At 42.8% G+C, this 72089-nt stretch overlaps 1 protein-coding gene and 1 pseudogene across 3 annotated transcripts; both read left to right on the top strand.

Moving 5' to 3' along the window:
- The first annotated feature begins 29485 nt into the window (after positions 1–29485).
- LOC118361147 (tubulin beta-5 chain-like) lies at positions 29486–43787 on the top strand (annotated as a pseudogene).
- Positions 43788–48526: 4739 nt separating this feature from the next.
- Positions 48527–71608, top strand: LOC118361547 (divergent protein kinase domain 1C-like). 3 transcript variants are annotated; one of them, XR_008083551.1, is made up of 5 exons: positions 48529–50994; positions 61705–62388; positions 64610–64774; positions 65600–65746; positions 68398–68532. XR_008083551.1 is itself a non-coding variant. In XM_052483242.1 (4 exons), exons 1-4 carry the CDS (start codon positions 51008–51010, stop codon positions 68665–68667), a joined length of 1170 nt encoding a protein of 389 aa, XP_052339202.1. In that variant the 5' UTR covers positions 48527–51007; the 3' UTR covers positions 68668–71608. The 3 variants fall into 3 exon arrangements, 2 of the variants coding, with proteins under 2 accessions (XP_052339202.1, XP_052339201.1); XM_052483242.1 differs by lacking the exon at positions 65600–65746 and having other exon boundaries at positions 48527–51058; positions 68398–71608; XM_052483241.1 differs by lacking the exon at positions 65600–65746 and having other exon boundaries at positions 48537–50994; positions 68398–71608.
- The last annotated feature ends 481 nt before the right edge of the window (positions 71609–72089 follow it).

Raw genomic sequence — 72089 nt, 5'->3', positions numbered from 1 at the left:
GTAATCCCACCACAGTGTCCGATTTCAAAAAGGCTTTACGACGAAAGCACACCATCTGATTATGTTAGGTAAGCACCTAGACACAGAAAATCACAGCCATTTTTCCAACCAAAGCGAGGAGTCACAAAAAGCAGAAATAGAGATAAAATTAATCACTAACCTTTGATGATCTTCATCAGTTGACACTCATAGGACTTCATGTTACACAATACATGTATGTTTTGTTCGATAAAGTTCATATTTATATCTAAACATCTTAGTTTACATTGGTGCGTTATGTTCAGTAATGTTTTGCCTCCAAAACATCTGGTGATTTTACAGAGAGCCACATCAATTTACATAAATAATCATAATAAACATTGATAAATAATACAAGTGTTATACATAGAACTTTAGATAAACTTCTCCTCTTAGTCCGCCCCATCCCGCATGCGGGATCGTGACTACAGCCTCAAGCTCATTACCATAACACAACATTAGCGATTTCTAAAAATTGCAAATGAAATGAAATAAATATGCCTGCCCTCAAGCTTATCATTTTCTTAACAATCCTGTCGTCTCAGATTTTCAAAATATGCTTTAGAACCAGAGAAAATCAATAATTTGTGTAAGAGTGGTGATAGCTAGCTTAGCATTTAGCGTTAGCATTTAGCACGCAACATATTCACAAAAACCAGCAAAGGGATCAAATAAAATAATTTACCTTTGAAGAACTTCAGATGTTTCAATGAGGAGACTCTCAGTTACATAGCAGATGTCCAGTTTTTCCTGAAAGATGCTTGTGTAAGACACAACATTCTGTTTTGTTACTATGCATTTGGCTACCGAAACTAACCGAAAATTCAGTCACCTAAACGTTGAACTTTTTTCCGAATTAACTCCATAATATCGACTGAAACATGGAAAACGTTGTTTGAATCAATCCTCAAGGTGTTTTGTCATATATCTCTTCATTGAAATGCCGTCCCTGGAAGCGTGCATTCTTCTCTGATTCGGATGGAAAAATACTGGTAGCTGACTTTTGCGCACCAATTTCCACGCAGACACCGTGCGGGACACTTGGTAATTGTAGTCTCTTATGGTCAATCTTCCAATGATATGCCTACAAATACGTCACAATGCTGCAGACACCTGGGGGAAACGATAGGAAGTGTCCGTTCATTCCTGTCGCATTCACAGCCATATAAGGCGATCATGGAAAACGTGCCTCCAGAAATCCTGTTGATTTCCTGGTCGCTCAAACATCTTGGTTTTGCCTGTAGATTTTGTTCTATGGCACTCACAGTGAAAATCTTTGCAGTTCTGGAAACGTCAGAGTGTCTTCTTTCCAAAACTATCAATTCCAAGCATAGTCGAGCATCTTTTCGTGACAAAATATTGCGCTAAAAACGGGCACGTCTTTTTATCCAAAAATGAAATACTGCCCCTATAGGACTAACAGGTTACTGCAACCGCTGTCAGATTTCAAAAAAACTTTACGGAAAAAGCACAGCATGCAATAATCTGAGTACGGCACTCAGACACAAAAACAAGCCAAACAGGTACCCGTCAGGTTGTGGAGTCAACAGAAGTCAGAAATAGCATTATAAATATTCACTTACCTTTGATGATCGTCATCAGAATGCACTCCCAGGAATCCCAGTTCCATAATAAAGGTTTGTTTTGTTCGTTAAAGTCCATCATTTATGTCCGAATACCTCCTTTTTTTTCACTCGTTTAGTTCAAAAATCCAAATTCATGACACACAGGCCAGACGAAAAGTAAATCAATTCCATTACAGTTCATAGAAACATGTCAAACAATGTATAGAATCAATCTTTAGGATGTTTTTAACATAAATCTTCAATAATGTTTCAACCGGAGAATTCCTTTGTCTTTGTCTTGAACCCAGCTACCTCTCACGGGGGCGCGCCTGAGTGAGCTCATGGCACTCTGCCAGACACCTGGTTGAAACAGCTCTCATTCCCTCATCCATCACAGTAGAAGCCTGAAACAAGGTTCTAAAGACTGTTGACATCTAGTGGAAGCCTTAGGATGTGCAATATGACCCCATAGACACTGTATATTGGATAGGCAAACCTACAAACCTGCCTGCCATATGAGTTCTGTTATACTCACAGACATCATTCAAACAGTTTTAGAAACTTCAGAGTGTTTTCTATCCAGATCTACTAATAATATGCATATCTTAGCTTCTGGGTCTGAGTAGCAGGCAGTTTACTCTGGGCACCTTATTTATCCAAGCTACTCAATACTGCCCCCCAGCCATAAGAAGTTAATTAAGTTACAACTTAGACTTTGGTTTTTAATGTAAAGATATATCAGAATTCCAGTCATTCCAATAAATGTTGTACCGCTTGATCTTCAAGAATGGGAATTGGAAATGTTTTACCTGAGCATAACCCAAAAATGAAGGACTTATTAGCCAGCCCTACACTGTTGTTTATGATTTTGTTGTCATGGAGGACTGATTGGGCTCATTGATTTGAGTTGATACAGAAATGCTGCGCTCATGGAATGGCATGCTTTGAGCATTACTGAAAAGTGCTATTTACATGTGAAAAATGAATGCCATATTCTGCATTTTCTCTAGGCCTATTGTTGACCTTTTTGTTGGTGACACTTTGATATCTTGCAGCTGTTTAAAGGGCAAATCCACAGTTGAAACAATAACAAAACAACACCCTGCCTCTGTTTTGGAGGGATGGGCCTGGAGAAATGTAACCACTCTCATATTAATAGACAGAGCTGTGGATGTAATGACTGACCATCCATGATATCAAAATTAATGTTTTAACCATGCTATGAGTCAAAAGTGTTTGTTTACATTTACGATGTTTACAAACATTGGAGAAAAACAAGCTTATACCACAACAATATCATGTGACCGTATCAAGTGTCCACCACATTAATATATGGCGGATGCATCTGTTTATGGACTGTACATGTGCACCTCACTCAGGTTTCAACTCAGCTTGCATGGCCTTAACTTATTTATGGAATATTATGTGATAAGTGCGTGCGTAACAGTATATAAAGTACACTAATGTACTGGTGTGAAGGCATTTGGTCGGGGGTGTAAAGTACTTCAGTAAAAATACTTTAAAGTACTACTTAAGTATTTTTGGGGGTATCTGTACATTACTTTACTATTTATATTTTTGGCAACTTTTACTTTTACTTCCCTACATTCCAAAAGAAAATAATGTACTTTTTACTTCCTGACACCCAAAAGTACTCGTTACATTTTAACAGGAAAATTGTCAAATTCACACACTTATCAAGAAAACATCCCTGGTCATCCCTACTGCATCTGAACGGGCAGACTCACTAAACACACATGCTTCGTTTGTAAATGATTTCTAAGTGCCAATTTGTAAGTCGCTCTGGATAAGAGCGTCTGCTAAATGACTTAAATGTAAATGTAAGTGTTTGAGTGTGACACTGGCTATCAGTCAATAATAATTATTTTTTTAAATACAATTTGTGCCGTCTGGTTTAATATAAGGAATTTGAGATGATTATACTTTTACTTAAGTATGACAATTTACTTTTTCCATCACTGGATGTGGCTGGGGGTTATAGCATTTCTTTCACATGACCCATCAATTTGTGTGTCTGGATAAGCGTCATCTAATATTTAGAAAATATTTTTAACTGGATGCTGTGTTTACCTGGAATTGTTATTTTCTTATTGTAGGCTACTACCACTTTTAGTCTTAATCTTTACTACACTACTTAGTGTTTGGCACATGACCTCACATGTGAATCCATAAAGAGATGGGTGGGCCTGGTTTATGAGTGTGTAAAACAATGCTGAATGGGTGAAGACAAAGGAGAGCTCTCCAGTAGGTCCCAAAACATTCAAAGCCCCTTTTCTCAAAAGTGAGTTTACAAGTTTATCATCTTTCAAAGCAGAATTACTTTCCCATTGTTCCTCAAAAATGCAGTGTATGATATCCTCTAAGCCTATGGGATCGGTGTCCCTATAACGGGACAGTTGTTGCTAACGTGTGCTAACATGCGATAATGTGACAAGAATGAAGCTGTAACAGCAACCTTTCTAGGACATAGACATGGCTTATATGGGTAGAAAGCATAAATTCTTGTAAATCTAACTGCACTGTCCAATTTACAGTAGCTATTACAGTGAAAATATACCATGCTATTGTTTGAGGAGAGTGCACAACAACAAAACACTTTTATCACGGCAATTGGTGTGATACATTCACATCTGAAGTTAAATACTGTACTTACATTCAGTAATCTTGCTCTGATTTGTCATCCTGGGGGTCCCAGAGATAAAATGTAGTATAATTTTGTTTGATAAAATCAAATTGTATATTGAAATGCTCCTGATGTAATGTGTGCGCTGGGAGTTGGGAAGGAAGTTCAGGGAGTGAATAATTTAATAAATAAACTAAACACAATACAAAACAAGAAACACGAACAACGCACATACATGAAACTGAAATAGAAACAATAACGCCTGGGAAAGGAACCAAAGGGAGTGACATAAATAGGGCAGGTAATCAAGGAGGTGATGGAGTCCAGGTGAGTGTCAATAAGCTCTGGTGCGTGTGATGATGGTGACAGGTGTATGTAATAATCAGCAGTCTGGGGACCTAGAGGCCAGAGAGGGTGTATACGTGACAGTACCCTCTCCCTGCCGCGCGGCTCCTGCCGCAAGACACCGACAACAGGGACGATTCTCGGGATCAGAAGTGGACTAGCCACCTCTGCCGAAGTGCGGGAACCTGTCGTGCCGGCTGGGGATGCGGGAACCCGCTGACCTAGAGCGCCGAAGAAGGAGCAGATGAAACAGCACCCTCTCTCCGACACAAGGCTCCAGCCACAAGACGACAATCAGAGGGACTTTCCCGCAAATTCAAAAAAAAATGGCTGTGAAGCCAAAACATCTGTGTACGCTATCCCTGATGCAGTAAAAAATTAAAAACATTGAATAATGAAGCTTTATGCAATGTCATTTTTTACTGCGAACCCATTACATCTCTTTGTTTGTCTATTTTATGGTACTTACTGGAAATCATTTAATTGGTAACCACATAGTACAAAAGGGTACATAGTTTCACTTGTGTCAATAAATCTCAAAATAAGTAATTTAATTACTATGCAATTATTAGGCAATTATCGCGACTAGCTCTTCGGAAACTTTGCAGTATTTTGTTTTTTTATGTACTATTTGTTTTAAATTATTGGCTCAGGAAATTATTTCTGTCATTACATGCCATACATGGTAACTCACCAGAACTACCATCATTACGACCAGGAATACTACTTCCCTGGAGCAGATCCTTTGGTCACTATCCCCAGAGCAATTTAACTTATTCCAGAGGCCGACCCAAAACATCGCCAGTGGAGGAGAGACACTCGAGGAGGCCTGCTGGTTCGACTTAGGAGGCACGCACACCACCCACCGCTTCCGAGTATATCACTTGCTAATATTCAGTCTTTGGATAACAAAGTCGACGAGCTTAGAGCAAAGATTTATTTCCAGAGTGACATCGGGGCCTGTAAGATACTTTGTTTCAAGGAAACATGGCTCTCTCGAGATACTCTGTCGGAGTCGGTAAAGCCAGCAGGATTCTCAGTAAATCACACAGACAGGAATAACTATCACTCCAGGAAGCAGGGTGGAGGGGTGTGTTTCATGATTAACTACTCATGGTGTAATTCTAGGAACATACAGGAACTCAAGTGCTTTTGTTCACACGACCTGGAATACCCACAACGGCCCTCAAAGAACTTCACTGGACTTTATGCAAACTGGAAACCACAAATCCTGAGGCTGCATTTATTGTAGCTGGCGATTGTAACAAAGCAAATTTGAGGACTAGGCTGCTGAAGTTCTATCAACATATCAGTGATCGGTCATGACACCCCATTAGAAATAGCATTTGTTGTCTCCATCCACGGCGGTTGGTTCATGCATAGCTTCCCTCGTTTCTCTCTCTCTCTTCCCACTCCTCCCCCGTCTGTCTTAGCAAAAAGAGCACCTGACATTTCCACAGAACACACAGTTGTTCAATAATTCAGTGCGCATAAGGTGAACAGTGATCCAAACACAAAATACAATCACTATTCATTGTAGAAGTCTCCATTTTATTTCCCTACAGTCAACCAGCCGGTTTTTCCAAAGGGAGAAAAACAGAGTAGAGCAGAGCAAAACAGAGCTGTCCAGGAGAATAGAGGATTTGGCCTCCAAGGCTGGCAGGACAGATATGAGAAAACTATCTGACAAAGATTGAGGTGCTGTAATCAGGAATGCAGTGATGCAAAGCAAGCTTTGTTGTGGCGGGGACACTCGAGTCAGACAGCTGACAATTTCAAAACAAATTATTCAATAAAATGTGTGGTCAAACAAATACAGTTCTCCTGACACACGTTGTGATTTTGTTGATTACATGTTGTGTACCTCTCCAGGCCACACTTTTCACGTGTGAGTAGACCTATTTTCAGTGAGTGAAGAGGGTATTCAACAGACTGCTTCACAAGCTGGATGTAATGTGGTTGTAATCATGACGTCATTATAAACTATTTGGTAAAGGGCTAGGACTTGTTGTGTATTTACTGTCACGAGTGACAGAGCAATGAGATCAGTGATGCTTAGGGGGATGTTTGGAGGAGTTGGGCTGGGAGATGGGTCCGTGGCTGGCTGAGGGAGGAGAAGCTGAGAGGAGGAGAGAAGCCCAACACACAGGAAGCGGGAAGTCCACTCTAATTGGTTGCAGTCAGCTAGAAAGAAGACTGGTTAGCCTGGGACACTTTCTCTCTCTCACTTTGTCTTTTATGCTCTCCAACACTGACTGACAGCCAGCCAGCTCCAACACAGACCCGGTGTCAGGATAAAGTGACTCAGGGGGCAGTAAAATTGGCGAGGGGGATATATTTTTGGGGGTTCTTGCTTTGGAATTGAATATATTGAATTCTGCTTATATAATCACGCTATACCAATATAAAAAAAACATAAAATACCGAGACTCCAAGATCATTGAGGGCTTTTAAAATCTGTAGCTTTTCTCTGCTGCGCTGTATTAGCATAATGGACAGCGCGCTACAGCTAGGCGGTTTTGGTAATGAATATAGGCTACAAACAGCCTATGTGAATCTAGCCGTACACACAACTGTTTTACCAAAATAAAGCAAATCAAATGCTGAATGTAGTAACCTAGTTATTCATGTATGCAAACAAAAATACCAAATAGCAGTTTGGCTTAGAAAACCAGCACAACTGAATGCGAATAAATGCAACAGAACAAAACAGCGGTACCAAGTAGCAGGCCTAGTAGCAGGCCTAGTAAACAAAATATCAGCTTCATGACACAGCTTCATGACACAATCTATATTTAGGTTAGTTACATTAACAGTAAAGAAACACAGTAAACATAAGGTGAATAGACAAGCAAATAACCAAAACATAGCCATAGTCTCCTTTACCCACTTGCTGTACCCTCTGGCCTAGAAGAATAACCTTTATAAGAATGCTGTTCATTGACTATAGCTCATCCTTCAACACCATAGCACCCTCCAAGCACATCATTACTCTTGGGGCCCTGGGTCTGAACCCCAACCTATGCAGCTGGGCCCTGGACTCCTGGTGGGCCACCCCCAGGTGGTGAAAGTAGAAACCAACACCAACACTTCACTGATGCTCAACGCAGCAGCATTCAAGACATATTTTTGGACTCACTGTTGTTGTGCTGTGCTCGCAGCGGTCCTTCTTGTGGGCAAACTTTGACATCAAACTTTGTCATCAAACTTTGTCATCAAAGTCTGGCATTCTCTGGATGAAGTCATGCTGGATTGACAGCATGGCCAATGTGTTCCACCTTTTTTGTCCCCTGGTATTGCATGCCAATATTTATCCTTTTAATCTTGGAAAAGAGACCCTTTCAGGCAAATTATTGAAATCCTTAAACCCCGACTTGAACTACACAAGCTCTCCACCGAATAGCAAGAAGGGGAAGCAAAATAGTGATTGCTTCGTGACGCTCGCAGTTACCAACTGATTCCTTCCAAACCACTCATTGTTGAATTTGCAATTTCCGACTTGTAGAATGTTAATGTCCAATGTCCGTTGAGCATGGATACGTTTTATCAATAATTGCTCATATGACAAGACTTGAGAAGGATTTTCCAGTAGATTGTTAGTGATTCATGATGATGACTCCTTGTCTGCTTGAAATTATGATGTTGACATCTGTCAAATCAAAGCTACGGTGGATATAATGCGATTTGACTTAAATGCATCTGTGGCCAATAACATTGAGCCTTCTTGGACGGGCACCCTTTTTGTAACTCTATGGCAGCACCCAAGGGGGCTTGAACTGCCAAGCTCTCCTGGTAGATTCTGCGGTGACGTAGTGTACCCATGAGTGACAGAATGCTGAGCCAATCACGGTGCAACTAGAAAAGATTTCCCATGCCTACACACCGCCCCACCACCACAAAAAGCACTGAAGTAGGCTGAAACACCTGCATTTTGGAGCTGCCTTACTCAAGAAAGAGACCGTGTTTGTATGCAGATTCTTTTTGTTTTACATTGTTTGCAAACTGATATGTGACACAAATGAATGACAAAATAACTTGCAAAACATGCCTTGTCTTTTATTACAGTTTAAGTCGGAAGTTTACTTTCACTCAGGTTGGCAAGTCATTTAGGACATCTACTTTGTGCATTACACAATTCATTTTTCCAATAATTGTTGACAGACAGATTCTTTCACTAATTTTTTTTTGTATCACAATTCCAGTGGGTCAGTGGTTTACAAACACTAAGTTGACTGTGCCTTTAAACAGCTTGGAAACTTCCAGAAAATGATGTCATGGCTTTAAAAGCTTCTGATAGGCTAATTGACATCATTTGAGTCAATTGGAGTCAATTGGAGATGTACCTGTGGATGTATTTCAAGGCCTAACTTCAAACTCACTGCCTCTTTGCTTGACATCATGGGAAAATCAAAAGAAATCAAAAAAGACCTCAGAATTTTTTTTGTAGAACTCCACAAGTCTGGTTCATCCTTGGGAGCAATTTCCATGGGACCACGCGGCCATCATACCACTCAAGAAGGAGACGCGTTCTGTTTCTTAGAGATGAACATACTTTGGTGCGAAAAGTGCAAATCAATCCCAGAACAACAGCAAAGGACCTTGTGAAGATGCTGGAGGAAACAGGTACAAACTAATCTATATCCACAGTAAAACAAGTCCTATATCGAAATAACCTGAAAGACCACTCAGCAATGAAGAAGCCACTGCTCCAACACCGCCATAAAAAAGACAGACTACAGTTTGCAACTGCACATGGGGACAAAGATCGTACTTTTTTGAGAACTGTCCTCTTGTCTGATGAAACAAAAATATAATTGTTTGGCCATAATGACCATTTTTACGTTTGGAGGAAAAAGGGGGAGGCTTGCAAGCCGAAGAACACCATCCCAACTGTGAAGCACGGGGTTGGCAGCATCATGTTGTGGGGGTGCTTTGCTGCAGGAGGGACTGGTGCACTTAACAAAATAGATGGCATCATGAGGTTGGAAATTGTGGATATATTGAAGCAACATTTGAAGACATCAGTCATGAAGTTAATGCTTAGTCGCAAATGAGTATTCCAAATGAGTATTCCAAAGGTTGTGGCAAAATGGCTTAAGGACAACAAAGTCATGATATTGGAGTGGCCATCACAAAGCTCTGACCTCAAACCTATAGACAATTTGTGGGCAGAACTGAAAAAGCGTGTGCGATCAAGTAGGCCTACAAACCTGACTCAGTTACACCAACTCTGTCAGGAGGAATGGGCCACAATTCACCCAACTTATTTTGGGAAGCTTGTGGAAGGCTAACCGAAATGTTAGACCCAAGTTAAACAATGTAAAGACAATGCTACCATATACTAATCAAGTGTATGTAAACTTCTGACCCACTGGGAATGTGATGAAATAAATAAAAGCTGAAATAAATAATGCCCTCTACTATTATTCTGACATTTCAAATTCTTAAAATAAAGTGGTCATCCTAACTGACCTAATACATGGAATTTTCACTAGATTACATGTCAGGAATTGTGAAAAACATAGATTTATATATAGATACAGTGGGGAGAACAAGCATTTGATACACTGACGATTTTGCAGGTTTTCCTACTTACAAAGCATGTAGAGGTCTGTTATTTTTATCATAGGTACACTTCAACTATGAGAGACGGAATCTAAAACAAAAATCCGGAAAATCACATTGTATGATTTTTAAATAATTAATTTGCATTTTATTGCATGACATAAGTATTTGATTCATCAGAAAAGCAGAACTTAATATTTGGTACAGAAACCTTTGTTTACAATTACAGAGATCACACATTTCCTGTAGTTCTTGACCAGGTTTGCACACACTGCAGCAGGGATTTTGGCCCACTCCTCCATACAGACCTCCTCCAGATCCTTCAGGTGTTGGGGCTGTTGATGGGGAATACGGACTTTCAGCTCCCTCTAAAGATGTTCTATTGGGTTCAGGTCTGGAGACTGGCTAGGCCACTCCTGGACCTTGAGATGCTTCTTACGGAGCCACTCCTTAGTTGCCCTGACTGTGTGTTTCGGGTCGTTGTCATGCTGGAAGAGCCAGCCACGACCCTTCTTCAATGTTCTTACTGAGAGACGGAGGTTGATGGCCAAGATCTCGCGATACATGGCCCCGTCCATTCTCCCCTCAATACGGTGTAGTCGTCCTGTCCCCTTTGCAGAAAAGCATCCCCAAAGAATGAAGTTTCCACCTCCCTGCTTCACGGTTGGGATGGTGTTCTTGGGGTTGTACTCATCCTTCGTCTTCCTCCAAACACGGCGAGTGGAGTTTAGACCAAAAAGCTCTATTTTTGTCTCATCATACCACATGACCTTTTCCCGTTCCTCCTCTGGATCATCCAGATGGTCATTGGCAAACTTCAGACGGGCCTGGACATGCGCTGGCTTGAGCAGGGTGACCTTGCGTGCGCTGCAGGATTTTAATCCAAGTCGGCGTAGTGTGTTACTAATGGTTTTCTTTGAGACTATGGTCCCAGCTCTCTTCAGGTCATTGACCAGGTCCTGCCGTGTAGTTCTGGGCTGATCCCTTCCTTGAGAACTTGCATGGAGCCCCAGACCGAGGATGATTGACCGTCATCTTGAACTTCTTCCATTTTCTAATAATTGCGCCAACAGTTGTTGCCTTCTCACCAAGCTGCTTGCCTATTGTCCTGTAGCCCTTCCCAGCCTTGTGCAGGTCTACAATTTTATCCCCGATGTCCTTACACAGAAAAATTATATGGTAATACAACATTTAAGTTTACAAACTCCCAGGAATATCATACATGATGGATCATTAGCTAATTCACTAAATTTCACTCATCTAGATGGCCGGGCAGGGTGGGTGTGGAGCCAGAGACAGCAGGGTTTCAAACTGTAGAATCTAGTTCCTACATTTGAATATACAATTTGATTTTATCAAACAGAAATATGCTATATTATATCTCTGGGACCCTCAGGATGACAAATCAGAGCAAGATTGCTGAATGTAAGTACATTATTCACCTTCAGTGGTGAATGTATGAAACCAGTTGCCATGATAAGTGTTTTGTTGTTGTGCACTCTCCTCAAACAATAGCATGGTATTCTTCACTGTAATAGCTACTGTAAATTGGACAGTGCAGTTAGATGAACAATCATTTTATATTTCTGCCCATATAAGACATGTCTATGTCCTGGGAAAATGTGTTGTTACTTACAGTTTCCCACGTTGACGACCTACTTCCGGCGCCGACAGAGATGGACGCCTCGCTTCGCGTTCCTAGGAAACTATGCAGTTTTTTGTTTTTTTACGTGTTATTTCTTACATTAGTACCCCAGGTCATCTTAGGTTTCAATACATACAGTCGAGAAGAACTACTGAATATAAGATCAGCGTCAACTCACCATCAGTACGACCAAGAATATGTTTTCCGCGACGCGGATCCTGTGTTCTGCCTTATACAAACAGGTCAACGGAATTGATTCCATGCAGCGACCCCCCAAAAAAACGACTTCGTAAAAGAGGGAAACGTATCGGTCTTCTGGTCAGACTCCGGACACGGGCACATCGCGCACCACTCCCTAGCATTCTTCTTGCCATTGTCCAGTCTCTTGACAACAAGGTTGATGAAATCCGAGCAAGGGTAGCATTCCAGAGGGACATCAGAGATTGTAACGTCCTCTGCTTCACGGAAACATGGCTCACTGGGAAGACGCTATCCGGGGCGGTGCAGCCAACGGGTTTCTCCACGCTTCGCGCCGACAGAAACAAACATCTTTCTGGTAAGAAGAGTGGCGGGGGCGTATGCCTCATGACTAACGAGACATGGTGTGATGAAAGAAACATACAGGAACTCAAATCCTTCTGTTCACCTGATTTAGAATTCCTCACAATCAAATGTAGACCGCATTATCTACCAAGAGAATTCTCTTCGATTATAATCACAGCCGTATATATCCCCCCCAAGCAGACACATCGATGGCTCTGAACAAACTTTATTTAACTCTTTGCAAACTGGAAACCATTTATCCGGAGGCTGCATTCATTGTAGCTGGGGATTAGAGATACCCCTCTATACTGCCACCGCTGGAGTAATTGCGTGCCCATAGTAAACATAATTATTTTTTGTCAAAAGTTGCTAATATATGCAAATAAAAAATATTATTGAATAGAAAACACTCTAAAGCTTCTAAAACCGTTTAAATTTTGTCTCTATGTAAAGCAGAACTCTCAGAACATGCATTCTCCCAAACTATCTCTTGTCATCTGAAAAGTTGGCCCACCTTTGACGTCATCGCAAACACCCTCCCCAAACAGTTACAGCTCTGGGAAGAGTCCCTACGTGTTCAGCGCGATCTCAGCTTTCAATGGGGCTTCTCATTGTGAGAATCGCCCGCTCGCGAGAGTTTGAGCATGCCGAAAGCTGCCAGTCACTCAAAAAAAAACGGTCACTTTTATGTGCGCACTGGTCAAGTCCTCTCTTTTTTCCAAGATCGATTGAACGGTGCCTGTGTTTCTGTTCATTCTCAAAATTGCTGTACACCTTTATAACATGTTAAAGCTTGATTATGAAGTTAGTTTGACAAATTAACTCGACATATAATATATAATTTCAACGTTTTGGTGCGCATCCACTTGAATTTTGCCTACATTTCGACCGAAATGTGGCTATTTTGAGAACCGAAAGACGCAGACTTGAAAAGTAAACGCTGTTTTGGTAAGTATAATCCCTTCCAGGTCTTTTGATGGAAGAACAGCAAAGGTAAGGGAATATTTATGTGTTAATTTTGGGTTTCTGTCGACTCCAAGATAGAGGAGCCAGAATGCTACTTTTTGAGCGCTGTCTCATAGTATAGCCTAGTGAACGCAACCTGTAACGTTAAAAATAAATGTAACACAGCGATTGCATTTAGAAGAAGTGTATCTTCCTATACATATGTAAAACATGCATATTTAGTCAAAGTTTATGATGTGTATTCCTTGTTAGCTGACGTTATCTGCCGGAGCTATTTCATTTCTCTTGACATTTTAGTAGCATTTTTTGAACGATGCGTCATTGTAAACAGAGATTTATGGATATATATTGCAGATTATTGAAAAAAAAATGAATGTACTGTGTAACATGTTATATTACTGTCATCTGATGAAGATTTCAAAAGGTTAGTGAAATTATTTATTTTTTAATCCTGCGTTTGTTGATTGCATATTTTTTCCTACTTGGCTATGCTAATGAGCTATGTCTGCGGTGGTGGTTTGACATAAATATGTGCTATGTTTTCGCCGTAAAACATTTTAGAAATCTGACTTGCTGGGTAGATAAACAACTTGTTTATCTTTCATTTGAGCTATTTTACTTGTTAATGTGTGGAGGTTAAATATTTTTAGGAATATTTCTTGCGTTCCCTGCGCCACATTCCAGCTGGGGGGGTGGGGGCGCGTTCCCAAATGGGAACGGGTGTCTCCAACAGGTTTAACAAAGCTAATCTGAAAACAAGACTCCCTAAATTTTATCAGCATATCGATTGCGCAACCAGGGGTGGCAACACCTTGGATCATTGTTACTCTAACTTCCGCGACGCATATAAGGCCCTGCCCCGCCCCCCTTTCGGAAAAGCTGACCACGACTCCATTTTGTTGATCCCTGCCTACAGACAGAAACTTAAACAAGAGGCTCCCACGCTGAGGTCTGTCCAACGCTGGTCCGACCAAGCTGACTCCACACTCCAAGACTGCTTCCATCACGTGGACTGGGACATGTTTCGTATTGCGTCAGATAAAAATATTGACGAATACGCTGATTCGGTGTGTGAGTTCATTAGAACGTGCGTTGAAGATGTCGTTCCCATAGCAACGATAAAAACATTCCCTAACCAGAAACCGTGGATTGATGGCAGCATTCGCGTGAAACTGAAAGCGCGAACCACTGCTTTTAATCCGGGCAAAGTGTCTGGTAACATGACCGAATACAAACAGTGCAGCTATTCCCTCCGCAAGGCTATTAAACAAGCTAAGCGTCAGTACAGAGACAAAGTAGAATCTCAATTCAACAGCTCAGACACAAGAGGCATGTGGCAGGGTCTACAGTCAATCACGGACTACAAGAAGAAACCCAGCCCAGTCACGGACCAGTATGTCTTGCTCCCAGGCAGACTAAATAACTTTTTTGCCCGCTTTGAGGACAATACAGTGCCACTGACACGGCCTGCAACGAAAACATGCAGTCTCTCCTTCACTGCAGCCGAGGTGAGTAAGACATTTAAACGTGTTAACCCTCGCAAGGCTTCAGGCCCAGACAGCATCCCCAGCCGCGCCCTCAGAGCATGCGCAGACCAGCTGGCCGGTGTGTTTACAGACATATTAAATTCATCCCTATACCAGTCTGCTGTTCCCACATGCTTCAAGAGGGCCACCATTGTTCCTGTTCCCAAGAAAGCTAAGGTAACTGAGCTAAACGACTACCGCCCCGTAGCACTCACTTCCGTCATCATGAAGTGCTTTGAGAGACTAGTCAAGGACCATATCACCTCCACCCTACCTGACACCCTAGACCCACTCCAATTTGCTTACCGCCCAAATAGGTCCACAGACGATGCAATCTCAACCACACTGCACACTGCACTAACCCACCTGGACAAGAGGAATACCTATGTGAGAATGCTGTTCATCGACTACAGCTCGGCATTCAACACCATAGTACCCTCCAAGCTCGTCATCAAGCTCGAGACCCTGGGTCTCGACCCCGCCCTGTGCAACTGGGTACTGGACTTCCTGACGGGCCGCCCCCAGGTGGTGAGGGTAGGCAACAACATCTCCTCCCCGCTGATCCTCAACACGGGGGCCCCACAAGGGTGCGTTCTGAGCCCTCTCCTGTACTCCCTGTTCACCCACGACTGCGTGGCCACGCACGCCTCCAACTCAATCATCAAGTTTGCGGACGACACAACAGTGGTAGGCTTGATTACCAACAACGACGAGACGGCCTACAGGGAGGAGGTGAGGGCCCTCGGAGTGTGGTGTCAGGAAAATAACCTCACACTCAACGTCAACAAAACTAAGGAGATGATTGTGAACTTCAGGAAACAGCAGAGGGAACACCCCCCTATCCACATCGATGGAACAGTAGTGGAGAGGGTAGCAAGTTTTAGGTTCCTCGGCATACACATCACAGACAAACTGAATTGGTCCACTCACACTGACAGCGTCGTGAAGAAGGCGCAGCAGCGCCTCTTCAACCTCAGGAGGCTGAAGAAATTCGGCTTGTCACCAAAAGCACTCACAAACTTCTACAGATGCACAATCGAGAGCATCCTGGCGGCTGTATCACCGCCTGGTACGGCAACTGCTCCGCCCTCAACCGTAAGGCTCTCCAGAGGGTAGTGAGGTCTGCACAACGCATTACCGGGGACAAACTACCTGCCCTCCAGGACACCTACACCACCCGATGTTACAGGAAGGCCATAAAGATCATCAAGGACATCAACCACCCGAGCCACTGCCTGTTCACCCCGCTATCATCCAGAAGGCGAGGTCAGTACAGGTGCATCAAAGCTGGGACCGAGAGACTGAAAAACAGCTTCTATCTCAAGGCCATCAGACTGTTAAACAGCCCCCACTAACATTGAGTGGCTGCTGCCAACACACTGTCATTGACACTGACCCAACTCCAGCCACTTTAATAATGAGAATTGATGGGAAATGATGTAAATATATCACTAGCCACTTTAAACAATGCTACCTTATATAATGTTACTTACCCTACATTATTCATCTCATATGCATACGTATATACTGTACTCTATATCATCGACTGCATCCTTATGTAATACATGTATCACTAGCCACTTTAACTATGCCACTTTGTTTACTTTGTCTACATACTCATCTCATATGTATATACTGTACTCGATACCATCTACTGTATGCTGCCCTGTACCATCACTCATTCATATATCCTTATGTACATATTCTTTATCCCCTTACACTGTGTATAAGACAGTAGTTTTGGAATTGTTAGTTAGATTACTTGTTGGTTATCACTGCATTGTCGGAACTAGAAGCACAAGCATTTCGCTCCACTCGCATTAACCTGTTAGTCCTATAGGGGCAGTATTTCATTTTTGGATAAAAAGACGTGCCCGTTTTAAGCGCAATATTTTGTCACGAAAAGATGCTCGACTATGCTTGGGAATTGATCGTTTTGGAAAGAAGACACTCTTACATTTCCAGAACTGCAAAGATTTTCACTGTGAGTGCCCTAGAACAAATGCTTCAGGCAAAACCAAGATGTTTGACCGACCAGGAAATGAACAGGATTTCTGAGGCTACGTTTTCCATGATCGCCTTATATGGCTGTGGATGCGACAGGAATGAACGGACACTTTCTCTTACATTTACATTTACATTTAAGTCATTTAGCAGACGCTCTTATCCAGAGCGACTTACAAATTGGTGCATACACCTTATGACATCCAGCGGAACAGCCACTTTACAATAGTGCATCTAAATCTTTTTAGGGGGGGGGGGGGGGTGAGAAGGATTACTTACCCTATCCTAGGTATTCCTTGAAGAGGTGGGGTTTCAGGTGTCTCCGGAAGGTGGTGATTGACTCCGCTGTCCTGGCGTCGTGAGGGAGTTTGTTCCACCATTGGGGGGCCAGAGCAGCGAACAGTTTTGACTGGGCTGAGCGGGAACTGTACTTCCTCAGTGGTAGGGAGGCGAGCAGGCCAGAGGTGGATGAACGCAGTGCCCTTGTTTGGGTGTAGGGCCTGATCAGAGCCTGGAGGTACTGTGGTGCCGTTCCCCTCACAGCTCCGTAGGCAAGCACCATGGTCTTGTAGCGGATGCGAGCTTCAACTGGAAGCCAGTGGAGAGAGCGGAGGAGCGGGGTGACGTGAGAGAACTTGGGAAGGTTGAACACCAGACGGGCTGCGGCGTTCTGGATGAGTTGTAGGGGTTTAATGGCACAGGCAGGGAGCCCAGCCAACAGCGAACAGTAATCAAGACGGGAGATGACAAGTGCCTGGATTAGGACCTGCGCCGCTTCCTGTGTGAGGCAGGGTCGTACTCTGCGGATGTTGTAGAGCATGAACCTACAGGAACGGGACACCGCCTTGATGTTAGTTGAGAACGACAGGGTGTTGTCCAGGATCACGCCAAGGTTCTTAGCGCTCTGGGAGGAGGACACAATGGAGTTGTCAACCGTGATGGCGAGATCATGGAACGGGCAGTCCTTCCCCGGGAGGAAGAGGAGCTCCGTCTTGCCGAGGTTCAGCTTGAGGTGGTGATCCGTCATCCACACTGATATGTCTGCCAGACATGCAGAGATGCGATTCGCCACCTGGTCATCAGAAGGGGAAAGGAGAAGATTAATTGTGTGTCGTCTGCATAGCAATGATAGGAGAGACCATGTGAGGTTATGACAGAGCCAAGTGACTTGGTGTATAGTGAGAATAAGAGAGGGCCTAGAACAGAGCCCTGGGGACACCAGTGGTGAGAGCGCGTGGTGAGGAGACAGATTCTCGCCACGCCACCTGGTAGGAGCGACCTGTCAGGTAGGACGCAATCCAAGCGTGGGCCGCGCCGGAGATGCCCAACTCAGAGAGGGTGGAGAGGAGGATCTGATGGTTCACAGTATCGAAGGCAGCCGATAGGTCTAGAAGGATGAGAGCAGAGGAGAGAGAGTTAGCTTTAGCAGTGCGGAGCGCCTCCGTGATACAGAGAAGAGCAGTCTCAGTTGAATGACTAGTCTTGAAACCTGACTGATTTGGATCAAGAAGGTCATTCTGAGAGAGATAGCGGTAGAGCTGGCCAAGGACGGCACGCTCAAGAGTTTTGGAGAGAAAAGAGAGAAGGGATACTGGTCTGTAGTTGTTGACATCGGAGGGATCGAGTGTAGGTTTTTTCAGAAGGGGTGCAACTCTCGCTCTCTTGAAGACGGAAGGGACGTAGCCAGCGGTCAGGGATGAGTTGATGAGCGAGGTGAGGTAAGGGAGAAGGTCTCCGGAAATGGTCTGGAGAAGAGAGGAGGGGATAGGGTCAAGCGGGCAGGTTGTTGGGCGGCCGGCCGTCACAAGACGCGAGATTTCATCTGGAGAGAGAGGGGAGAAAGAGGTCAGAGCATAGGGTAGGGCAGTGTGAGCAGAACCAGCGGTGTCGTTTGACTTAGCAAACGAGGATCGGATGTCGTCGACCTTCTTTTCAAAATGGTTGACGAAGTCATCTGCAGAGAGGGAGGAGGGGGAGGATTCAGGAGGGAGGAGAAGGTGGCAAAGAGCTTCCTAGGGTTAGAGGCAGATGCTTGGAATTTAGAATGGTAGAAAGTGGCTTTAGCAGCAGAGACAGAGGAGGAAAATGTAGAGAGGAGGGAGTGAAAGGATGCCAGGTCCGCAGGGAGGCGAGTTTTCCTCCATTTCCGCTCGGCTGCCCGGAGCCCTGTTCTGTGAGCTCGCAATGAGTCGTCGAGCCACGGAGCGGGAGGGGAGGACCGAGCCGGCCTGGAGGATAGGGGACATAGAGAGTCAAAGGATGCAGAAAGGGAGGAGAGGAGGGTTGAGGAGGCAGAATCAGGAGATAGGTTGGAGAAAGTTTGAGCAGAGGGAAGAGATGATAGGATGGAAGAGGAGAGAGTAGCGGGGGAGAGAGCGAAGGTTGGGACGGCGCGATACCATCCGAGTAGGGGCAGTGTGGGAAGTGTTGGATGAGAGCGAGAGGGAAAAGGATACAAGGTAGTGGTCGGAGACTTGGAGGGGAGTTGCAATGAGGTTAGTGGAAGAACAGCATCTAGTAAAGATGAGGTCAAGCGTATTGCCTGCCTTGTGAGTAGGGGGAAGGTGAGAGGGTGAGGTCAAAAGAGGAGAGGAGTGGAAAGAAGGAGGCAGAGAGGAATGAGTCAAAGGTAGACGTGGGGAGGTTAAAGTCGCCCAGAACTGTGAGAGGTGAGCCGTCCTCAGGAAAGGAGCTTATCAAGGCATCAAGCTCATTGATGAACTCTCCAAGGGAACCTGTAGGGCGATAAATGATAAGGATGTTAAGCTTGAAAGGGCTGGTAACTGTGACAGCATGGAATTCAAAGGAGGCGATAGACAGATGGGTAAGGGGAGAAAGAGAGAAAGACCACTTGGGAGAGATGAGGATCCCGGTGCCACCACCCCGCTGACCAGAAGCTCTCGGGGTGTGCGAGAACACGTGGGCGGACGAGGAGAGAGCAGTAGAAGTAGCAGTGTTATCTGTGGTGATCCATGTTTCCGTCAGTGCCAAGAAGTCGAGGGACTGGAGGGAGGCATAGGCTGAGATGAACTCTGCCTTGTTGGCCGCAGATCGGCAGTTCCAGAGGCTACCGGAGACCTGGAACTCCACGTGGGTCGTACGCGCTGGGACCACCAGATTAGGGTGGCCGCGGCCACGCGGTGTGGAGCGTTTGTATGGTCTGTGCAGAGAGGAGAGAACAGGGATAGACAGACACATAGTTGACAGGCTACAGAAGAGGCTACGCTAATGCAAGGAGATTGGAATGACAAGTGGACTACACGTCTCGAATGTTCAGAAAGTTAAGCTTACGTAGCAAGAATCTTATTGACTAAAATGATTCAAATGATACAGTACTGCTGAAGTAGGCTAGCTGGCAGTTTTGTTTCCCCAAGGTGTCTGCAGCATTGTGACGTATTTGTAGGCATATCATTGGAAGATTGACCATAAGAGACTACAATTGCCAAGTGTCCCGCACGGTGTCTGCGTGGAAATTGGTGCGCAAAAGTCAGCTACCAGTATTTTTCCATCCGAATCAGAGAAGAATGCAGGCTTCCAGGGACAGCATTTCAATGAAGAGATATATGACAAAACACCTTGAGGATTGATTCAAACAACGTTTTCCATGTTTCAGTCGATATTATGGAGTTAATTCGGAAAAAAGTTTGACGTGTAGGTGACTGAATTTTCGGTTAGTTTCGGTAGCCAAATGCATAGTAACAAAACGGAACGTTGTGTCCTACACAAGAATCTTTCAGGAAAAACTGGACATCTGCTATGTAACTGAGAGTCTCCTCGTTGAAACATCTGAAGTTCTTCAAAGGTAAATTATTTTATTTGATCCCTTTGCTGGTTTTTGTGAATATGTTGCGTGCTAAATGCTAACGCTAAATGCTAAGCTAGCTATCACCACTCTTACACAAATTATTGATTTTCTCTGGTTCTAAAGCATATTTTGAAAATCTGAGACGACAGGATTGTTAAGAAAAGGATAAGCTTGAGAGCAGGCATATTTATCCAGCTCGGGAGTTTAATTCCTCTGCTGGTAGCGTGACTACAGCTCAAGCTCATTACCATAACGCACAATGCGCAAACATATTCCTAAAAATATTTAACCTCCACACATTAACAAGTAAAATAGCTCAAATGAAAGATAAACAAGTTGTTTATCTAGCCAGCAAGTCAGATTTCTAAAATGTTTTACGGCGAAAACATAGCACATATTTAGGTCAAACCACCACCGCAGTACATTCATTTTTTTTCAATAATATGCTATATATATCCATAAATCTCTGTTTACAATGATGCATCGTTCAAAAAATGCTACCCAAATGTCCTGAGAAATGACGATAGCCCCGGCAGATAACGTCAGCTAACAAGGAATACACATCATAAACTTTGACTAAATATGCATGTTTTACATATGTATAGCAAGATACACTTCTTCTAAATGCAATTGCATTGTTACATTTAATTTTAACGTTACATTTTGCGTTCACTAGACTATAATATGGAGTCGGCGCTCCCACAGTAGCATAATGACTCCTCTATCTTGGAGTCGACAGAAACCCAAAATGAATACATTAAATATTCCCTTACCTTTGTTATTCTTCCATCAAACGACCTGTAAGGGATTATACTCACCAAATTAGCGTTCAGTTTTCAAGTCTGCGTCTTTCGGTTCTCAAAATAGCCTGATTTTGGTAAAAATGTAGTCAAAATTGAAGTGGTTGCGCACCAAAACTTCGAAAGTATATATAATATGTCCAGTAAACTTGTCAAACTAACTTCATAATCAAGCTTTAACATGTTATAAAGGTGTACAGCAATTTTGAGAACAAACAGAAACACAAGCACTGTTCAATCGATCTTGGAAAAGAGAGAGGACTTGACCATTGCGCACAGGTTTTTTTGAGTGACTGAGAGCTTACCGTGTGCTCAAACTCTCACGAGCAGGCGATTCTCACAATGTGAAGTCCCATTGAAAGCTGAGATCAAGCTGAACACGTGGAGACTCTTCCGGGTGCTGTGACTGGTTGGGAAGGGTGTTTGCGATGAGGTCAAAGGTGACCCAACTTTTCAGATGAGAATAGATATTTTGGGAAAATGCAGATTTTGAGAGTTCTGCTATACATAGAGACATAATTTAAACGGTTTTAAAAGCTTTAGAGTGTTTTCTATTCGATAATATTTTTTTATTTGCATATATTAGCAACTTTTGACAAAAATGTATCATGTTTTATATGGGTACCCAAATCCTCCAGAAGGGGCAGTAAACCGTGGTATCCTGAACAGCTTATTTCATTTCATTTGCGATTTTTAGAAATCGCTAACGTTGCGTTATGGTAATGAGCTTGAGGCTGTAGTAACGCGACCGCATGCGGGATGGGGCGGACTATGAGGTTAACATCTGCTAACCATGTGTATGTGACAAATAAAATTGTATCTGATTTGATTTGATTTGATTCAACGTCATCAGATGTTTAAAAAATATATATTTTGTTGTCGTTGTTGAAATGACATGGAAACAATGTTGATTCAACCATTTTGTGCCCAGTGGGTTCGCTGCAATGTCTCTTTTTTTTCTCTCACTTTTCCACTTTTTTTTTTAAACATGAACAACATTTGGTGGTTACGAATGGGTCTTCTCTGACCATGTTCTGAGATATCAGAATATGTGCGTTGACTGTTTCAGAAGGTATTTAGTGTTCACTTTTGCATTCTCTTTCGATCTCTTCTGTGTTTCCTGATGTATGTGGGCTGAGCGGAGGGGCAGCTGCTTCTGTGTGATTCCTCATGCATACTGTAGTACATTGGGGATGCCTTGTATGAGCTCTTTAAAATGCACCAGGTGATAGTATCCAGGGCCCCTTGGATGCCATGTTTCTAACAAAAAAACTGGGAAATTCTCAACTTTCCTTCATGAGATTCATGTAGGCCTTGTTACTGGCTGGTTTAGTTGAGCAACTGTGAATGTAGTAAAACAATGTTGATGATACATATAAAGCACAAATAAAAAATAACATATAAAAAAAAGCACTGTCCCGCTCTGGAAAGACAATGTAAATGCATGATTATTACTTTAGGGATCAAATCCCAATTTGCATGCATCTGTAGTTGGGATTTGGCCCATCACATCATGTAATCCCCTTTGTTATGGAAAAGGCATGTAGAATGGCGTCGGAGGGGATGGCGGCCGTTTTTGCGGGCTCCTAAACAACTGTGATATTTTGTTACTTTTTTTCACGTTATTTGTAACTTATTTTGTACATCATGCTGCTGCAACCGTGTCTTATGACTTCTGGACATCAGAACAACGATTATTCACCTCAAACTGGACAAAGATTTCCGACGCAAAGGATATAGTGCTTTCTCAGGAATGTGCCCAAATCCCTGTCTTTTGCGTGAAGAAAAGATTGTGGAAAAGGGTGCGGATGTCGGGTTGTCTTCTGAGAATTTGTAGGCGAGTGAATAAACTTCCACTACCATCCGTTCTATTGGCCAACGTGCAATCATTGGAAAACCAAATGGATGATATACGATCAAGACTATCCTACCAACGGTACATAAAAAAAATGAAATATCTTATGTTTCACCGAGTCGTGGCAGAACGACGACATGGATAATACAGAGGATTTTCAATGCATCGGCAGGACAGAGAAGCTACATCTGGTAAGATGAGGGGCAGGGGTGTGTGTCTATTTGTCAATAACAGCTAATGCACAATGATATTAAAGAAGTCTTTATGTATTGCTAACCTGAGGCAGGAGACCACACTATCTACCAAGACAGTTATCATCTAAAATATTCATAGCCGTCTATTTACCACCACAAACTGATGCTGGCACTAAGACTGCACTCAACCAGCTGTATAAGGCCGTAAGCAAACAAAAAAATGCTCATCCAGAAGCGGCGATCCAAGTGGCCGGGGACTTTAATGCAGGCAAACTTCAATCCGTTTTACCTAATTTCTACCAGCATGTCACGTGTGCAACCAGAGGTAAAGATACTCTAGACAACCTCTACTCCACACACAGAGATACATACAAAGCTTTCATTCACCCTCCATTTGGCAAATCTGACCATAATTCTATCCTCCTGAAAAGCAAAAACGAAAGCAGGAAGTACCAGTGACTCGCTCAATACGGAAGTGGCCGATTACACGGATGCTACGCTACAGGACTGTTTTGCTAGCGCAGACTGGAATAAGTTCCGGAATGTTCCGGAATTAATACAATGCCATTGAGGAGTACACCACCTCAGTCTTGGCTTCATTAATAAGTGCATCGTCCCCACAGTGACCGCACTTACATATCCCAACCAGAAGCCATTGATTACAGGTAACATCCGCATCAAGCTAAAGGCTAGAGCTGCCGCTTTCAAGGAGTGGGACACTAATCAGGACACTTATAAGAAATCCCACTACGCACTCAGACGAACCATCAAACAGGCAAAGCTTCAATACAGGATTAAGATTCAAGCCTACTACACCGGCTCTGACGCTCATCAGATGTCGCAGAGCTTGAAAACTATTGAGGACAACAAAGGGAAACCAAGCCACGAGCTGTCCCGATGCAAGGCAGTTCACCACTGTTCGCCGGGTTGGCTAAAATGCGGAAGACACATTTCAGTTGAATGCATTCAGTTGTACAACTGACTATGTATCTCTCTTTCCCTTTTCCTTTCCCAGTGACACGAGCCTACCAGACGAGCTAAATGCCTTTTATACTCGCTTCGAGGCAAGCAACACTGAAGCACACATGAGAGCACCAGCTGTTCTGGATGACTGTGTGATAATGCTCTCCATAGCCGAGGTGAGCAAGACCTTTAAACAGATCAAGATTTACAGAGCCTCGGGACAGACGGATTACCAGTACGTGTACTCAAAGCATGCGTGGACCAATTGGCAAGTGTCTTCACTGACATTTTCAACCTCCCCCTGACCGAGTCTGTATTACATACATGTTTCAAGCAGTTTTAAGCAGACCATCATTAAGGAAGCGATGGTAACCTGCCTAAATTATTATCCACCGAAGCACTCACATCAGTAGCTATGTGTTTTGAAAGGCTGGTCATGGCTCACATCAACAGCATGCCAAATACCCTAGACCCACTTCAATTCGCAAACCGCACCAAAAGATCCACAGATGATGCAATCTCAATCACACTCCACACTGCCCTTTCCCACTTGAACAAAATGAACACCTATGTGAGAATGCTGTTCATTGACTACAGCTCAGCCTTCAACATCATAGTGCCCACAAAGCTCATCACTAAGTTAAGGACCCCGGGACTAAACACACCTCCCTCTGCAGCTGGGTCCTGTACTTCCTGACGGGCCATCCCCAGGTGGTAAGGGTAGGCAACAACACGTCTGCAACTCTGATCCTCAACACTGGGGCCCCTCAGTGGTGTGTGCTTAGACCCTTCCTGTACTCCCTGTTCATTCACAACTGTGTGGCCAAACATAACTCCTAAACCATCATTAAGTTTCTGACGACATAACAGTGACTGATTACCGACAACAATGAGACAGCCAATAGGTAGGAGGTCAGGACAACAACCTCACCCTCATTGTGAGAAAGACAAAGAAGCTGATCGTGGACTACAGGAAAAGGTGGGCCAAACAGGCCCCTATTAACATCAACAGGGCTGTTTAGAAGCGGGTTGAGAGTTTCAAGTTCCTTGGTGTCCACATCACCAACGAACAATCATGGTCCAAACACACCAAGACACCAACAACAACCCCCCAGGAGACTGAAAAAACTTGGCATGGGTCACTAGATCCTCAATAAGTTCTACAGCAGCACCATCGAGAGCATCCTGATCGGTTGCATCACTGCCTGGTATGGAAACTGCTCGGCATCTGACCGTAAGGTGCTAGGGAAGGTAGTGTGTATGGCCCAGTACATCACTGGGGCCAAGATTCCTGCCATCCAGGACCTATATACTAGATTGTGTCAGTAGAAAACCCCCAAAATTGTTAAACAAAACAAAAGATATGGTAGGAGAAAATCCAAAGAAAAACCAACCAGAATTATTTTTTGAGAGAGACCATGCTCTTCCAATTGCAAGTATAAGGGCATACTCAATTCTAGCTCCCATGATGCAATTCCTATGGCTTCCACAGGGTGTCAGCAGTCTATGTTCAAGGTTTCAGGCTTTTAACTTGAAAAACGAATAAGAAATAACAGTTTTAGTACAGCGACACAGTCTTGGAAATTTGTGTTTGCACGTGCCAAGAAGACAGGACGTACCTGCTAAAATCGGTTTCATATCGAACATACTTCTTTTCGTAAGAAATTTTCAAGTTTGATTACATTTCGGGGTATCTGAGAAATAAATAGAAATGTATCTTGACTTGTTGAAACAAAGTTTAGGTGTAGGTTTTCGGATTCCTGTCTCTGCTTGTTGAACGAGTGGATTACTCAAATCGATGGCGCCAACTAAACAGACTTTTTGGGACATAAAGAAGGATTTTATCTAACAAAACGACAATACATGTTAAAGCTGGGACCCTTTGGATGGAAATCAGAGGAAGATTTTCAAAAAGTTTGTGAATATTTCATCGCTATTTGTGATGTTTTGAAACCTGTGCCAGTGGAAAAATATTTTGATGTGTGCCGTCCTCTAACAATGGCATATAATGATTTCGCTGTAATAGCTACTGTAAATCGGACAATGCCGTTAGATTAACAAGAATTTAATCTTTCAACCGATATATGTACCCAAATGTTTAATATCCATCATTTTTATGATTATTTATTTGAATTGCGCGGCCTCCAGTTTCATTGGAAGTTGTCCCACTAGTGGGATGCTTAGGCTTATGAGGTTTTTAACAGCGTCTACCTCCAAGCCATATGACTACTGAACAATTAATCAAATGGCCACCCAGACAATTTACATTGACACCCCCTCCCATTTGTTTTTACACTGCTGCTACTCGCTGTTTATTATCTATGCATAATCACTTTACCCCTACCTACATGAACAGATTACCTTGACTAACCTGTGACCCCGCACATTGAATCGGAACCGGTATCTCCTGTATATAGCCTCGTTATTGTGATTTTATTGTTACCTTTTATCATTTTTTACTGAAGTTTATTTGGTAAATATTTTCTTAGCTCTTTATTGACATGCATTGTTGGTTAAGGGCTTGTAGGTAAGCATTTCACAGTAGGATTGTAATTCTGCGCATGTGACAAATAAAGTTTGATTTGATTTGATCATGTGGCGGACTGCACTAGCATCGAATAGTCCCCGCGATACGCAACTTTTCAGGGAGGTCCGGAACCAGTACAAGCAGTCAGTCAGGAAAGCAAATGCTAGCTTTTTCAAACAGAAATGTGCATCCTGTAGCTCTAACTCCAAAAGGCTTTGGTACACTGTAAAGTCCATGGAGAATATGAGCACCTCCTCCCAGCTGCCCACTGCAGGCTAGGTAACACTCTCAACACCGATAAATCCACGTAAATTGAGAATTTCAATAAGCATTTCTCTACGGCTGGCCACGGTTTCCTCCTGGCTACCCCAACCCCGGCCAACTAAACGCTATCATAACTGCCACCGATAAACGACAGTCATTTCGACTATGCCAATCACTGTATTCATATCGGCAGACTCAACAGCCTTGGTTTCTCAAATGACTGCATCGCCTGGTTCACCAACTACTTCTCAGACAGAGTTCAGTGTGTCAAATCGGAGGGCCTGTTTTCCAGACCTCTGGCAGTCTCTATAGGGGTACCACAGTGTTAAATTCTCAGGCCAACTCTTTTCTCTGTATATATCAATGATGTCGCTCCTGCAGCGGGTGATTCCCTGATCCACCTCTACGTAGACACCATTCTGTATACATCTGTCCCTTCTTTGGACACTGTGTTAACTAACCTCCAAACGAGCTTCAATGCCATACAACACTCCTTCTGTGGCCTCCAACTACTCTTAAACGCTAGTAAAACCAAATGCATGCTTTTCAACCACTGCCCGCACCCGCCTGCCCGACTAGCATCACTACTCTGGACGGTTCTGGCTTAGAATATATGGACAACTACAAATACGTAAGTGTCTGGCTAGACTGTAAACTCTCCTTGCAGACTCATATTAAACATCTCCAATGCAAAATTAAATCTAGAATCGGCTTTCTATTCTGCAACAAAGCCTCCTTCAGTCACGCCGCCAAACATACCCCCGTAAAACGAACTATCCTACCGATCCTCGACTTCGGCGATGTAATTTACAAAATAGCTTCCAATACTCTACTCAGCAAACTGGATGCAGTCTATCACAGTGCCATCCGTTTTGTGACCAAAGCCCCTTGTTCCACCCACCACTGCGACCTGTATGCTCTAGTCGGCTGGCCCTCGCTACATATTCATCGCCAGACCCACTGGCTCCAGGTCATCAATAAGTCTATGCTAGGTAACTGGTCACTGATCACGATAACAACACCCACCCATTGCACAAGCACCAGCAGGTATATCTCACTGGTCATCCCCAAAGCCAACACCTCCTTTGGCCACCTTTCCTTCCAGTTCTCTGCTGCCAATGAATAGAACGAATTGCAAAAATTGCTGAAGCTGGAGACTTATATTGCCTTACTAACTTTAAACATCAGCAATCTGAGCTGCAGCTGTACAGCCCATATGTGAATAGCCCACCCAACCTACCTACCTCATCCCCATATTGTTTTTATTTACTTTTCTGCTCTTTTGCACACCAGTATTTCTACTTGCACATCATCATCTTATCATCTGTCACTCCAGTGTTAATTTGCTAAATTGTAATTACTTCGCTACTATGGCCTATTTATTGCCTTACCTCCTCACGCCAGTTGCACACACTGTCTATAGACGCTTATTTATTCCATGTGTAACTCTGTGTTGTTGTTTGTGTCACACTGCTTTGCTTTATCTTGGTCGTGTCGCAGTTGTAAATGAGAACTTGTTCCCAACTAGCTTATCTGGTTAAATAAAGCTACATGTCTTAACAAAAGACTCCACTACGCAAGTAACCATTTCAATAGAATGTCACTGCGACAACTATTGATAGACGTAGCTGGTAAATTCTCTCTAGCTATCTACTCTGATTTCAGAGCACTCTCGTCTGAGTGTGCCAGAGGCGAGCAGAATAACTGATGAATTTACAAACGCTCAACATCTGTTGAATGTGGCCGGTGTCAGTAAACGTTGGCAAAAAAAACGTAAATTGTTGCCAGCAGCACAGTTGCAGTCACAAGCACTCTGGATAACATAAAAATAGCCTTACAAGCTCTGCTAAGGCGAGTAAAATGGTCAGTGAGCTGTTCTCTCATTTGTGTCTGGAGGTAGCTAGCAAACTAGACAATGTTAGCCAATTAGCTTGGGTGCTTGACTGTTGTTGTTAGGACAGAACGCTCTGATCAACCTTAAAGTAATTGGTGGGGCTAAAGCTTAAGAGGGTGTGAACGATGCTGAATGGGTGTAGACAAAGAGCTCTCCAGTAGGTACCAAATATTCAAAGGCCATTTTCTCAAATGTGAGGTTACAAGTTCATCAACTTTCAAAGCAGAATTACTTTCCCATTGTTCCTCAAAGGCAGTGTATGATATACCATTGTGTAGCTCTGTATCTCTGCTTTTATCCAGTGTAAAAAACACCATTTCAAATTTTACTAGTAAGACAGAATCAAGGTGGTCGGTCACATTTGAGTGTCCCGGATTTACGTTTACTATGTTACGTCTTGTCTGAGACCATACTAAACCTTATTGCACAGCTGGCATGTCATTCTCTTGTACTTTTGAGCAGAGGAGAAGACCGGAATTGAGCTCTTACAAATCAGTTGAGTTTAACCGGGCGCACACCGCGAGAACGAGATAAATAGTTCACATACAAGCCGGACAATGTGGGAATCAGATTGGCACCAAGGCAAGTAAAGATCGTTTAAACGGAATGCCTTTATAATTTGAATAAAACAACACAATGAATGTTGGATGTGTTGTGGGTGAGGGGGACGCTTACCTTTATAAGGCAGTCAGCACACGGGTTTAATGCGTCTTAGTTTGGCTGTCGCCACATTTTCTAAAGCTTTTGTGTCAAATTATAGGCTAATTGTACTGGTGTATGTAGCCTAACAATTCAAAATTCATGCTGTAGGCCCAACTACTTTAACTCTGGAAAATGTATTTTGCCATTGCTTAATTCAAATTATGTTTACCCTATAATAAACTTTATAACGGTCCCTAGCGTGCTGTAAGGGAGTGGCATGACATTCCAGCTGTGCGTGTCCATTTCATCAGCTGAGCGCGCTTCAGTTGTCAAATAAAATCGACGAGGCACAATGTTAAATCGTTGTTTTTTCATGGGGTGTTGATAACTTGTTGGAGATTTAATTGTAAGCATATCCTGTTTTCTTCTTCATTCTGATAACTCGGGACAGTTTTGGGAAATTATCAGCGATGAACACGGAATCGATCCGTCAGGAAACTATGTGGGTGACTCATCACTTCAAATCGACAGGATTAATGTGTATTACAACGAAGCGTCCTGTAAGTGAGTCTGTGTCTGTGCTTCAATTAATCATTATGTTTCCAAGATGTTACACTCACCTTACCTCACCATCACTCAAAAGAAATATTGGTTCTCCTCATCACTCAAAAGCAATATTGGTCCCAACTTTTAGCATTCATAGCATTCTTCATAAGAAAAGTAATGGGCTACTACAGGTCCTTACATATGGTGCTTTGCAAAATTGCCATAACCCCTTTTGCCACCCTTTATATAGCATGACAAGCATACATTATTTCTGAAGCATGTACAGTACACACCTTATACAGTATATAGAGGCCTTATAAAGAAGGGATGTTTTCATTCAGCCTTCAAAGTTATTGTTAGTTTTAAGGACTGGAATACTCAATGCTAATGAGAGATTGAAAAGGAATATTGTATCATGTTGTTGGCAATTCCTAAGGTCTAAAATAAGGAATGTGTTTTAGGTGTAGTTCAAAGTAGGCCTACTTGACAAATCCTTGCTTGTGAAACAGACTACTGTACAATACCCTGCACTCAGGTAAATGTGAAATATATTCCCATCTGTATGGGGGTCTGTTTGTTTTTTTGCAGCACACAAGTATGTTCCCAGAGCAGTCCTTGTGGACTTGGAACCCGGGACCATGGGCAGTGTCCGGTCAGGGACCTTTGGACAGCTATTCAGACCTGACAACTTTATCTTCGGTAAGTGGACATTGTAGCACATTATTTAAAGCCAACCGCTATAATGCATAATTATTCAATATTATTGGTATCTATGAGCATTTAGAACATCTTGTTATATGGTATATTTTTTCTCTGTAGCAAAACATACATTTTTTAATTCAAAATTACTGTTTAAGCTCGCTTGACTGGGAAATGTGTGAGGAAAACATGTGAGTATGTGAAGGCTGTTAAACTGGGATCCTCAACAGACATAATTAACCAAAGATATCATGCCAGTCCTTGTGGTAGATTGACAATCACTTGTTGTGTCTGGTAGAAACCGAAGATATGACTCTAACCTACACATATGATTGTCATAAAAAAACTAATCAACACACATCATAATCCATATGATGTCCTCATCCAGTGCCGTTTTCATTAGGGCACACAACAGAAAACATCAAAAAGAATTCTGCAATTGAAAACGAAAATTCAAGTCAAGGAAATCCCAAGTCTGATTTATGATGATACTTTATGTCACAGTTGACTTCCTTACACACTACGAGACAGATTCCTCAGGGTTACACATGGACTCTCCCACCTCACCTCACACACACACATTTGTGCACTCTCCTCAAACTAGACTGGATGATAAATGGCTCACAATTGGCTCGTGTGTTGGGGTTTAGTGGGGGGTGGATTTGGGGTTACTGGAGGGATGGAGTGTATGACTTCACTGACAATTTTCCTCCCTTTTTGTTTTTGCTGCCCTTGCAGGGCAGACAGGAGCGGGGAACAACTGGGCCAAGGGCCACTACACTGAGGGAGCAGAGCTAGTTGACTCTGTGCTGGATGTAGTGAGGAAGGAGTGCGAGAACTGCGACTGCCTCCAGGGCTTCCAGCTAACCCACTCCCTGGGTGGGGGCACAGGCTCGGGCATGGGCACTCTGCTCATCAGCAAGATCCGCGAGGAGTACCCCGACCGCATCATGAACACGTTCAGCGTCATGCCCTCTCCCAAGGTGTCGGATACGGTGGTTGAACCGTACAATGCCACCCTCTCTGTGCACCAGCTGGTGGAGAACACGGACGAGACATACTGCATTGACAACGAGGCACTCTACGACATCTGCTTCCGTACCCTGAAACTGACCACGCCCACTTACGGAGACCTCCAACCATCTGGTGTCGGCCACCATGAGCGGCGTGACCACCTCACTGAGGTTCCCCGGTCAGCTCAACGCCGACCTTCGCAAACTGGCCGTCAACATGGTGCCCTTCCCCCGCCTGCACTTCTTCATGCCTGGCTTTGCACCGCTAACCGCCCGAGGGAGCCAGCAGTACCGCACCCTGACGGTGCCGGAACTCACCCAGCAGATGTTCGATGCCCGCAACATGATGGCGGCATGCGATCCACATCACGGCCGCTACCTCACCGTGGCCACTGTATTCCGCGGGCCCATGTCCATGAAGGAGGTGGATGAGCAGATGCTGGCCATCCAGAACAAGAACAGCAGCTACTTCGTGGAGTGGAGTTCTATTGTATGACTACGATGATGGAAAATACAGAAAAGTGCATTGTCAATAGTTTGCTAATCATTCTCGCTCCATTTTGTTTAGACTTTATTAACTCGCATTTCTATTTACGGGATTAAGAAAGGGAACCAGCCATTGCCAAAACCAAGTGCTTTGTTCATATTCACCTCCGTCATGTACCACAACAAACAGGCCTTAATGCTCCTATGGTGGAGGCAAATCACAACAGCTGCTGAGCAAGGCATTCTCTAATTAGAACTGTGGAGCTAACAATGGGGGGGACTCCCAGTCTGCACTTACTGAACTATTTAGAGCCATTCATGGCCTCAATGAGTCTTCTGCAATACACGTACAAGCTAACTGCCCCAGTACACTGCTAAATATTAGAGGCATTGATGTGGGAAAAAAAGATACCCAAGTAGCCTATGTGTGAAAACCTGTACATATTTAGCAACTTCAATACACTTCACAAATGTGAAAAAACAAACTGGAAGGGAATATTGCCCCCTGATTTGAAAAAGATGAAGCATGATCCGCATCTGATTGTAAAGGCTCTTTCACTATACCAGCCCACTAGGCCGTTTGCCCCTACCAATTTGAAGCTCTGTATGGTGGAAGCTTAAACCTCTCTAGATCCTTCTGATCTGCGAACATCTAAGTGATAAGGTCAGGGAAGGGGTAGGAAGTGAATTGGTACTGGCTGTGTGTTAAATTGACGTAGTGGTTGGAAGGGCTTGGCGTGGTATTCACAGCTGGTGTCACAGACGGTCTTGGCCTGGCCAGTCAGCTAGGAAGTCAGCTGCAGAAATGGTTAAGTGTGTCTGAGTCATGCCACTCAAATTACCATGGCACAGACCCCGAGAACAACTCCAGTGTGGGTGGGTGGGTGGGTGGGTGGGAGGGAACGCGCACTGTATGTATACATTATTATTACATTATTAAGAGCCAGCTGTTTATCACCCTTTGATATTGATATTGATGCATGCTAACTGTGTCCTGTATCCAACAGCGAATGGAACCTTAAAGAACAACAGCTCAGCCCCCATCTTTGAAGGCAATGTTATCTCACTGAGCTAAAGCCAAGGCATTACCCCTGGGAGCACATCTATCCAGCAATGATATTGGCAATAGTTAATAGTGATTGTTTAAGTGTTAGCAGATACTGTAAGTGTTTTTCCTGGTAAAAGATTTACTTCCTCAGAAAGTGACAGCATGGATCCTTGATAGCAAAATTAATATATGAAAAAAATAAAGACAATTTAAAAAGCTGTTCTTGCATGAGAACCAGAACCAGACATGCTGGATTGCAGTATGTCACATCCAACAACGAGCCAATTATTTTTGCTTTAGCAAGTAAGCAAAACATTGCAACTACGGCAGAGGACTTCAGTCTGAATAGTTTGTGAATCAAACATGGATAAACTTGGAAAAAAAACTGTGTGACTTTGAGGAAAAAAATAACCACAAGAGACAGCACATGCAGCTGTTGAAGAACACATGAAACACTCCCATGTCGCTCTACAGTCTTACAGAACCCCACTGCCTATTTAAGGAGGACTGTGCACTGGCTCTCAGACTGGGTTATGAAATATTGCCAAACAAGGGGACGAGTGACTTCGTGTACTTAATGGAGATGAATGGAAGGTGCACATTGGTACTGCATTAGGGAGATATGTGCATGGTGCTCTCTTGTGGTTAAATAGTGAACAAATAACTTAAGGATACTGTAAAAAAAAAAATATATATATATATATATATATATATATATATATATACATACTTGTTTATAACCCCCCCACCTTCACCTCACAAACCTTAAAAGTGGTTACAAGGGTCACACCATAGAGATAGTTAGAAGGCACAACATCATATCTGTCCCATTATGGCGTCTGTAAGAGCACAGGGCAACGCAATTGAGGCAATCTCCATTTAAAAGTAGTCAATTTTATTCAACTACTTTTATGAGATGATAAACAAACAGAAAGGATGCTTAGACCTATTGCCATCTGGAGTGTGTTGTTTGAACCAGTATGAAACCAGGGTTGACGATTTACTGGCACCTGCAGTTATGGAATATTTACTCATATAATTCATTGGCTGATCCCTCCTGATGACCTAGATGGAATTATGTGGTCCATCCTTAACCCATAGGAAGTCCAACCAAGTTGACTGCTTAAAAATAGTGAAATTCCTCAATAGTGCTGCCCAACGCTATACTGAACAAAAATATAAACACAACATGTAAGGTCCCATGTTTCATGAGCTGAAATAAAAGATCCCGCAAATCTTCCATATGCAGTAAAAGCTTATTTCTTTCAAAGTCTGTGCATCCCTGTCAGTGAGCATTTCTCCTTTACCAAGATAATCCATCCACCTGACAGGTGTGGCATATCAAGAAGCTGATTAAACAGCATGATAATTACACAGGTGCACCTTGTGCAGGGGACAAAAATGGCAACTCTAAAATGTGCAGTTTTGTCTCAAGTTTTGAGGGAGTGGGCAATTGGCATGCTGACTGCAAGAATGTCCATCAGAGCTGTTGCCAGAGTATTTAATGTTAATTTCTCTATCATAAGCCGCCTCCCAGCGTCATTTTAGAGAATTTGACAGTACGTCTATCCGGCCTCACAACAGTAAGCACACCAGCCCAGGATCTCCAAATCCTGCTTCTTCACCTGCGTGATCGTCTGAGACCAGCCACCAGGATAGTTGATAAACTGGGGGTTTGCCCAACCTGCACAAACTGTCAGAAACCGTCTCAGGGAATCTCATCTGCATGCTCGTTGTTCTCCCAGGGTTTTGACATGACTGCAGTTCGGCGTCGTAACTGACTTCAATGGGCAAATGTCACTGGCAAGCTGGTGAAGTGTGGTCTTCATGGATGAATCCCAGTTTCAACTGCACCGAGCAGATGGCAGATAGCATGTATGGCGTTGGGTGGGCAAGCGGTTTGCTGATGTCAACATTGTGAACAGAGTGCCCCATAGTGGCAATGGGGTTATTTTATGGGCAGGCATAAGCTACAGACAACGAACACAATTGCATCTTATCGATGGCAATTTAAATGTACATCGATACCGTGACGAGATCCTGAGGCTCATTGTCATGCCATTAATCCGCTGCCATCAACTCATGTTTCAGCATGATGACGCAGGGCCACATGTCGCAAGGATCTGCACACAATTCCTGGAAGCTGAAAATGTCCCAGTTCCTTCATGGCCTGCATACTCACCAGACATGTCACCACCTATTGAGCCTCTTTGGGATGTTCTTGATCGATGTGTACGACAGTGTGATCCAGTTCCCGCCAATATCCAGCAACTTCACACAGCCATTGAAGAGGATGGGACAACATTCCACAGGCCACAATCAACAGCCTGAAATTCTTGCATGTAGCATGTAGATTTTTGTTCAGTGTACAACAGGTTTTTGAACACTATTGCCTGTATCATTCTCTATGGGTCAGAAACACAACCCAAATGCCAGGTCATGAGTAGGAAGTGGATATGCTTTTTTGAGCCAATTCTGTGTCTGTGCTTCTGATGTATATGGAGCCGTGCAGTCCTGGGCAGAGGAAGATTACAACAATTGACGTAATCTCTGAAGCCCAGAACTAGAATCTAGCGTAATTGCATCAGATGCTCGATTAGGTTCTGGGAGATATATGAGAAAATATACTAATACGACTAACGAGGACTCCACATGCTAAACAGAAAGGTTCCCCTGCTCAGACATGGCAGATAGCTATAACATATGTTGTGGTTAGCTGATACTGAAAGTATTCAAACCTAATCAAATTGATGTATATAGCCCTTCTTACATCAGCTGATATATCAAAGTGCTGTACAGAAACCCAGCCTAAAACCCCAAACAACAAGCAATGCAGGTGTAGAAGCACGGTGGCTAGGAAAAAATCACTAGAAAGGCCAAAACTTACAAAGAAACCTAGAGAGGAACCAGGCTATGAGGGGTGGCCACCGGGTGGAGATTATAACAGAACATGGTCAAGATGTTCAAATGTTCATAAATGATCAACATGGTCAAGTAATAATAATCACAGTAGTTGTCGAGGGTGCAACAAGTCAGCACCTCAGGAGTAAATGTCAGTTGGCTTTTCATAGCCTATCATTCAGAGTATCTCTACCACTCCTGCTGTCTCTGGAGAGTTGAAAACAGTAGGTCTGGGACAGGTAGCACGTCCGGTGAACAGGTCAGGGTTCCATAGCCACAGGCAGAACAGTTGAAACTGGAGCAGCAGCACGGCCAGGTGGACTGGGGACAGCCAGGTAGTCCTGAGGCATGATCCTAGGGCTCAGGTCCTCCGAGAGAGAGAAAGAGAGAATTAGAGAGAGCATACTTAAATTCACACAGGACACCAGATAAGACAGGAGAAATACTCCAGATATAACAGACTGACCCTAGCCCCCGACACATAAACTACTGCAGCATAAATATTGGAGGCTGAGACAGGAGGGGTCAGGAGACACTGTGGTCCCATCTGATGATACCCCTGGACAGGGCCAAACAGGGCAGGATATAACCCCACCCACTTTGCCAAAGCACAGCCCCCACACCACTAGAAGGATATCTTCATCCACCAACATACCATCCTGAGACAAGGCCAAGTAGGGCACACAAAGATCTCTGCCACGGCACAACCCAAGGGGGGGCGCCAACCCAGACAGGAAGATCACGTCAGTGACTCAACCCTCTCAAGTGACGCACCTCTCCTAGGGATGTCATGGAAGAGCACCAGTAAGCCAGTGACTCAGCCCCTGTAATAGGGTTAGAGGCAGAGAATCCCAGTGGAGAGCGGGGAACAGGCCAGGCAGAGACTGCAAGGGCGGTTCGTTGCTCCAGAGCCTTTCCGTTCACCTTCACACTCCTGGGCCAGACTACACTCAATCATATGACCTACTGAAGAGATGAGTCTTCAGTAAAGACTTAAAAGTCGAGACCGAGTCTGCGTCTCTCACTTGGGTAGACAGACCATTCCATAAAAATGGAGCTCTATAGGAGAAAGCACTGCCTGCAGCTGTTTGCTTAGAAATTCTAGGGACAATTAGGAGGCCTGCGTCTTGTGACCGTTGCATACGTGTAGGTATGTACGGCAGGACCAAATCAGAAAGATAGGTAGGAGCAAGCCCATGTAATGTAGGTTAGCAGTAAAACCTTGAAATCAGCTCTTGCCTCAACAGGAAGCCAGTGTAGGGAGTAATATGATCAAATTTTGGGGTTCTAGTCAGGATTCTAGCAGCCGTATTTAGCACTAACTGAAGATTATTTAGTGCTTTATTCAAGTAGCCGGAAAGTAGAGCATTGCAGTAGTCTAACTTAGAAGTAAAAAAAGCATGGATTAATTTTTCTTCATAATTTTTGGACAGAAAGTTTCTGATTTTTGCAATGTTTGTTAGATGGAAAAAAGCTGTCCTTGAAACAGTCTTGATATGTTCGTCAAAAGAGAGATCAGGGTCCAGAGTAACGCCGAGGTCCTTCACAGGTTTATTTGAGACAACTGTACAACCATCAAGATTAATTGTCAGATTCAACAGAATATCTCTTTGTTTCCTGGGACCTAGAACAAGCATCTCTGTTTTGTCCCGAGTTTAAAAGTAGAAAGTTTGCAGCCATCCACTTCCTTATGTCTGAAACACAGGCTTCTAGCGAGGGCAGTTTTGGGGCTTCACTATGTTTCATTGAAATGTACAGCTGTGTCATCTGCATAGCAGTGAAAGTTAACATTATGTTTTCGAATGACATCCCCAAGAGGTAAAATATATAGTGAAAACAATAGTGGTCCTACAACGGAACCTTGAGGAACACCAAAATTTACAGTTGATTTGTCAGAGGACAAACTATTCACAGAGACAAACTGATATCTTTCCGACAGATAAGAACTAAACCAGGCCAGAACTTGTCCATGTAGACCAATTTGGGTTTCCAATCTCTCCAAAAGAATGTGGTGATCAATGGTATCAAAAGCAGCACTAAGGTCTAAAAGCACGAGGACAGATGCAGAGCCTCGGTCTGACGCCATTAAAAGGTCATTTACCACCTTCACAAGTGCAGTCTCAGTGCTATGATGGGGTCTAAAACCAGACTGAAGCATTTCGTATACATTGTTTGTTTTCAGGAAGGCAGTGAGTTGATGTGCAACAGCTTTTTATAACATTTTTGAGAGGAATGGAAGATTTGATATAGGCCAATAGTTTTTAAATATTTTCTGGGTCAAGGTTTGCCTTTTTCAAGAGAGGCTTTATTACTGCCACTTTTAGTGAGTTTGGTACACATCCGGTGGATAGAGAGCCGTTTATTATGTTCAACATAGGAGGGCCAAGCACAGGAATCAGCTCTTTCAGTAGTTTAGTTGGAATATAGTCCAGTATGCAGCTTGAAGGTTCAGAGGAATGATTATTTTCATCATTGTGTCAAGAGATATAGTACTAAAACACCTTGAGTGTCTCCCTTGATCCTAGGTCCTGGCAGAGTTGTGCAGACTCAGGACAACTGAGCATTGGAGGAATACGCAGATTTAAAGTGGAGTCCGTAATTTGCATTCTAATGATTATGATCTTTTCGTCAAAGAAGTTCATGAATGTATTACTGCTGAAGTGAAAGCCATCCTCTCTTGGGGAGTGTTGCTTTTTAGTTAGCTTTGCGACAGTATCAAAAATAAATTTAGGATTGTTCTTATTTTCCTCAATTACGTTGGAAAAATAGGATAATCGAGCAGCAGTGAGGGCTATTCGATACTGCACGGGACTGTCTTTCCAAGCTAGTCGGAAGACTTCCAGTTTGGTGTGGTGCCATTTCCGTTCCAATTTTCTGGAAGCTTGCTTCAGACCTCAGGTATTTGCTGTATACCAGGGAGCAAGTTTCTTATGACAAATGTTTTTCGTTTTTAGGGGTGCAACTGCATCTAGGGTATTGCGCAAGGTTAAAATGAGTTCCCCATTTAGGTGGTTAACTGATTTTTGTCCTCTGATGTCCTTGGGTAGACAGAGGGAATCTGGAAGGGCATCAAGGAATCTTTGGGTTTTTGATGCTCCTTGGTTGGGGTCTGAGCAGATTATTTGTTGAGATTGCAACCGTAATACAACGGTGGTCCGATTAGTCCAGGATTATAGGATAAACATTAAGATCCACAACATTTATTCCATGGGACAAAACTAGGTCCAGAGTATGACTGTGACAGTGAGTAGGTCCAGAGACATGTTGGACAAAACCCACTGAGTCGATGATGGCTCCGAAAGCCTTTTGGAGTGGGTTTGTGGACTTTTCCATGTGAATATTAAAGTCACCAAATATTGGAATATTATCTGCTATGACTACAAGGTCCGATAGGAATTCAGGGAACTCAGTGAGGAATGCTGTATATGGCCCAGGAGGCCTGTAAACTGTAGCTATAAAAAGTGATTGAGTAGGCTGCATAGATTTCATGACTAGAATCTCAAAAGATGAAAACGTCTGGGTTTTTTTTGTAATTTGAAATTTGCTATCGTAAATTTTAGCAACACCTCCGCCTTTGCGGGATGCATGGGTATATGGTCACTCGTGTAACCAGGAGGTGAGGCCTCATTTAACACAGTAAATTCATCAGGCTTAAGCCATGTTTCAGTTAGGCCAATCACATCAAGATTATGATCAGTGATTGGTTCATTGACTATAACTGCCTTTGGAGTGAGGGATCTAACATTAAGTAGCTCTATTTTGAGATGTGAGGTATCACGATCTCTTTCAATAATGGCAGGAATGGAGGAGGTCTTTATTCTAGTGGGATTGCTAAGGCGAACACCGCCATGTTTAGTTTTGCCCATCCTAGGTCGAGGCACAGACATGGTCTCAAAGGGGATAGCTGAGCTGACTACACTGACAGGCTAACAGCCTGCTGCCTGGCCTGCACCTTATTTCATTGTTGAGCTAGGGGAGTTAGAGCCCTGTCTATGTTTGTAGATAATATGAGAGCACCCCTCCAGCTAGGATGGAGTCCGTCACTCCTCAACAGGCCAGGCTTGGTCCTGTTTGTGGGTGAGTCCCAGAAAGAAGGCCAATTATCTACAAATTCTATCTTTTGGGAGGGGCAGAAAACAGTTTTCAACCAGCGATTGAGTTGTGAGACTCTGCTGTAGAGCTCATCACTCCCCCTAACTGGGAGGGGGCCAGAGACAATTACTCGATGCCGACACATCTTTCTAGCCGATTTACATGCTGAAGCTATGTTGCGCTTGGTGACCTCTGGCTGTTTCATCCTAACATCGTTGGTGCCATCGTGGATAACAGCAAGCTATATCCAGCACCATCTTCAGATTAAACAGTGTATGATCGCTGGATGATTTGTTTTAAGTCTAATTCTGTGGGTAATGGAGTCGCCAATGACTAGGGTTTTCAATTTGTCAGAGCTAACGGTGGGAAGCTTCGGCGTCTCAGACCCCGTAACGGGAGGAGTAGAGACCAGAGAAGGCTTGGCCTCTGACTCCGACTCGCTGCTTAATGGGGAAAACCGGTTGAAAGTTTCTGTCGGCTGAATGAGCAACACCGGTAGAGCATTCCTACAGCATTTCCCTCCAGAAGCCACGAGAAAGTTTTCCGGCTGTGGGGACCGTGCGAGGGGATTTATACTAACGTTACTATCTGTACTTACTGGTGGCACAGACGCTGTTTCATCCTTCCCTACACTGAAATGACCCTTGCCCAACGCTTGCGTCTGAAGCTGGGCTTGCAGAACAGCTATCCTCGCCGTAAGGCGATCGTTCTCCAGCGACTGCAGTTAAAAGGCATCATGTTAATGTTACTACTTAGCTTCAGCTGGTGGAGGTCCTGACGAACCATGTCCAGATAAAACGTGCAGAGTGAAAAAGTTGAAGTTGAATGAGTGAGGGAAAAACTAAAAATATAAATGGTAATTAAAAAGTAAAAACCGTAAAGTTGTCAGGTGGCAAAGTAAGGTTGGCAACAAAACGCACATCAGCACGTAAACAAGTCTGCAAGTTGTAACCGTAAATGTTCCATTCCATTCACAATGTCCTTTGAATGTTGCCTTTGTGTCAAGGTTTAAACAAACCACTGTGAATCTCAACGGACTGTGACCACAGGAAAGACGCTCTTTCAAGGCCTACTCAGAATGCTCATCCATCAGGGAGAGGAAATTTAACGGTGGGAAGGCTTAACATCAACAGACCCCTTGACTTTTTCCACATTTTGTTATGTAACAGGAATATAAAAAAAACATTCTCTGCAATCTACACACAATACCCCATAATGACAAAGCGAAAACAGGATTTTAGATTTTTTTGCAAATGTATAAAACTGAAATAGCTTATCTGCATAAATATTCAGACCCTTTGCTATGAGACTCGAAATTGAGCTCAGGTGCATCCTGTTTCCATTGATCATCCTTGACATGTTTCTACAACTTCATTGGTGTCCGCCCACCTGTGGTAAATTCAATTGATTGGACATGATTTGAAAAGGCACAGACCTGTCTGTATATGGTCCCTTGCATGTCTGAGCAAAAACAGAGCCATGAGGACAAAGAATTGTGTGTAGAGCTCCAAAACAGGATTGTGTCGGGCTGCCGGCTCTAGGAAGAGCCTTGGGGGTTCCAAACCTCTTCCGTTTAAGAATGATGGAGGCCACTGTGTTTTGGAGGACATTCAATGCTGCAGAAATGTCTTGGTAACCTTCCGCAGATCTGTGCATTGACACAATCTGTCTCATGCCTTGGTTTTTGCACTGACATGCACTGTCAACTGAGGGACCTTATATAGACAGGTGTGTGCCTTTCCAAATCATGTTTCTAAAACTTTTTTTTGTTTTATCATTATGGGGTATTGTGAGTAGACTGATGAGGAAAACAATTAATTTAATCAATTTTAGAATAAGGCTGTAACGTAACAAAATGTGGGAAAAGTGAAGGGGTCTGAATACTTTCTGAAGATTTTGCTGCGAAGAGACAGAAACATTAGATCATTTGTTTTGTTACTGTCAATATGTAAACTCAAAAAAAGTAATGTCCCTTTATCAGGACACTGTCTTTCAAAGATAATTAGTAAAAATCCAAATAACTTCACAGATCTTCATTGTAATGGGTTTAAACACTATTCCCCATGCTTGTTCAATGAACCATAAACAATTAATGAACATGCACCTGTGGAACGGTCGTTCAGACACTAACAGCTCACAGACAGTAGGCAATTAAGGTCACAGTTATGAAAACTTAGGAAACTAAAGAGGCCTTTCTACGAACTCTGAAAAATACCAAAAGAAAGATGCCCAGGATCCCTGCTCATCTGCGTGAATGTGCCTTAGTTATGCTGCAAGGAGGCATGAGGACTGCAGATGTGACTGCAGATGTGACAATTTCAATGTCCGTACTGTGAGACGCCTAAGACAGCGCTACAGGGAGACGGACGGACAGCTGATCGTCCTCCCAGTGGCAGACCACGTGTAACAACACCTGCACAGGATCAGTACATCCGAACATCACATCTGCGGGACAGGTACAGGATGGCAACAACAACTGCCCGAGATACCCCAGGAACGGACAATCCCCCCATCAGTGCTCAGAATGTCTGTAATAGGCTGAGAGAGGCAGGACTGAGGGCTTGTAGGTCTGTTGGAAGGCAGGTCCTCACCAGACATCACCGGCAACACGTCGCCTATGGGCACAAACCCACTGTCTCTGGACCAGAGAGGACTGGCAAAAAGTGCTTTTCACTGACACGTCGCGGTTTTGTCTCACCAGGGGTGATTGTCGGATTCGCGTTTATTTATGAAGGAATGAGCGTTACACTGAGGCCTGTACTCTGGAGCGGGATCGATTTGAAGGTGGAGGGTCCGTCATGGTCTGGGGCGGTGTGTCCCAGTATCATCGGACTGAGCTTGTTGTCATTGCAGACAATCTCAACGCTGTGCGTTACAGGGAAGACATCCTCCTCCCTCATGTGGTACCCTTCCTGCAGGCTCCTCCTGACAAGACCCTCCAGTATGACAATGCCACCAGCCATACTGCTCGTTCTGTGTGTGATTTCCTGCAAGACAGGAATGTCAGTGTTCTGCCTTGGCCATCTCAATCCCATTGAGCCTGTCTGGGACCTGTTGGATCGGAGGGTGAGGGCTCGAGCCATTACCCCCAGAAATGTCTGGGAACTTGCAGGTGCCTTGGTGGAAAAGTGGGGTAACATCTCACTCCAAGAACTGGCAAATCTGATGCAGTCCATGATGAGGAGATGCACTGCAGTACTTAATGCTGCTGGGGGCCTCACCAGATATTGACTGTTACCTTTGATTTTGACCCCCCCCCCCCTTTGTTTAGGGACACATTATTCAATTTCTGTAGGTCACATGTCTGTGGAAATTGTTCAGTTTATGTCTCAGTTGTTGAATCTTGTTATGTTCATACAAATATTCACACATGTTAAGTTTGCTGAAAATAAAAGCAGTTGACAGTGAGAGGACGTTTCTTTTTTTGCTGAGTTTAGCTTGTTTTTGGTCACAAGTCCAGGAATGTCTGAAGAATTGCAACATTTACCTGGAGCGAACTCTGCAAATAGCACTGCTGGGTTATTTAAAAAGTCATAGTCAATCCATTAATAATATAATAACACTCTTAGCGAAAATGTTTATCTTTCATTTACAATCTGTTAGAACCTCTGAGAATAGAAAGGTTCAGAACTTTTGTGAAACATCACAGCACAATTGAACAATAGATGGCAAATACATTTACAAATTGGATTGTGTTCATAGATAGATGGGAGGGGTTGAGTGGAGCTGAAGAACAAGATAACTACTGTAACCTATACTGTGTCTGTACATTTGATATAATATGTGTAAGCTGGAAGTAGACACCTATGAGTTGTCCATTCATTTACTCCAATTAGGGGAGGGATGGTAGGGTTAGTGGAAATATATATATACTATACAGTAGATGCATATAAAACATGTATGGGGGATTGGAAATCATTCGGGGATTGTTGGAAAGCTGAGATTCTCCAATTTTTAAGGGAATCCCTCTTATTTACCTCCATCACAAGATTATAATGGGGAGAAAATCAGAGCTGTAGTCCTACATTGTTTAACTTGTAGCCAAGGCTCTGTAGTCTATATGGTTAATCATGTCTGGCAATGGCATTGGTCACAATCTGCCACAATAGCAATGTTGCCCACTATATGAGGGGATAGTAGGCCTAGTTGGACAAGGTTATCTTAATGTGCACATGATGGAAGTTAGAGGTAAATATGAATTATTTAATGAAAATTAAAACGTGAATAAAATGACTATGACTTAACACTAGACTAAAATTATCCAGAGTTTTAGTCAACTGGTAATATCTAAAACTATGATGGATGAAATGACTAAAATGACATTTAAAATGGCTGCCAAAATTAACACTGTTTATCACTTGAGGATTTGGTTGGGTATTTCATTAAATTTCTGGACGCACCCACGGCACCCTATCAGGCTGATAGTGAAGCAGAGCAGTTCTGATTCCTCCTCGAGAGTATCTTTGTGAATAGCTGGAGACCTGCTGTAAACAGTGAAAGAATATAGCAAGGGGCATATCTCTCGTCTAGCCATAGATATGGTTGTTTTTGCTGTATGCCATAATTGAATAAGATTACCAATGGTTAGCTGGGAAATATCCGTTAGCAGCTAACAATTTACAGTAACAGCAGCTGATTGATAAGCCAACAAACACTATTGTTGTTGTGGCTAGCTCACATAACTAACCCTAAATCTAAAGTAGAAATTGAGAAATATAACCTTATCTTGGCATTAAAGTGAGAATCCGTAATTGGAACAATAACACATTTGGATCCCCACCTCTGTTTTGGTAAACAGCTGAGAGATATTTAACCACTCTCACATTCACAGGCAGAGCTATGGATGCAAGGAGGGACCATCCATGATATAAACATTATAGTTTTATCCGTGTTTTGAATCTATACAGTGTTGACCGTAACCAGGGCAGAGTCAATAAGGTACAGCAAGACAAGCCGAGGTTTGTAAACGGATCAGAGTCAGGCAGGTATAGAACGGCAGGCAGGCTAGGAGTCATGGCAGGCAGAATGGTCAGAACCGGGGAAACAGAACTTGAGAAAAGCAAGGAGATGGGAAACCATGCTGGTAAGACCTGACATGACAAGACGGCACCGGAGGAAATGGCAGCAGTTTTACGGGCTCCCAAACAATTGTGCTATTTTTTTCACGTTATTTGTAACTTATTTTGTACATAATGTTTCTTACGGCAAAAAAAGAGCTTCTGGAAATCAAGACAGCGATCAGTCACCTCGGATTAGACAATTGTTTTTTTCTACAACAAAGATGACGCACAAGACATTCTCCAAACATCCCACAGGACCGACATCCCCGTTATTTGCAAGAGGGAGCGACGCAGGTACAGAGGACAAAGAGCTGGATGCCTGGTCAGGACCAGGTTCTAGAAGGTGACTGGGAAAGCTGCCATTACCGTCAATACTACTTACCAACGTGCAATCATTGGACAATAAATTAGACGAGATACGATCACGAATATCCTACAAATGGGACATCAAAAACTGTAATATCCTATGTTTCACAGAATCTTGGCTGAATGACGACATGCTTACAAGCATGATTCCTGCTTAGAAGCAGAAATTAAAGCAGGAAGCACCAGTGACTCGGTCTATAAAAAAGTGGTCAGATGAAGCAGATGCTAAACTACAGGACTGTTTTTCTATCACAGACTGGAACATGTTCCGGTATTTTTCTGATGGCATTGAGGAATACACCACATCAGTCATTGGCTTTATCAATAAGTGCAGTGAGGACGTCGTCCCCACAGTGACCGTGCGTACATACCCCAACCAGAAGCCATGGATTACAGGCAACATTTGTACTGAGCTAAAGGGTAGACCTGCCGCTTTCAAGGTGTGGGACTCTAACCCGGAGGCTTACAAGAAATCCTGCTATGCCCTGCGACGAACCATCAAACAGGCAAAGCATCAATACAGGGCTAATATTGAATCATACTACACAGGCTCCAGTGCTCTTCTTATGTGGCAGGGCTTGCAAACTATTACAGACTACAAAGGGAAGCACAGCTGCGAGCTGCCAAGTGACACGAGCCAACCAGAAGGGCTAGATCAATTCTTTGCTCGCTTCGAGGCAAGTAACACTGAGGCATGCATGAGAGCATCAGATGTTCCAGACGACTGTGTGATCATGCTCTCCATTGCCGACGTGAGTAAGACCTTTAAACGGGTCAACATACACAAGGCTGCGGGGCCAGACGGATTACCAGGACGTGTGCTCCGGGCATGTGCTGACCAACTGGCAGGTGTCTTCACTGACATTTACAACATGTCCCTGATTGAGTCTTTAAAATACCAACATGTTTCAAGCAGACCACCATAGTCCCTGTGCCCAAGAACACAAATGCAACCTGCCAAATTACCATAGACCCGTAGCACTTACGTCCGTAGCCATGAAGTGCTTTGAAAGGTTGGTATAAGGGCTCACATCAACACCATTATCCTAGAAACCCTAAACCCACTCCAATTTGCATACTGCCCAAACAGATCCACAGATGATGCAATCTCTATTGCACTCCACACTGCCATTTCCCACCTGGGCAAAAGGAACACTTACAGTGGGGAGAACAAGTATTTGATACACTGCCGGTTTTGCAGGTTTTCCTACTTACAAATAATGTAGAGGTCTGTAATTTGTATCATAGGTACACTTCAACTGTGAGAGATGGAATCTAAAACGAAAATCCAGAAAATAACAGCATTTTATTGCATTTTGAGATCCCCAAAAGGTTCTACAGCTGCAACATCGAGAGACTGGTTGCATCACTGCCTGGTACGGCAATTGCTCGGCCTCTGATGGCAAGGCTACAGTGGGTAGTGCGTGCGGCCCAGTACATCACTGGGGCTAAGCAGCCTGCCATCCAGGACCTTTACACCAGGTGGTGTCAGAGGAAGGCCCTAAAAATTGTCAAAGACCCCAGCCACCCCAGTCATAGACAGTTCTCTCTGCTACCGAATAGCAAGTGGTACTAGAGTGCCAACTACTTCTCACTGTCTCTCATATATGCATAGTCACTTTAACTATACATTCATGTACATACTACCTCAATTGGACCGACCAACCTGTGCTACTGCACATTGGCGAACCGGTCTATCTGCATTGTGTCCCACCACCCACCACCCCTCTTTTACGCTACTGCTACTCTCTGCTCATCATATATGCATAGTCACTTTAACCATATCTACATGTACATACTACCTCAATCAGCCTGACTAACCGGTGTCTGTATGTAGCCTCGCTACTTTTAGAGCCTTGCTACTGTATATAGCCTGTCTTTTTACTGTTGTTTTTCTTTCTTTACTTACCTATTGTTCAACTAACACATTTTTTTGCACTATTGGTTAGAGCCTGTAAGTAAGCATTTCACTGTCGGCGCACGTGACAAATAAACTTTGATTTGAACAGGCAACAGACAAACAGAGAACACAGGTATAAATACACTGGGGATAATGAGGAAGATAGGCAACACCTGGAGGGGGTGGAGACAAGCACAAAGACAGGTGAAACAGATCAGGGTGTGACAGAACTAAGCTCTTGAGTTATAAGCTACACTCTTCATTAATTTGTAAGTCCAACTAAGGATTCTAGCTTCAATAGATTAATTAATAGCTATCAAGTAATAGATAAAAGATTGATAGAAGTCAGATGAACTCCACAGGAGGTTGGTGGCACCTTAATTTGGGAGGACGGGCTCATGGTAACGGCTGGAGCGGAATTAGTGGAATTTTATCAAATACATCAAATACGTGGTTTCCATGTGTTTGGTGCCATTCCATTAACTCCGTTCCAGCCATTATTATGAGCTGTCCTCCCCACAGCAGCTTCCAATGGTGAACTCCTATTTTGAAGGGATAGGACGCGTTGGCTGTGTGTTTGGCCAATAAAGGCATTTCATATTTAACCCCACCCACATGTGAAAAACGAAATATCAAGATGATTTTGGTTTATTTGCAAAAATAGACAACAATTACAAGCCATTTTCCATTTTTCCGTTGCTCTGTTTTAACACTGAAAAGGAATTAACCACATGTACACAGGCCGAAAATCTATTTGTTCCATTGTTCTTGTTTATGTATTTTTTTTTAAATCAACTCCAAGCAATGAGTGAAAATGAGTCACATTTTGGTTTGGGTTGTGTGTAATTCACTATGCAATGATGGGTCATATTCATCTAAATGTTCACCGAATACACAAGGTTCAGGGTTCATCATCTAGAATTCAGGAATTCAGTTGTATGCACGTTGGATAATTGTCCCATGCAATTGTTTACAAGAAAGCAGGATGTAACATAAATATCAAGATCCTAAGTGAAGGTACATGAATTCAGGGCCTGCTCATCTGTTAATAACCTGTTATAGTTTCATGTACCTATAATCACTAGATGGCGCTGTGGTACAGCTTTAAGGAGGATATACACAGAACTACACAGAACTCAGTAAATGTATATTTATAGACTTGCAAAGGTTACAATCAAGTGATCAGATTATTCATCAAGGTAGCAAGTGAGTACAAGTTCCCAACAAAATAACTGAATGATGTGAAAATACATATAGGTATGGTGTTGATCAAACATATGTCATACAAACAATTCATTGCGCTGTCAATACGTATGTTGCATTACATAAGTGTAAATAGATTTGTATTGGAGTGTTTACTCTTTCTTTTTTTGTACATTTTATGTGAGACTTGTACATTTCAAAATTAGATATAATAGGGTATAACCAAATTTAAAATATATGTTTATCCGGCAATTTGGAAAGGGTGTCAGACCATTAAAATCAGCCTGGCGTCTCTGATGAGCATTAATGAGTTGAGAGAAGAAGAGTGTTGGATCATGCCAACGCTGAGGAGCTACACAAAGAGTACACAAGACTGTTTAATTGCCAATTAGAATGACACAAAACTACTCACGAAATGTATAAATGTGCACAGAGCTTCGCAAGGGCTTTGGTGCCTTTTCTGTGAAGTCATTAGACATTCTGGGCACTTGCTACTCTTGCTCTGAGAGAGAGAGAGAGAGAGAGAGAGAGTACAGAGAGAGAGAGCGAAGAGAGAATGGAGAGGGAAATAATCTATTCCCTTGAGGCAGCAGAACCAACATTTGAAGATTCAATCCTTTATAGGTGTTTCATGATCCTTCAGGTGAACTATTTGTTGTTAAAAATCAATTAAAAAATCAAATCTGTTGATGGGGGCTGTATTTCACTTGCCTTATTTTATCCCCATTTACAAATAGAGCAGTTATCACAGAGCTTAAGAACACCTGGGCTGTTTTTATAGTTATGCCTGTTATGTGTGGCACAGAAGAAAGTACACAGAGAGACTAATAAGAATTGGCAGCACACTCGCCAGACACAACTGTGCAGGGACTGTGTCTTAGCAAAGTCCCGGCTGCCGTGGTAACGGTAAAAAAGAGTGCTGCAACCCGAAAGGAGGCGATCTCATAACAAGGGGGCGGGAGGCAGAGGAAAGGGGGAAGAGGTGGGGTGCACGAGAAAGAGGGCGAGAGAGGGAGAGAGAGAGAGAGAGAGAGAGAGAGAGAGAGAGAGAGAGAGAGAGAGAGAGAGAGAGAGAGAGAGAGAGAGAGAGAGAGAGAGAGAGAGAGAGAGAGAGAGAGAAAGAAAGACAGACAGATGGGGGAAAATAATGGAAATAGGGGTAGAGATAAGACAGGAGAGAGAAAAACTGCAGGGGAGTCTCTCCAGTTTGATAGGAAGAGTGTAGCGTAGAAGAGGTGCTCAGAGCAGTTGACTGGCCGTGCACTCACAGCACAGCCTCTCAATCAGTGCACTTGGCTATGCTTATTCAGGAAAAACACACACACATACAAAAACACACACAAGGAGGAAGGAGCTGGGAGCTGGGAAGGCAGCCCAGGAGAAGGAAACCAAATGGGGCAGAGCGCCTGAGTTTAAGATCCAGCAGCTGTCTCAAGGGGGGCAGGGGGGGCCTCCAGACAAGCACCGGCCAGCCAGTCAACGGGCCAGCCATGGGGAGCTACCAGGCAGCAGACAGAGAGGGGAGAAACCAGAAGAGCATGTACCCAGCAGGACAGACCCTACCAGCAGCACTGCAGCTCCCCAACACCAGACTGCCACTACCAGAGATGCAAGACAATCGGGCTGAGTGGGTGCTGACTAATTAGCTCTCACCCCTGAGCGGTTTAACCAGGGGTTGAAGGGGGGTTGCGGTCAACAGATGTGGTCGTTGCGGAGGGCCATGGGGCCAGAGCCATCGCGGGGGCGCTGTCTGCTCAGGTGGCTCGGGATGAAGGTGTGCCGCAGGAGCACGCTGGTGTTCGCCCTGCTCTGGTTCGGCTCCTGGGTGTTCCTCAATGGCCTGGTGTTTGTGCACCGGACCATCCTCTCCGACTACTGCACGGATGACAAGAGCAAGAAGATCCTGCAGAGAGTGGTGAGTACAGTACATGGAGACGGCGGACTCACACTTCCATTTCGATGTTGACACTGAACTTGAGGTTAGTGTGAATACTGATACACACAACGTAAAATGTGTGTGTGTGTGTGTGTGTGTGTGTGTGTGTGTGTGTGTGTGTGTGTGTGTGTGTGTGTGTGTGTGTGTGTGTGTGTGTGTGTGTGTGTGTGTGTGTGTGTGTGTGTGACACAACACAAACCACACACTAAGCCAAACAATATTACACATGAAGATAATGTAGAGTAGACAGAGTCAAAATATATTCTCACGGTAAAGTTATTTAATCTATAGACATCTATCTGTCTTGGACAAATACCTTTTGAATTATACCAACCAACATTCAGAGAGTAACACACTGTGTTGGAATTAAGCCGAATTGATAGGATACCATGAGAATGTAGAGCGGAAAAACCAATAAAACATCACGACTCAATTGAGAAGCATTTCCTAAGCAGTAGTAGACATAAAAATGCCTTCAGTTGCTCCTCTCACTCTCTCTCCCTTACTCTTAACCTCTGTACTATAGAAATATGCCTTTTAATTTACTTGCTCTAAACCTTACAAAAAAAGATTGAAGGTTTGAAACTGCAGTGAAAGTGCAGTAACTGCAGTCGGCTGTGTTATTTTGGACACAGTATTTGCAGCCTACTACAGTTATACTGCATTCTAACGACAGTTATACGACAGTGTATTGCAGTTACACTGCACTCTGACTGCAATCTTTTTTCGTAAGGGAAGCGCCGAGACCACAGTCCATCTCTTTGTTTACTTAAAAGACAGAATTATTTCTGCACTGCCACGCTCTCTACCAAGTACACCGACTAATGTTTCAGCCCTAACATCTTTCTGTAGCCCTCGAGGCATTTCACGACAACACATTTAATGGGGAGGACATTTTCTCAAAAATGATTGCTGGTAGTGATAAAACTGTAAGACATAGTGCATTAGACATCTTCCATCATTTTACTTCTCTACCCTTTTTCCCCCTGAGTCTTGATTTGATAAACAATACAGCGAGACTTAACTGTATTTCAATAAAATTACGATTGGATACTCAGCTGAGTTTAACTTCTAGAAGTGGCCCTGAACCTCAAACAAAATAATGGCATTTTTTTCTGGGATTACTTCTTGGTTCTAAAGCTTTTACATAAAGCGCACTTTTGTACTAGTAGATTACACACAATATTGAGTGGGTGGTTAAATCTCATTTCAGTGTGTCACTTGTGGAAGTGAGACACAAATCTCTTCCAGGTAGGTGGAGACCGAGACTGAAGTTGTTATTTCTCACCCAGATCATAACAAAACGATAGAGCAACGTATCCCATTCTGGCTAACCAACATCACTTCACTGCCAAACCCACACAAGACAGAAAGGGATGGATTTCTAAAGCTTTCCACCATTTTTTCCAAAGGTAATTCAACTTGCACTGAAAGAATATAATATAATATAAACAGTTGAAGTCGGAAATTTACATACACTTACGTTGGAATCATTAAAACTCGTTTTTCCACCACTCCACAAATTTCTTGTTAACAAACTATAGTTTGGGCAAGTCGTTTAGGAGATTTTTCCAACAATTGTTTACAGACAGATTATTTAATTTATAATTCACTGTACCACAATTCCAGTGGGTCAGAAGTTTACATACACTAAGTTGACTGTGCCTTTAAACAGCTTGGAAAATTCCAGAATATGCTGTCATTGCTTTAGATGCTTCTGATAGGCTAATTGACATCATTTGAGTCAATTGGAGGTGTACCTGTGGATGTATTTCAAGGCCTACCTTCAAATGGAGTGCCTCTTTGCTTGACATCATGGGAAAATCAAAAGAATTTAGCCAAAATTGTAGACCTCCACAAGTCTGGTTCATCCTTGGGAGCAATTTTCAAAAGCCTGAAGGTACCACGTTCATCTGTACAAACAATAGTACGCAAGTATAGACACCATGGGACAACGCAGCCGTCATACCGCTCAGGAAAGATATGCGTTCTGTCTCCTAGAGATGTACGTACATTTGGTGCGAGAAGTGCAAATCAATCCCAAAACAACAGCAAAGGACCTTGTGAAGATGCTGGAGGAAACCGGTACAAAAGTATCTATATCCACAGTAAAACAAGTCCTATATCGACATAACCTGAAAGGCCGCTCAGCAAGGAAGAAGCCACTGCTCCAAAAACTCCATAAAAAAAAGCCAGATTACGGTTTGCAACTGCACATGGGGACAAAGATAGTACTTTTTGGAGAAATGTCCTCTGGTCTGATAAAACAGAAATAGAACGGTTTGGCTATAATGACCATCGTTATGTTTGCAAGCCGAAGAAAACCATCGCTTTGAAATGGACATTTATTCAATTCCAGCCAAATGACCTGTGCAATAAATAACTTTGACTTGAATTTCTATGGATGACACAGTTGTGTGTTCTCTCTTGACAGTGTTTTGAGTGCAGTGACAGTTCACAGAGGAAATGTTACACCCCTCTGTCTCCTCAGGGCAAAGGCCTTGGTCAGATAAATGATGACCTTTGATTCCATGGAATGTTCTGTCCTCTAAATATGAAACAAACAAAAAAGATTCAGGGTGGGGATCTAACTTGACACAATGAGCCACTGCTGATTATCCAGCCATGAATTTAATGACACAAAATATGACTTAACACAAGGGAATGATAGCTAGATTTCATATTATGATTACATGAACCCCATTGTCTCCCATCAACATTTACTCTGCCAATTGCTTAAATGTTTAACCTCATAAATAATCCCAAACATGCTTTTAAATTCCCCTTTAAATGCAGCTAGTCCAGTATATAATGTGGACAGACAAGAAATGAGCACAAAATAGACAAACAGTGGTTGCTTTTGCGACTCCCTTTTGGCAAACTGCCCAGTGCAATAGGCCAACAGTCCGTCGGTTCTGGTTTTGACATTGTTGCAGGACCTAATGTTGGCCAACCTCAAAAAGTAGCCTCTCTTTAGGGTCAAACTGACCTTTGTGTGCCGAGGTTGACAGGACAGAACAAAAACCACCCAACCTCTTTTTGTTCTCTGAGCGTTTATTCCTGTTCAGACAGATAGTTCCTATTCTGTCTGATATCAGTATATATCATTATTTATTTGCATTTGTGCAATGATATGTTTCATATGTACCCACATACAGTACTTAGAGGATTTACATCATTATTCTGGTAAAGTGTACCGATATAAATGTGTTAATAGTTTACTTAGCTTCTCCTCTAAATGTCGTTGCATATAGGAGGTTTGGGGCTAAATTGATATATTATGTGGCTTGAGGCGAACACAGGCTTGAGGCTAAATTGTATATTAAATGCAGTCATTTGTATCTCAATATCAAATCATTTTTGGGTGAAAGTTAAATACCTTACTGTGATTGTTTTCAATTAAAATTGTCCAACATAAATAGCTCCTTAAAAAATAGCAATTTCTAAAAGCAATCGTTTTGCTAGGACTGTCTGGGAGTGGTCTGAGTGGGGTCGGGGAAACTGAAAACTAGCTATTATTGGCAGAGAGGTTTGGGACTCTCTTTCTTATTGGTTTATTAAGTAATTTACCACCTGGTGATGTCACCAGGCAGGCCAAAACTCCATCCCACCAAAACAGGCAGAAATGTCAGTCAGTCTTTTCAAACAGCTCTTATACTGTATTATTCCAACCTCATAGTGTGGAAATATATACAATAACAGTCAAAAGTTTGGACACACCTACTCATTCAAGGTTTTTGTTATTTTTTTAAAACTATTTTCTACATTGTAGTGAAGAAGTGAAGACATCAAAACTATGAAATAACACACATGGAATCATGTAGTAACAAAAACGAATCAACAAATCAATGACAGCTTTGCACACTCTTGGCATTCTCTCAACCAGCTCCATGAGGTATTCACCTGGAATTACATTTCAATGAACAGGTGTTCCTTGTTAAAAGTGAATTTGTGAAATGTCTTTACCTTCTTAATACGTTTGAGCCAATCAGTTGGTTTGTGACAAGGTAGGGGTGGTATAGAGAAGATAGCCCTATTTGTTAAAAGACCAAGTCCATATTATGGCAAGAACAGCTCAAATTTGTTCAACACTTTTTTGTTTACTACATGTTTCCATATGTGTTATTTCATAGTTTTGATGTCTTCACTATTATTCTACAATGTAGAAAATAGTAAAAAATACATAAAAACCCTGGAGTGTCCAAACTTTTGACTGGTACTGTATATAACATAGAAATATCACATTATTGACTGCACTGGGCCATTATTGCACTGGGCCATTATTTCACCATCAGTTGATGGTATTCTGAATTACTCGATGAAACCTATTACACTCATACCTTGTGAACATATTACCATAACCACACACAGGGAAGGCAGTAGGTGACTTTGAGAGCGAACTTTGATGGGAATGCTCCATAATCCTGACGATAGACACAGGGACTAACCTTGTCCCAATATTTCTATGATTATCTACGGTTTCTTGATTTGCAAAGATGAAGCATATATCCTGCTTGGAACAACTTCTCACAATGGCAAGGGAGGTTGACTCTCAGCTGGCAATAGGGACTTTTTGGTTTAGGCAGCCTTTACTAATTGAACAAATCCCTTAAGCTTTTTATTGCACACCTTAATAGCTTTCTGCTCTGGTGCTTACACTACAGCTTGGCTTTTTAAAGTTCTTTATTCACGCATTTAGCCAGCCATAAATTGGCATTGCCTGGAGATAGGGAATGGTGCCACGGCCACGACAATGTGAATTCTAATGATGGTTGTGTTTCATATTATAATTGCAGTACTGTTACAAAAAGTATACATTATATATTCTACCATCTGTAAAAAAATATATATAAAAAAATAAAAAAATGTAAATATGCTATTGTGTTCCTTTTATGTCATGCCATTGTGAATAACACGATGGTTAATGATACTGTGATAATAGTAGCACTCAACATGTGTGTACTGTATGGCTTCACAGGTATGTAACCACTTGTGGAGATGGAACAGGCATACAAATCATTAATATAATATTTGTGGTCAAATCCTATCAAGTGTAATATAAAGCCTTTTTTACATCAGCAGGTGTCACAAAGTGCTTTTACAAAAGCCCAGCCTAAAACCGCAAACACCAAGCAATACAGTAATATCTGTAGTAACTTTCGTGATTTGTAAATATATGTGCTAGTAAACCAGCCTTTTGAGATCACAAACAATACGACGAAGAATTGAATCCCACAGCTAAACTATCAATTCATTTAACGTTATTCAGGCCACTGAATAAATTGGTTTAGTTTGAGTCCAAGAAGCAGCAATGATGTTGTGTATAGTGCAAACATCATTTTGGAAAACTATTACTCCCAGTGAACTGAACTTCTTCTAAAACAGGCAACCCAGTCAGTGCTCTCAAAATGTATGCATTTGTTGCTCTTCTCCATTTTAAAATGAATAAACACAATGTCCACCCAAATTCACACTTCACACAACAATAGTATCAATTATGGAACTACTATGCATTCACACAAAACTGAAAGTGCGAACCATCGCATTTAACCTTGGAAAGTTGACTGGGAATATGGCCAGATACAAACAGTGTTGTTATTCCCTCCACAAGGCAATCAAACAAGTAAAATGTCAGTATAGAGACAAAGTGGAGTCACAATTCAAAGGCTCAGACATGAGACGTATGTGGCAGGGTCTACAGACAATCACGGACTACAAATAGAAAACCAGACACGTGATGGACACCGACGTCTTGCTTCCAGACAAACTAAACACCTTCTTTGCCCGCTTTGAGGATAATACAGTGCCACCGACGTGGCCCGCTACCTAAGACTGTGGGCTCTCCTTCTCTGTGGCTGACGTGAGTAAGACCTTTAAACGTGCTAACCCTCGCAGAGCTGCAGGCCCAGACGGCATCCCTAGCTGCGTCCTCAGAGCATGCGCAGACCAGCTGGCTGGTGTGTTTACGGACATATTCAATCTCTCCCTATCCCAGTCTGCTGTCCACACATGCTTCAAGATGGCCACCATTGTTCCTGTACCCAAGAAGGCACCCATAACTGAACTAAATGACTATCACCCAGTAGCACTCAATTCTGTCATCATGAAGTGCTTTGAGAAACTAGCCAAGGATCATATCACCTACACCTTATCTGTCACCCTAGACCCACTTCAATTTGCGTACAGCCCTAACAGGTCCACAGATGATGCAATCGCCATCATACTGCACACTGCCCTATTCCACGTAAGAATGCTGTCCATTGACTACAACTCAGCATTCAACATCATAGTACCCTCCAAGCTCCTCATGAAGTTTGAGGCCTTGGGTCTCAACCCCACCCTGTGCAATTGGGTCTTGGACAGGTGGTGAAGGTAGGAAACAACATCTCCACTTCACTGATCCTCAACACTGGGGCCCCACAAGGGTGTGTGCTCAACCCCATCCTGTACTCCCTGTTCCTGAAGAAATTTGGCTTGTCACCTAAAACCCGCACAAACCTTTACAGATGCACAATTGAGAGCATCCTGTCAGGCTGCATCACCGCCTGGTATGGCAACAGCACCGCCCATAACCGCAGGGCTCTCCAGTGGCTGGAGTCTGCAATACGCATCACTGGGGCAAACTACCTGCCCTCCAGGACACCTAAGCACTCGATGTCACAGGAAGGCCAAAAACATAATCAAGGACAAGAACCACCCGAGCCACTGCCTGTTCACACCCCTACCATCCACAGGTGCATCAAAGCTGGGACAGAGAGACTGAAAAATAGCTTCCATCTCAAGGCCATCAGACTGCCTACATACAGACTTTAAATCATTGGCCACTTTCATAATGCCACTTTAATAATATTTACATATATTGCATTACTCATCTGATATGTTTATACTGTATTTTGTACCATCTATTGCATCTTGCCTATGCTGCTCAGTCATTGCTCATCCATATATTTATATGTATATATTCTTATTCCATTCCTTTACTTAGATTTGTGTGTATTAGGTAGTTGTTGTGGAATTGTTAGATTACTTGAAAGATATGCCTGGACTGTCGGAAGTAGAAGCACAAGCATTTCGCTACACTTGCAATAACATCTGCTAACCATGTGTATGTGACCAATACAATTTGATTTGATTTGATGTACAGTACAGGCTTACATTGGCCGCGAGTGAGCCAAAATAATTCTCACATTGTTCCCGCTTGGCAATTCGAGCCAAATGTAGTCCTATATAATCTATGCTACAACGTATATATTTATATGATTGTCTTTTGACTAAAAGGTCTTCTCTGGACATATTTGAGCAGATCTTTGTTTTCAGGCTCATTTTTTCCAGTTGTGCGGGAGAGAAATCTAAGTAGAGCTAAGGCTACTGTCACAGGACATTCCCCACATGCCTACTCTGACCAACGCTTGGGCCGGGCTGCGCTCCGCTCTGCTCGACAGACCACAGACACACTGGTCCACTCCAGACTTAACCATTACTTTGCCAAGGCGAGAGCTCAATAAGGACCCAAAGTGCAATTATACAAAATCTGTTTGTTTTTAAGATGATTTGAATGACAGGAATCTAACAAAATGTACAACATTCATTTAAACAAACCTAATTCCAAGCGATGTGTTTGTTATTACACACATGCTAAGGGGTTTGACATTATTTATGCTCTAGCTCCATTTCCCATGACCTAATACGATTACAGAATGATGAATACTGTAAAAACCTAGGCCTACTGCCACTTCCAGGTAGACTTTCTTCATAGGTAGATGCCTTCAGAGTAAAAAGTGTGCGTAAATGGGCAGTTGTTTGTAAACATTGTCTCTTTCTATTTGATTGAATTCCAGCCACAGAAGAGGAATACAATAGAAATGATCCTGTAAAGTGGACCAATCCTTGCAGCGGTGTAAACACTTAGTAAACCATGCCGTCGAGTTCAATCAGAAACGTACGTGATTCGCTTTTGCCGCGCCTTTTAAGGTCAATGTATTTGCACTTTTGAATATGGAATGTGCCCCAGAGACAGAATTTAGGTTTTGCTCAGCCAACAGATATTTCCTTGATTCTTATTGATGGCCAATAGATGTTTGCTTTGTTCATCGTCTTTTGGGGGGGATTTCGAGAAATAAAATATAAAAGAAGGAAAAGTACAGAAAACAAACAAAACCTCTGATTTTTTTCACTGCTTCATCCAAACCCAACAATCGTGATGATGTGTCTTGCCTGGTTAACCAATTGCCTGGTTAACCAAAGGTTCATTAAGGGTGTGGACTACTTCAAAGTCTGGAGGGTATTGTTTCCCTTGAACCACTTATTCATAGCCAGTTAATTAAAACAAAATAAACACTGAGAGTGTTAAATCAACACTGAAAGGGTTGAGTCTGTGGACCCATATGCCTACCTGAACTATGTTAATTTAATACACTGCTTAGTGTAAAGCCTTATTAAAATATTTGCCTTTGAAGCAAATTGTCGACTTTCCACCACGGCTGTATATGTTATTGACAGAGACATGGTTGTTGCATTCACCAAGTGAGATCTTAAGCGAATGTGTTATAATTCAAAAATAAATGTTTAAAACAATACCTAACACACAGTTAGTTAGTTTTACCCTAATACAGACAGGCCTGAAACTCATACACATCACTTTGAACCAAAACCAAAACTATAATCATCATATTTCCCTGCTTGCTCTATTGCAGGTAGAGTTTTAGAATAGTTTGTTTCAATATCTATGTTTGGGGTTTTTGCTCAATGTGATGCATTTAAAGCCCCTATATTAGGGTAAAACTATGCCCTCAAAATAATGCCTTATGAAATAAGTATGCTATTGTGTTAATTGTTAAAAAAATATATTAAAAAAATTAAAAAAACATATTCGCTTAGGTTCTCACTTGGTGAAGTCCATAGGATTGAAAATGTGTGAATGCAACAACCATGTCTCTGTCACTAACAAATACAGCCATGGGTGGTAACTCTACAATTTACTAGAAAAACAAGGCAAATATTTTATTCAGGCTTTAAACTAAGCAATGTGTTAATTTAATTGTTCCGGTGTACATATGAGTCCACAGACTTCACACTTTCAGTGTTGATATAACACTCTCAGTGTTCACTGGAGAATTTGCTGTTTTGTCATTAGCTAGAGCTTGAAACGCAAAACAAACATGCTGTGGGCTATTTATTGACTCTAGCTTTTGTACTGTAATTTGGCTCGTCTGTACATATCCACAACTGATAGTATGACATGTAAACTGAAGCTGAAGCCATGTTCATTTGGAATTCACTTTTGTTATTAATCACAATTCAACGCTTTACAGACAGACAGGGTTTCTCCAACAATCAATTACATGTACATTGTAAACTCCAACACATATACAAATGCAAGTAAAACACCATGACAGACTTGCACACAGTCCAAACACCATGGTGGGAAAGTTTACATGCAAACGGAAGCTACAGTAGAAACAGCTGCAGCCCGAAATGTTGCAAGTACCATGAAATACAGGGAATTAAAATGTACGTGTGGAACGTGGCAGCCGCACTGAAAAGGCTCTAAAAAAAAAAAAAAAGAAAAAGATTTGTCCTGGGCCAGATGCCTAGGCTGGAACATTACGGCCACAGCGCAGCTTAGCCTACATAGTGCCGAGAGATCTTAGGGGCACATTAGGGACCTCAAAATAATTGCAGGGGTCTCCGAGTTCAACCCTCTGGAGGTAAGGTGAGGACACGTGTGGCCGTCAAACTATATGATACAGCTTGAGATAGGCCACGTTCATTTGTGATGTCACCCAGCTAAACAGAGAGCAAAGTTGGAGCGCAGTAAAGTCTGCCAAAACATCCATAGTATGAATCTCAAGGAATTTATAATGTGCATTAAATATCGGGACAATACTGTTGACTCTTAATTTATTTTGTCTAATATAAATATAATTTTGCTATATGGACAACACTTAATTGTAATGAAAATAAATTGTCCTCAGCGGCATTGTTTTAAATTATTACCAGTGTAACTGCTTGGGAATTACATGTATGTTATTTCACCAATTCATAAACATTTATTGTGTCACTACATTGTGTATAAAGTATGACCTAGGCTTGTAGGCTTGCAATTTCAATGTAACATGTAAGAGAGGCCACAGAGGAAAGGGTGGGGAAGGATAAGGGATAAGGGATACACAGCTATGGCTAAAGTGCTAATGCCATGCCACCCAGTAAAGCCATTAAGCATCTGATCTTGTTGAAATCGTGACCAACTCAAGATGACAGCGGTTTACTTTGGAATGTGGGCAGAGAGGGATTTTCTCTCTAATCCCCCAGGAACACTAATAATTTCCAACCTCTGGACCGACATCTATGCACAGAGACTTATAACAATCCCATTTGCTCGCTAATCCGAGACATTGAGAGCAGGTTAGAGGCCGAGTCTGAAGTGTGATGTGATATAATTCAGCATCAACTGAAAAATGTGCATCAAATGTACTGATGCGTACAGAATTGCCCATTTTAGGTTCAGTAGCACAATCACACAGTGCCATTCCCTTATTGGGATGAGACATGGACTACAAATCACATTTTAGTTGAAATGCATTGAAATGTCATGCATTTAGTTAGCTCAAATGAATGACAACCGTATTATGTACACCAAAAATAATTAGATTTTGTCTGTGTGTTTTTATGTCTGTCTGTCTGTCCCAGTGTGAGGAGTATCGCGAGGGCGCCCTAACCGGTGACCTGTGCGAGGACCTGTGCGTGAGCGGCCAGGTGGAGTACAGGCGCTGCCTTTACTACGAGAACGGTAAGAAGGTGATCGAGGCCCGGTGGCGTGGCACGCCCGTGGTGCTCAAGTCCAAACTGGAAAACTTCTCCTCATATGAAAGCCTGGGTCTCCTGGAGTACCAGGACCCAGCCGAAGAGCTCTCTCCCCTGGACGTGGTCTTCTACGCCACCCTGGAGATCAGGAACTCCCTGGGGCTGGATATAAGCGGCAACACCTCTCTGCCGCCGCTGTGGGGTCAGAGGCTTAGGGAGCATGGGCAGGCCTACTCGCGGGCCGAACTAGCATCGCTGTGGTCCCTGCTCCAGCAGGAGGAGTACACTTTCCTGAGGGTGCTGCAGGACCTCAGCCGCCACTTAGCCAAGGTGTTGGGCTCCTGCGGACACTTCTACGCTGTGGAGTACCTGTCGGCAGGCCACGCCTGGGACCAGAACATCTTCTCGCTGGAGGAGGTATCGGCGGGCCCACGGACGGCGAGGGACATGGTGCACCGCATCGCCCTCAGCTTCCTGGACATGGCGTGGCGCTTCGACAACGACTTCTCGCACCGCCTCCACCTGTGTGACATCAAGCCGGAGAACTTTGCTATCCGGAAGGACCTTACGGTGAGCTGACGTTTGCACACACACTTGAGCCTGCAAAGGAACGCACACTCACACACCCAGTACACCCATAGACACACATTCAACTAACATGCACACACCTCAAAGCAAAGAGTTGCTGACTCCCTCACACAAAACAACAGGGGAGCCTTGTGTGAAGGGAAAGCTGTCATTATAACAGTCCCAAAACGGCTGCTGGGTAACCGTCACAGATCTGAGATATGTTTCTCTTTAGTGGGGGAGTTTAGATTTCTTCCTGTGTAAACAAGACAAGGTTAGGAAATCTAGCTCCCTTTTTTCACACTAAGACACACAGACCGACCCGATTTTGCCCCCATTCGCATGAGTTAATTTATCCACACAATACAGCGGCACATTCATCCGCAGAGTGCAAACAGTTTGATGAGAGCAATGCCTAATTGTTTTCCACAAGAACAAAAATGGCCGCTTGTGCCCATTTATCAACATTGTACTACATTGGTTTTTTACCTTAGTTTGGTTTGTTTGAAACCTGTGCATATTTGGCTGACTATGACCTATCAAGGACTGAGAGCAAAGGTGCAAAGAACACCTTGCATTGGATTTGTGTTGTGTTTCTGCTGACGGGTGATTCATAGCGTGAACAGACATCGAACATTGATATAACTACTTTCTGAATAGGTCACGTAAGCGGAATGAAAAGCTAACATCATTCACACAAAAGGATAGTGTGAGAACAGAGGGTATTACAATGTATTAACAGTCCTCGGCACCATTTTCATTTGATTTCCATAAAAGGGCCACAAACAGCTGTTTGAGCAATCAATGAAAAACACACGTCTTATTTTCAGGGTCTGTAGACTTGGCTTATGTAACGATGACGCAAATGTAGCTTTAGAAAGGAAATCGTTATTCCTATTTTAGGATGGAGAAAATGAAGTCGTTGTTATGCACCATCTTATCATTGTTGCAGCGTCATTCGTGACAGGAAAATATTATTTTGATGAGGCCCTTAATGAGATAACCGTTGTTATATGGACATCATCTAGTGTGTAACGTGCATGCGGGTCAGAATGCCGATGCAAATGACCCTTCGAAGATGAAAAGTAACAGGCAAGCTTTTATTTTGCTTGTGGAATGTTCGGGAAGAAAAAGCGGTTTGGAAACCTTTTCTCCTCATGTTTCTCCCCCTGTATAATTGCTGGTAAGTTTACACTTTTTTTTGAAAAAGCATCGAAGTTCAAAAGATTACACTGTTTGAAATAAAACATAATATTATTGTACCTGTCATGGCTCACACAAACAGTGAGCTCATGTTATAATGTGAACAAAGACCAGGAGAAAGGAGATGAATCCAAAGGAGGCTTGTTATTGTTTATGTTTCAGCTGCTCTGTAATTAAAACAAAGTAGACTTCCAATCCCTCCTCTCTCTGTTTTATAGCTCCAGGGGATACAGCTGATCCCTGCTTCCGTTTTCTCATGTGATAATAAACAGAGGAAGTGAAATGTCTATGTTATATACGGGGCGGGGGGTATATTGAGGGGGTATATTGTGTATATTAAACGTATGTTGGGGCAAACAGTATATTGAGGGGGTATATTGTATATATTAAAAGTATATTGGGGTACATGTTGGGTTGGCTTGCTTCGTCGAGAATAGCACTTATTATCATGTCTGTCAGATATACAGCTCCTTCAAACGCTACGTATGCTTACTGTCTCTTATTTTCACTGATCACGAAGACCTTCCAAGGTTCGACAGTGACAGGTTTTATTTATTTGGTGGCGTGTTCTGCCATAAATCAGCTGTAGCTGACATGAAGTGCTGCAGTGGAGTCATTCTTTACGAGCCATCTACTGCAAAAGAGGACGAACATATCAAGCCATGCAGATTAAACAGCAACTCCCTTAAACAGCAATGAGAGAGAAAAGGAGGACTTTATTTTTCCCTATGATCACGTCAATGACAAATTCCACATTTATCCAACAGGAATATTTACAATTTGGATACTCTTGATTTATTACCCTCCCTTTTAAATAAAATGGGTTTTTCAGACGGTGGAATAGGGAGATGGATGAAAGGGCAAAAGCAAGACTGATAGTGGTGGATGTAAGAAAGGATAGGCCTAATACATTTGACTATTGAATCCTTGCCTCTGTGGTCAGTGTGAGCTCCGGAGTTGGCAGCAATGCAACATGACCAGACACCGGCACTTACTCACCTCTCTCTGTGCTGTTCTGCAGGTGGTGGCTATAGATGTGGACATGGCCTTCTTCGAGCCCAAAATGCGAGACATCCTTGAGCAGAACTGCACTAACGACGACGACTGCAACTTCTTTGACTGCATATCCAAATGCAACATGAAGACGAACAAGTGCAGTTCCAAGCGGAGAAATAGCAACCTGCAGGTATGTATGGTTGCATCAAAATATGAACGGTTTTCTATACTATGATGGACAAAAAAAATACTGTTGGTCCCATGTTTAATGAGCTGAAATTAAAGATCCCAGAAATGTTCTATACGTACGAATACAGTTGAAGTCGGAAATGTACATGCACCTTAGCCAAATGCATTTAAACTCAGTTTTCACAATTCCTGACATTTAATCCACTAAAAATGCCCTGTATTAGGGTCAGTTAGGATCACCACTTTATTTTAAGAATGTGAAATGTCAGAATAATAGTAGAGAGAATGATTTATTTTAGATTTTATTCCTTTCATCACATTCCCAGTGAGTCAGAAGTCTACATACACTTAATTAGTATTTGGTAGCATTGCCTTTGAATTGTTTAACTTGGGTCAAATGTTTTGGGTAGCCTTCCACAAGCTTCCCACAATAAATTGGGTGAATTATTGCCCATTCCTCCTGACAGAGCTGGTGTAACTGAGTCTGGTTTGTAGGCCTAATTGCTGACACACACTTTTTCAGTTCTGCACACACATTTTCTATAGGATTTAGTTCGGGGCTTTGTGATGGCCATTCCAATACCTTGACTTTGTTGTCCTTAAGCCATTTTGCCACATCTTTGGAAGTATGCTTGGGGTCATTGTCCATTTGGAAGACCCATTTGCGACCAAGCTTTGACTTCCTGACTGATGTCTTGAGATGTTGCTTCAATATATCCACATAATTTCCCTTACTCATGAAAACATCTATTTTGTGCCAGAATGTGTCTCCTTCCTGAGTGGTATGACGGCTGGTGTTTATACTTGCATACTATTGTTTGAACAGGTGAACGTGCTGCCTTCAGGCGTTTGGAAATTACTCCCAAGGATGAACCAGTCTTGTGGAGGTCTACAATTGTTTTTCTGAGGTCTTGGCTGATTTCTTTTGATGTATTTTTCCATGATGTCAAGCAAAGAGGCACTGAGTTTGAAGGTAGGCCTTGAAATACATCCACAGGTACACCTCCAATTGACTCAAATGATGTCAATTAGCCAATCAGAAGCAGGAATGTCCACCAGAACTGTTGCTATAAAATGTCATATTAATTTCTCTACCATAAGCCGACTCCAATGTTGTTTTAGAGAATTTGGCAGTACGTCCTACCGGCCTCACAACCGCAGACTACGTGTAACCATGTCAGCCCAGCACCTCCACATCCGCCTTCTTCACCTGCGGGATCGTCTGAGACCAACCACCCGGACTGCTGATGAAAAACTGTTGGTTTGCACAACCAACATTTTTTGCACAAACTGTAGGAAACCATCTCGGGGAAGCTCATCTACATGCTCATAGAGCGCTGTGCTCAAATGCTCAGGTCTTGACTTGATTGCAGTTTGGCGTCGTAACCAACTTCAGTGGGACAATGCTCATCTTTGATGGCCACTGGCACACTGGGGAAATGTGCTCTTCACAGATGAATCACGGTTTCAACTGTACCGTGCAGATGGCAGACAGTGCATATGACATTGCGTGGGCGAGCAGTTTCTTGATGTCAACGTTGTGAACAGAGTGCCCCATGGTGGCGGTGGGGTTATGGTATGGGCAGGCATAAGCGACGGACAACGAACACAATTCCATTTTATCCATGGCAATTTGAATGCACAGAGATACCGTGACGAGATCCTGAGATCCATTGTCGTGCCATTCCTTCGCCGCCATCACATCATGTTTCAGCATGATAATGAATGGCCCCATGGTCTGTACACAATTCCTGGAAGCTGAAAATGTCCCAGTTCTTCAATTGCCTGTATACTCACCAGCCATGTCGCACGATGCTCTGGATCAACGTGTACAACAGGTTGTTCCAGTTCCTGCCATTATCAAGCAACTTCTCACAGCCATTGAAGAGAAGTGGGACAACATTCTGCAGGCCAATTTCAACAGCCTGATCAACTCTATGCGGAAGAGATGTGTTGCACTGCATGCGGCAAATGGTGGTCACACCAGACACTGACTGGTTTTCTGATCCACGCCCCTACTTTTTTTTAAAGGTATCTATGATCAACAGATGCATATCTATATTCCCAGTCATGTAAAAACCATAGATAACTGCCTAATGAATTTATTTCAATTGACTGATTTCCTTATATGAACGAACTGTAAGTCAGTAAAATCTTTGAAATTGTTGTAAGTTGCATTTATATGTTGTTCATTGTATTTTCAACTCACTCTACACATTACAATTAAACAAGTTGTTGAATTGTAACTTGGCTGATCCTCTCAATATCTATACGAAAGCCCTCTGTCATGGTTGTTGAAGGAACTGGACCAAGGTGCAGCGTTGTGAGCGTACATTTTCTCTTTATTTGAAAAGACGCAGAACAAACCGTGAGGCTAAAGGCTATGTGCCCTAAACAAAGTCAACTTCCCGCAAAGACAGGTGGAAAAAGGGCTACCTAAGTATGGATCTCAATCAGAGACAACGATAGACAGCTGCCTCTGATTGAGAACCACACCCGGCCAAACACAAAGAAATAGAAATAAAGATACTAAAATGCCCACCCTAGTCATACCCTTAACTTTTAATTACTTTAATTTTGAGTGTGTAGTTGAGTGCTACAAGGAAGGTTCATTTCTTATGATAACACTAGGGTTTTTCAGAGCATATTCACAATACAAGAAGCAAATCCAGGTTAGATAAGACTTCAAGAGTTCCTCAATAGTATCATTAGCGTCAAGGGTACATTGATCCAAATAAATCACAAATTGCAAGGGATTGTAAAGGATGTAATCTAATGCAGATTATTAATGTCTTGCACACGGAAATACATTTTTAAATATCATTTCCCAGACATTCGCGGAGATCACATGCATAACACCCTTGAGGCCGGGATCCAATCCGATTGCATTTTTCCGGCAATGCACGTTATAAAGGCAATATTTCTGTGTTCATGGACACCACATCCATGGTGAACACTGCACGTCAGGCTCAATCGAAAATTACCTTGGCATATTGTCCACATCTGCAATCAGATTGAATCCCAACCCAAAAGTAAATGCAGCACGCAGATCGCAGATCCGAATTTGTTTGAATACCGACTTTGAGTCATTACCTAGTCTTTGACATACTACACATCCAATTGATAAATTGACATACTGTTGTCACTCACACTGCCGGATGCACTGGAGAAGTGGATACCCAGATAATGCCGTTTACATGATTACACCAGGTCCACCTCAAAGCCACAGGTGGCTGCTGCGATACCTTTCCTCCACTTCTGATCACTTATCGTAACCCTCGCTGACCCCTACCTCTCCATTGTACTGCCTGCCATACAAGGAGACAATAGAGGCTTTGTCATTTAACGATTGCAGGGGTAGAGGAAAGGGTATTTGTGTCTGGGTGGTTTATGTCCCCTTCAAATTGGCGTGTAATAAGAATATGACTGATAATGACCCCAGTGATAATTAAATAAGAACAGAGGAACAGTAGGTCACTCTCACAATGACTACTGATTGCCCCCTCCACTTCTCTCAACTTTCTGTTAACCTCTTTCCTTTTGGGTCTCTCACTGTTACCCCCTCTTCTCTCTTCCTTTCTTCACTCCTCTCTGGTCTGTCACCCCCTCTTCCGCTCTGGACAGGTGATCTGTGAGAAGATCTTTAGGCCCTGGTTCTCTCCCACGCTGCTGGGCGCCAAGGCGGGCCTCCCCCCCCAGGTGGACCTCCAGCGGGCGGTGCAGGAGTGCGTAGAGACTGCGGGGGGCGAGGACGAGGAGCAAGACCGGGCTGTCCAGAAGCGGCTGCTAGACCTCCTCACGGGCCTCCTCCACCAAGGGACATCCTCTGATCATTGGGGCAAAGGGGGAGAAGATAGAGAGGGCATTCACCCTCACACAGCTCTTAACTTCTGAAGCATTGCACTGTTCCCCCTCACAAAAACTATTCAGTGGAGAAACCAACAGTATTCGCTTCATGAGACGCTAATTTAACATTTTTTTTATGTTTTGCATTTTGTGAGGTGGTTCCTGAGGACTGGATGATACTGGTTTTTGAAGTGACAAAAAATGCTCTGATGCTGTTAGCACTGACTATGTGCTTTAGTACCTACAGTAAGCAGACTATGGCAGTTTCAGAGGTATTACTGTAGCATCTGCCAATAACTGATGGTCTATCAAGCAAGTGGTCAATCTATTTGAGTCATCTTTACCTCAAATAAATGCAGAAACTTTCTTTTGACCCTTTTGTACAGTCGGCCTATAATCTCATGATCACTTCAGAGCTTTTTGAAAATGTTTTGCAATGTCTGTATGAACGGAAGGTTTGTAGTCATGCACCCGCTTGTGATCCACTAGCCAAAACCACAGCTGCCTGTTGTCAGGTCCACCTTTTGTTTCAAGTAACATGTCAACACTTTCCAGGCTAATGGACGGGGAGAAGCATATATCAGAAACTGCGCTTGGTTCCCACCATCCGGCCTGGTCGCCTGTTCCAATGGGAAATAGCGATGCTGCTGTGCGAGTACTCCCCTTATTTCTTCAGTGGCCTTAGCTTCCAAAAAAATCAGGTTCCCTAGGTTCTCCAGCTGGTTCACCACAGGACAGAGGGAGGAAATAAGATGAAGAACAGGCTTTGGACAGGAAGGGAGGGTGGGATGGGGGGGGCAAACACATCTCAATCTCCATCTCAACCAAAAATGTACGTAAAAGTATCGGATTAAATCAAGTCAAACTTTGTTTAAAGTGCATTTAAGGTTTGATTTGACTTTAACTTGATTTTTGGTTGAGATGGAGAAGTGAATACAACACAAGTATTATTAACATGTAGATTCCATTTAAAATCATCTAAAGCTTGAAACCCTAGGCATATCCCACTGTGGATATGGTTGGAAAACTCGTTTATTAATCAACATTGTTTCCACGTCATTGCAACCCAAAATATTTGTATGAGTACGTGAAAACAAATTGGGTTTGCAAAATGTCATCAAATTAAGGGCATTTCGTATTTTTTTCACCCAACTTTTAACCTAAATGACATTTTTTGGTTGAAAAGGAGACTTGAATCCAACATATCAATTATTAATTTGTAGACAAACTGGATTTAATACCAGACTCAGAGGCACAGATGGATATATCCAAGAAAAATAAACGTCTCCTTCAAATGTTGATATTTGATTGCGATGCACGTTAAATAGTCTATTAATGGTCAACAAGTTAACATATGATATGAGGATTCACGTCTCCATCTCAACCAAAATTAAAAGTTAAAGAAATAAAATAATAGGAATAAGCCAGTGGCTCAGATCTAACTATCTAAGCAGTAGATGCATATCCTTTAAATGTTGATATTTGGATACAGTGTCAACCCCCTTTTCCCTTTCCCAAACACACAAGCTGCGTGTGGGTAAAATCACAGAGGAACCCCCCTCCAAAAAAGCCATTTTGCAACCTACAGTGCATTCGGAAAGAATTCAGACCCCTTGACTATTTCCTAATTTTGTTAAGTTACAGCCTTAATCTAAAATGGATTAAATACATTTGTTTCCTCATCAATCTACACACAATACCCCTTAATGACAAAGCAAAAACAGTGTTAAAATGTTTATTGCAAATGTATTACAAAGAGTCTCGAAATTGAGGTCAGGCGCATCCTGTTATTTTTATACATTTCCCGAAATTCTAGAGCTCTGTCAGAGTGACCATCGTGTTCTTTGTAACCTCCCTGACCAAGGCAGTTCTCGCTCGATTGCTCAGTTTGGCCTGGCGGCCATCTTTAGGTAGAGTCTTGGTAGTTCCAAACTGCTTCCATTTAAGAATGATGGAGGCCACTGTGTTCTTGGGGACCTTCAATGCTGCAGACATTTTTGGTACCCTTCCCCAGATCTGTGCCTTGAAACAATCCTGTCTCTGAGCTCTACTGACAATTCCTTCAAACTCATGGATTGTTTTTTTCTCTGACATGCACTGACAAGTGTGAGACCTTACAAGTGTGTACAGGTGTGCCTTTCCAATCAAGTTGTAGAAATTTCTCAAGGATGATAAATGGAAACAGGATGCACCTGAGCTCAATTTCGAGTCTCATAGAAAAGGGTCTGAATACTTATGTAAAAAATGTATTTCCAACATGTCTAAAAGCGTGTTTTCGCTTTGTGTGTAGATTGATGGGGATTTGTTTTTATTTAATCAATTTAAGAATAAGGCTGTAACGTGACAAAATGTGGAAAAAGTAAAGGGCTCTGAATACTTTCCGAATGCACTGCAACTACTGTAGCTGATAATTATGAAGTAAAATGGATGTTTTATGTATATCTTCTTTCTTCTCTGTTGCTATTGTCCTGGTTGAAAGACGGTTCAGTGAATGGGTAAGTACACAGGTCAATAGGGCTAACTGGCAAGCCAGCTAGCCACGAAAAATGTACATCTACCTTGCTTAACATTAATTTTAGGTCATTTGTGCCCATTTAACTAGCTGGCTAGCTAGATTATTACGGTTCACACATCTAGCTGATAATTATGAATTAGAATGTTTGCTTTGTGTACATCTTGTTTCGCCTATTGTTACCATTGTCCTGGCTGGAAGAAGTATCAGTGAATGGGGAGGTGAAGAGTGAGGTTATACAGTAGGGGGAGTGTGAGTGTTTCTCAAATGTAATGTTCTATGTGTTCTCGGCCTCACAAGAACCTACTCAGGCTATATCACATCCGGCCGCGATTAGGAGTCCCATAGGGCGGGGCACAATTAGCCCAGTGTCGCCCAGGTTTGGGGGCAGGCTGTCATTGTTAATAAGAATTTGTTCTTAACTGACTTGCCTAGTCAAATAAAGGTTAAATAATAAATAACTTTGAAGATGCAAAATATTTTTTTATTGTGAAACAAACAAGCAATAAGACAAAAGAAAATGAATAACTTGAGCGTGCATAACTATCCACCCCAAGTCAATATTTTGTAGAGCCACCTTTTGCAGCAATTACAGCTGCAAGTATCTTGGGGCATGTCTCTTTAAGCTTTGGCACATCTAGCCACTGGTATTTTTGCTCATTCTTCAATGCAAAACTGCTCCAGCTCCTTCAAGCTGGATGGGTTCCGCTGGTGTACAGCAATCTTTAAGTCATGCCACAGATTCTCAATTGGATTGAGGTCTGAGCTTTGACTAGGCCATTCCAAGACATTTAGATATTTCCCCTAAAACCACTCAAGTGTTGCTTTAGCAGTATGCTTAGGGTCATTGTCCTGCTGGAAGGTGAACCTCCGTAACCAGACTCAAATCTCTGGAAGACTGAAACAGGTTTCCCTCAAGAATTTCCCTGTATTTATCTCCATCCATCATTCCTTAAAT

The sequence above is a fragment of the Oncorhynchus keta genome, chromosome 28, assembly GCF_023373465.1.
Source record: "Oncorhynchus keta strain PuntledgeMale-10-30-2019 chromosome 28, Oket_V2, whole genome shotgun sequence".
In the NCBI taxonomy this organism is placed as follows: Eukaryota; Metazoa; Chordata; class Actinopteri; order Salmoniformes; family Salmonidae; genus Oncorhynchus; species Oncorhynchus keta.
Note: the sequence above shows the minus strand (reverse complement) of the source record. Positions and strands in the feature narration are given on the sequence as shown.

Bases quoted from the DNA above. Each gene is read 5' to 3' on its own strand.
- LOC118361547 (XM_052483241.1), top strand. From the start codon at position 50,779: ATGTGGTCGTTGCGGAGGGCCATGGGGCCAGAGCCATCGCGGGGGCGC. The intron at 62,389-64,609 runs GTGAGCTGACGT...GCTGTTCTGCAG, and splicing joins CTATCCGGAAGGACCTTACG to GTGGTGGCTATAGATGTGGA. The intron at 64,775-68,397 runs GTATGTATGGTT...CGCTCTGGACAG, and splicing joins GGAGAAATAGCAACCTGCAG to GTGATCTGTGAGAAGATCTT.